The sequence below is a fragment of the Leptodactylus fuscus genome, chromosome 2, assembly GCF_031893055.1.
Source record: "Leptodactylus fuscus isolate aLepFus1 chromosome 2, aLepFus1.hap2, whole genome shotgun sequence".
Taxonomy (NCBI): Eukaryota; Metazoa; Chordata; class Amphibia; order Anura; family Leptodactylidae; genus Leptodactylus; species Leptodactylus fuscus.
Window position 1 is genome coordinate 222,876,086 of NC_134266.1, and position 72,089 is coordinate 222,948,174.

The 72,089-nt window shown below is 43.7% G+C and overlaps 1 protein-coding gene across 2 annotated transcripts; it reads right to left on the bottom strand.

The window, feature by feature from the left end:
* Positions 1–350: 350 nt before the first annotated feature.
* On the bottom strand, positions 351–37,214 carry OS9 (OS9 endoplasmic reticulum lectin). 2 transcript variants are annotated; one of them, XM_075265646.1, is made up of 15 exons: positions 37,021–37,214; positions 31,771–31,947; positions 30,937–31,000; positions 29,975–30,051; positions 28,554–28,652; positions 27,035–27,236; positions 25,371–25,520; positions 21,005–21,141; positions 18,468–18,513; positions 17,475–17,563; positions 9,968–10,186; positions 7,187–7,388; positions 4,468–4,629; positions 1,904–2,013; positions 351–707 (listed from the first exon to the last, which is right to left on the bottom strand). In XM_075265646.1, the coding sequence occupies exons 1-15, from the start codon at positions 37,171–37,173 to the stop codon at positions 567–569; spliced, it is 2,028 nt and encodes a 675-aa protein (XP_075121747.1). In that variant the 5' UTR covers positions 37,174–37,214; the 3' UTR covers positions 351–566. The 2 variants fall into 2 exon arrangements, with proteins under 2 accessions (XP_075121747.1, XP_075121748.1); XM_075265647.1 differs by lacking the exon at positions 4,468–4,629.
* Positions 37,215–72,089: the final 34,875 nt, after the last annotated feature.

Here is a 72,089-nt window from a genome sequence, read left to right on the forward strand (position 1 = left end):
ATGGGATATCCTACCAAGGACACGTATCACTTATCCACTGCAGTGGTCAGACATGTGCAATGAAGAGGGGTCAAGAATAACAGCCAATCATAGTTAACAAAAAAAGTGCCTGCTTGACCACAACTCCATCCATTCTCCTCAGTCACAGAAAGTGGGAACTCCAGACTCTTGTTCCAATGATTACTGAGGGCTTCACTTCTAGGACCCTCACCAATCACACAAGATAGGTGATATAATGGACTTTGTAGGAATATCCCTTTAAAGGACATGTTGCCCTCAGTGAGAGAGGAGCACACACAGTATTTATCTGTTTTATAGACTTGATCCTCAGCAAAGGAAAGAAATCAAAATATATAAAACACACATTTTTATTCTTCTAGTTGGACTTTGCACACATCCAGCAAGTCATCTAACACTGCTTTAAACTATTGCAAGTGAAGCTGAGGCCTCTGCACATCCCTCTAGGCTTGCAAACCACCATGAAGCAGCACTCATCCTAAAACATTTGTTACAAAGCTCGATTCCACGGGACAAGATCAGAAGTCTGCATTGTATGTCTGTTCTCATTAGAAATCCACTTCATCAGAGTCTGTGGAGGTGCCGCTACTCTTAGAATCATCCTTATTCGGGTTCCAGACAAAGCGGTAATTGTCTTCAAGCTGCTGCTGTCGCTTCTGTTCCTTGTGAGCATCTTCTGACCCCTGTATCTAGAACATAAACACCCAACAATGAGATAGATGCACTACAGAGATGACGCTTTCCAGCACATTCCCACTTTACACCATCTACAAGCTATACTTACATAGGATGAATAATTCTGGATCTTGTACGTTTAAGAAACAAAAAAAACTCAAGGAGTCTCCTTTATGGGAACCTGTCAGTTCCATCTGGGTTACTAAACTGATGATCCAGAGGAACATGTGAGTGGTATAAGGTCCCATACAGCTCTATTCTAATGCTGTGTATCACTGGTATTCTGTAGGTCAGATAGGAGTTCTAGAAAACGCTTTTCTAGAGCTGATGTCCTGAAAGTGTCTGATGAAGGTTGTATGGCGTCAACTGAGACATTACAAATGCTTTGGCTTGCATACTACGATCATCATCATAAATGCATTCGGCTTGCATGATTATACTCTGGAGTGCCTACTTTATCTACTCCTTACAAGAAAGTTAGTAAGTAAGGGGGCATTCACACTACATAACGCCAGCGTGTATCACAGCCGTACACGCCAGCGTTACAGCAGGGCTGCCGAACACTTCCCATTCATTTCTATGGGAGCCGGCATGCGAGCGCTCCCCATAGAAATGAATGGCCTGCTTCTTTCACTGCGAGCAGTCCCATTGAAGTGAATGGGAAGTGCCAGCGTATACGGCAAGCTCTGCTCATGCCGAGCCGTACACGTCGGCACTTCCAATTCACTTCAATGGGACTGCTCGCAGTGAAAGAAGCAGGCCATTCATTTCTATGGGGAGCGCTCGCATGCCGGCTCCCACAGAAATGAATGGGAAGTGTTCGGCAGCCCTGCTGTAACGCCGGCGTGTACGGCTGTGATACACGCTGGCGTTACGTAGTGTGAATGCACCCTTAGATAGTAAAGAATGGGAGCTATACCTTCAAGGGCTTGTCTCATCAGATGGTCAGCCAGCTATGGGGTTTTTTGCAAAGGGAAGCCACAAACAGCAGGATGAAGTCCTGAGGAGACAACTCCCCTTTATTAGGATTATATATCCTAACAGCACATATAAAACAGGGGTCTGGCTCCATGAGCCAACCTGAGGCCAGCAGAGAATTTACAGCCATATCAATCATCTATAAGGGTCCTATACGTGAAAACCTTTAACCCCTGCTAATCATGAGAGCATATCTTCTGTTGAGCAATAGACATTACTCTGACACACGTACCAATATGTTGAAAAAAATATCTTTCAGGTTCCTTGTGTCCTCTTCTGAAAGCCAGTGCCCATCATCGTCACCTCCAAAGCCTCCTGTAAGGATCTTAATCTCTATTTTACCTGTTTGGGAACAGAAAAAAAATTGGCAAATGAAGCTTTGCTATAGATAATGGAGAGTGGGACACAAAGCTGCAATGTACATTGTGCCTGCTTGTATTCTTAGTATGTGTCTCCTGGGACAGTCTAGTGTAATGGAATATTGTACAGCGAGCACTATGGCAGGTGTGCTGGAGTGTCCTGGGGGACACAAACATCGAGAGATACAGCACAGATCTACCATATATAACAGCACATTACCAGTTATTTTCTGTACTTGTACAGCACCTGTAGTATTTATATTATACTTGTCTATTAAGTCTATACGATTACAAAAGGAGATTATACATTGTACAATTTTTATCATTTTCAACATTTATAACATGCTGGTGGTGGTGGTGTGTGGGTTTAAAAAAAACAAAAACAAAGAATAAATAAAACACATTTACAACTCATCTGTAAGCATATGCTCATCACTGTATACCAAGATGCCTGATAAACCTCACCTACATAAAAATACTTAGTCCATTATAGCAACCAACAACACGACATATACACAAAATGTACCGTATCCAGTCCATATCAAAATAATCCTGAATGATGACTATATTAATATAGGAAGAATATGCAAATCTGCCTTCCATGATGTAATTAGGAAGACAGTTGCTGCCTCAGTATTGCAAACCAATAGAGGGCACTCACTGGAATGTGCAAGCCTGTCTTAAGACAGGATTCCAGTGAAATAACCCAATAATGGCTGCTCCCTTTAGCCTCATGCCCGACCTTCCAAGAGGCCTTTGTTTAGCAATGACGCTGGGATTATTACCAGGTATAGTCTCTCATTCGAGGACAGCTGTTTCGATCTGGTTGGATCTCTTCAGCCCGATGTAGAGAGGACTATAACCTGGTAGAGGTGAGAGGCTTAGACAGGGTTCGGGGGATATTGTCACTCCTTAGGGAGAGACCACCATATAGGTGTGTGGAGACTTGTTAAGCCTTTAGCACTCCACTTTGCAAGGAACTATGGGAAGAATATGCAACTGTCTTCCTAATTACATCATGGAAGGCAGATTTGCATATTCTTCCCATAGTTCCTTGCAAAGTGGAGTGCTAAAGGCTTAACAAGTCTCCACACACCTATATGGTGGTCTCTCCCTAAGGAGTGACAATATCCCCCGAACCCTATATTAATATATAATAACATTGGATAAAATGAACGGACAGCTGGGTGTGACCATTCCCCACCGTCAGAAGTGTCATCACCGATCAGACACCTCCATCTAGCAACACCCAGTTAGCAATTTATAAAAAAAAATTTCAGGAGGAGTAACAGAGGAACAACCCAATGCACATCCAGAATTGTTATTTCTTGGTGAAGTATGTATTAAAAAACCCCAAACCAAAAAACTAATATGTCACAAGAGGTGACAAAGCATTTTTCTGCAGAAAAGGACATATTCCACAGAAACTATCCATGCTCATAATGGAAGCGCCCTAGGGATTAGAAAAATGACTAGCAACTTACTAATACCTTATCTACTGACACAGCTGTAAATTACATTTAACATTGCATTGTAGAGGTCTGAACAGACACCAATGAATTTACAGAGATAAGTGGGACTACTACTGACATTTGGGGTGCAGGGGGTGGAACTGTTCTCCCTATTGTAAATGGTTTTTATTTTTTGTTTTCCCCTCTCTTTTCCAGCTATTATATGCTGGGGTCTGAATAGACCCCAGAGTATAATAATTTCCCTTCCAGTTCTATCCAAACAAAATTGGATGTAACTGAACCGAGGGTTCACTTCGTCCAAACACAGGACAAAACTAATCTTCTGGGATTTGCCCATCTTTACTTCATATATACTGTATAACTGCCTGAAAAGTGGAGAAGAACTCATATTTCTTCAATAAGATATAATATAACATTTATTATATTAATCTTCCTTAGTCATTTATAACAAGTGGTTAGAATAGAAGATACACTTTAAGAATTTAAGATTGGGCAGCTTGGACTGAATTCCCTTGATCTTGCCAGTGAAATCTCTGGGTAAAATGCTTTGTATGGATTTCTATTCTTAATATATATATATATATATTAGGGTAGGAAGTTTGCACGTCTCTCAAATAGTTCATCGTATGCCATAAAACCTTGGTATCTTCAGACAAGTTGTCTGCGTACTTTGTGAAAAGTGATGTGGGATAAACCACGATGCATTGCCGTCACAGTTTTTTTCTGCAGCTCCCCGCTACCTGGGGCCTTAGACTCAAGGGTAAGGCCCCATTTTGTGGGAAAGCTGCTTTTTCTGTTGCAGATTTTGCTGCCGTTTTCTGAGGCCAAGTCAAGAATAGTTTCAATAGGACACAGATACAAAATGCTGTCTACAAGCATAACAAAAGCCCAATGGACCTGGAAATTCCACTAAATGTAGAACAGTCAGGGAGCCAGATCACCCGTCGTGAGCACAAGGAGCCTACCTTCTGCCTTCAGGCCTTCCTTTTCAAGCAGGTCCTTAACAACATTCTCAATGTGTCTCAGCTGAGGGTTATCGCTGCTCATTTCCTTTCTCTTGGGATGCTCAGAGCTGCCCCGTCGTATCTTTGTGACCCTGACTTTTATACGGCCATCCGAATGGTCATCTAATGTGAAGAAGGTGATAGGAAAATTTAACCCATCAAACTATTATTAACAACAAGCTAAAACGAAGTGTAGCGGGTCATGGCCGTTCAAGTGAGTCAAGTTGGCGCTAAGCTGCGCAATTTAAGACAAAATCAGCCAGACAGAAGAGACACTGCCAGCAAGTAGAAGCAGCAGAAAGAAGCAGGTTAAGGAAAGGAAGACCTGAAAGCACAAGGGACCAATGGTCCAGGTCACTTCACTAATTCTACACACAGCAACACAAAGTGTCCAAACAATCCGGCATATACTTATCTTATAGAAATGCCCACCAACCTGAAACAGTGTCACAATAAACACAAAAACAACCAAAAACACAATAACCCCTTTAAACCAGACCAAGAACACAGGAAGATGACAAACCTGAAAAAGCGCAAATTATGTGAAACAGAATTTGTATAAACCTGTTACCTAGTGTACAAACTTCTACACGACTCCATTACTCCAAACAGAGATAAAAAATCATTACAAAGTTTATCAAATCCTATAAATGTTGCAAAAAAACTAAACAAAAGAAACACACAAAAGTTCTTGAAACGTTGATGCATACTAAGTGGTTGTCCAGGAAATGGTGCGGTGGTCGGGGAATTTGTAAAATCAAAAGTCAAAAACAAAGTCAAAATATACTCACTTGTATCTGGGCTACTTTATGCACCATGTTGGCCTGTGTCTCATGTTGAGGCCACGTTGCTGAGGCTCTTACAACTGTTGAGATCGATCAGGACCTTTAGCAGTCGCTAGAGTGGGACTGGTGACGTCACCTGCATATGTCATCAGTTCCTTACCAGCTATCACTGAGGCCAATGATTGGAGTCAGAAGTCATACGAGATTCCTGGCATCCAACAACGTGGGCGCAGCATGAGGCACGAGGCACACACAGCACCAGCAGTGGACAATGGCGAGTACCTTTTATTTTGTGTTGGTCCTGAGTTACAGCTTAAAGGGGTTGTCCCATCACAAAGATCCTATCTATACTGCTTGTTAATGTGGATGTAAGACTTTTCCTAAATACACTGCTTCAGCAAAACTGCTTTGTTTGTCCACTATCTTACTTTATTCAATTCTTTGTGGCCACAGCCCTGACTTAGCTGCTCATGAGTCCAGTGATGTATCTGCTGCTCTCAGGGGGGAGGGAGGAGGGGCTAAGTGCAGGGAGCGAGCCTGTGTTTCTAGCTATTCCTGTGTCTATACCATGTGACCTAGGTCCTGCTCTCAGATAGGGGAGAGGAGCTGCTTTCATTTCTGAACTCTTCTTCTGTTCTCCCAGTTATCAGGTTAGCTAATTCAATTGTGTTCCTTATGGCAGAGACAGGCAGTCTCTGTATGTAACACAGAATGGAGTTGCTCCTGCCTGTACTTCATAGTCCAATATTGTGCATTTAGTGTTGTTTGAGGACCTTTGATGACATCACAGGAAGAAAGAAGATTTTACAGCCGTGAAGACTGGTGAGTATGCAACGTGGGAATACCCCTTTAATGCAAACTCACTTGTCTCCACAGCTGCATTCATAATTCTGCAGTCATGCGGGGATCAATTTTCTCACAGCATTTGCAAACAGCTTTCTCTTGTGATCTACATTCTTGGCAGTCTACTTTATACAAAAGGTGGTGTATATTTGTCAAAATTGTGAAACCCCCCCCCCCCATCTTAAGTGACAAAACAAATGATCTTGATGAAACTACTATATGTGAATGTACCCCAAGTCATTACAACTCACAGTTTTCATCAGGCCATTTTACAAATTTCTAAGTTATCATCTGTTTTTACCATCATGGCCCATGAGGATGATGGGCTGCCAAGGCCAAAAGAGCAGGGGTACTCAACTACTTTAAAGTAGTCCAGGATCCGCCATCAAGTAAAGGTCTGAGTTGAACAACAGCTGAAAACGTCTAGTATTCACAGGACACATCCACTAACATGGCATTATACTATAAAAATTACCTTTCATATCTACCGAAATGTCTGTTTTACTATATGAATGATCTGAATCATCTTTCTTGTTCCTCTGTTATTCCCCCTAGAAAATACTGAATAATCTGACAACTGGATGGTAGCAGTTGTGGATGTATTCCCTACACATGGTGGCACTGCCCAATTGTCAATGGGCATGGACATACCCCAAACACTTAGCCTTCCTTCTGTCATTCCTTTATTATTTCTCCCAAGATAAAATGCCCCAGAATTGTTAACGCTTGGAAAATTCAAGTATCGACTACAACATACAGAACTAAAAAGTCCTCTTAAAATACCTGTGCCCATAAATATTAAATTACATATTTCCATCTTTTCTACGAACTCTCAGTTGTGTCTTCCCTCTGTTATTCCTCATGGAAAAGCATGAATACATTGACAGTTGTGCGTTACTATTCTGTTCAATGTGTCACATTCTCAGACATGAGAATATTTCTCAGTGCTGGTTTTTTTAGCCATGACTGAATATTAGTATGTTACAGTGGAAGACATTAATCTGGCAGCTATTACAACGTGACATAATAGTCTTATGCATCAGATCACCTACCAGTTGGCGGTTTGGCGGCAGGATCGCTGGTTTCCTGTGTCGTGATCTCATCAGTCTCAGCGGCCTGGGTCTCTTCTCCCGTCTCCACAGCAGTACTGTCTAGTTTATCGATTAACTTATTCAGTGTTGTGGCAAGGGATTTTGAGGCTTGTTTTCTATCAAATTCACCCTTCAGACCTTCAGTCTCCAGCTCTTCCTGAGCCTACAACAAAAGCTTTCCCAATAAGCATGACACGATGACAGGATAGTTATATTCCAGCTCCACACACTATACAGGTCTACCAGACAGAACACTAAAAAAAAAGTCACACACACACACACACACACACCTCCAGACATTTATAAAATGAGCGTATGTAAAATTACATATAAATGACTCCTCAGAGTCAAACATGCCCTACCTTAAAGGGGTTGTCTGCGACACATGGTCAGGACTGATACTTTACTGTCTACAGTCACATGAAAACAAGATCTACAAGTCTCATCCATTATGTTGTTACAGTTTGTCAGCAGGTTAGTCACTGGCAAGACTGTAGTGGTTGACCTGTTGTGAGCACGGCCTGTATGTTCCCAGCCTAGGGATGTATTTACACATAACAGATTTGGTGTTGTGACTTCAGAATAGCAGTAGAACGAATGTGAATATAAATTCAATAATATGTCCGTTCAAAAACTCAGACAGAAATATATAGATATACAGTATATTTTTCCTTCTAGCTTAACTGAGAAAGTGACTTTGCTCAAAATGATGTCTAAGGTTAAGTTCAAACTAGCATTGGTCTCTCCGTTGTTCGGGTCTGCTTGGGGACCCCAAATAAACGAGAGCCTGTCCGCTTAAAAAAAATAAAATAAAATCTAAAACACGGCTACAGACACCATAGGTTTTCAGCATAAAACTGTCGGAGAGAAAAGCGTTCCATGCAGGAATCTGCGCTGAAGTCTCTTACAAAGACTCCAATAGAGATGTGAACTTAGCCTAACAGGGCCACCTAGAGGATACAAGATAGTATTAGAATTAAAAAGTAGGCCTTCTTTTAATAGACAGACACCATAAACATGACCCTGATTTAGGGATAGCCAGGACAAAAGGGGAGTTTATATTATTTAAAAAAAAAAAATAAAAAAAAAGGGAAAAAATGGCAGCTTTGTCAAAAGGGATGTGTCTCTGCACAGTATGACTCTATGCACCTACACAATAATGTACGGCTCATACAGAGTGTATCAAAATATGGATCAATCAAGTTGATCATAGTTTGGGTCAAATACTACACAAACAATACTATAGACATTGCGCTTCCAATGATCATGTGATGGCGTTGACGTGTTTCGATAAAGCCTTTGCCTGGGGGGGTTGCATCATCCTCATGGGTCTATCCTTTTACGTGACAACCCACAAAATGACAAGTAAGAAATTCGGAATCTGCCCTCAAGAACAGAGAGCTCTCCCCACCCTTCTCAAAATGACTGACAGGCTGATGTGTCCCTGCACACACGAGAAGTAAGCCATCAGTCTCTGGTGCGAGGGCGGTGGAGACGGGAGAGGCGCTTCCACAGGCACAAATTTATTTCTTGATCTCTCAATAAAATGGCTGTACTGTGCTGTCCTCAGGCTCCATGCACACAACATAGTGTACTGCTCCAAGTGTGCAGTAGAACGCACTCAGAGGACTCTCGGAGTGATACCAGAGTGCTTTCTGTAATACAATCACCTCTATAGAGACTTCCAATCTGTTTCGTTCTGATGAGTAAGATAGAACCTGCTCTATATTCATCAGAAAGGAGCATCAGACACCCCCTCAGGAGATTATTGGTCTGCACACTCTCTTGTGTGAATTAGGCCTTAGAGCAGACCTGGGCAATGTGTGGCCCGCAGGCCACATCCAGCCCTCTGACTGCTTCTATGCGGCCCACATAGCTACTGTAAGATTCTTCAAGGACCTGTGATGATGTCACCAGGCTGCTGGCAATGGGGGCTGCTGAATGATAGAGAGAGGACCTGTGATGATGTCATCACAGCCTATCACCAGGATAGGCTATGATGACTCGTTAGTGGGCGGAGCCACACGGGACTGTGTGCGGTCTGTAAGCTGCCGGCAATGGAGGCTGCTGTACAGAGAAGAGACAGCATGTGTGAGCATGAAGAGAGAAGAGACAGCATGTGTGAGCAAGAGGGGGGAACTAGGGGCAGATGTAGGGGGGCAGTTAAACTGAATACATATGGGGGGGGGGGGGGACATTAAACTAGGGGGAAGATGGAGGGTGACATTAAACTGGGGCAGCTGGAGGAGGATATTAAACCATGGGGGGGGGGGGGTAGCTGGAGGGGGGACATGTCTGCCTCTAGTTGCCCCCAGTTTAATGTCCCCCTCCAGCTTCCCCAGTTTAATCTCCCCTCTAGTTTCTGCTGGTTTATACTGGGGCACCAGGAGAGGGACTTAATACTGTGGGACATTAGGAGGGAAACGTTATAATGTGGGGGTATATAATGTTAGGGTGATTGTAGGAGGATTTTACTTTGTGGGGCAGATGGAAAAATGATTGAGAATGGGCAGAGTCAGCAGAGAAGTGGGTGGAGCTAAATTTGCCACCGCGCACATGGCCCTCTAGAACCGTTAAAATTTCTCATGTGGCCCCATGGGAAAATTAATTGCCCACCCCTGCCTTAGAGGATAGTGAAAACTCTACTTTAAACTCTATGGGACAAGGAGACCCGCAAATGAACACCTTCAGCTTTTTATGTGTCTCTTCCCTCATCTGAGAGATCAAACCTATGGAGCTCACCTCATCAATAAGATTATCAATTTCCTTCCCCATTTCTGTTTTCACTTCTTCCTTTATCTGGGAAACATCAGACTTGGGAAGTAGAATGTTTTCCAATTCCTTTTCAAACTCCTTCATGAGGGCCTGCTCATCTTCATCTTCGGGATCTGGTACTTCAGACATAGAGTTGGAATCTTCTTCACTGTGTAAATCTTTACTCTCGGCATCACTTTTGTCATCCTGTAAGAACATCAAACCTTTTAGTTCAAGCTGTAAAGCTTTATGAAATGTCCATTGTTACCATAATTATATAATCTGAAACCAACAAATGTCCCTCAAGACTACAATATAGGGCTTATGGGCGATTCTTGATCTCAATCTCAGTTGTCATAAGATAAGATAAGATAATCCTTTAATAGTCCCACATTGGGGAAATTTCAGCGTGTTACAGCAGCATAGTAATACAGATACAGGATAATACAGAGTAATATATTACAGACGTAGACACAGATAAGCTGAGAAGAGAAGATATACTAGGAGTCCATGGCAGCTAAGGAAAAAAAAAAACAGAAGAGAAAGAGGAAGACCTCATGGTCATCGTCATAATCATTTAGTTCTCTGTGCGGAGTGATCTTCGCTTGGTCTGATGTAGATTATACAGCCTGGTCGCGGTTGGAAGGAAGGACCTGCGATAGCGCTCCTTCTCACACTTGAGGTGAAGCAGACGGTCGCTTACAGTGCGGCCAAGTCCCATCAGGGTCCCATACATGGGGTGGGATTTGTTCTCCCGCATGGAGGTCACCACAGACAGTATCCTTCTATCACCCACCACCTGTACTGGGTCCAGGGGGCTCCCCAGGACAGAGCTGGCCCTCCTGATCAGCCTGTCAAGTCTATTTCTGTCCCTGGTTGATATACTGCTTCCCCAGCAGGCCACACCGAAAAAGATGGCTGAGGCAACCACAGAGTTGAAGAAGGCCCTAAGAAGTGTCCCTCGGACTCCGAAGGCCCTCAGCCTCCTGAGCAGGTAGAGTCTGCTGTGGCCCTTTTTGTGCAGCGCCTCCAGGTGATCAGCCCAGTCTAGTTTATTGTTGAGGAGCACGCCCAGGTACTTATAGGTCCTGACTATCTCAATACATGTTCCTTGGATCTCCACCGGGGTCGGAGCACCTCTCCGTTTACTAAAGTCCACCACCATCTCCTTGGTCTTCCCAGCATTAATCCTGAGCTGGTTCTGCTGGCACCATTCAACAAAATCCCGGTTTAAGTCTCTGTATTCCCTATCGTCGCCATCAGTGATAAGGCCGACTATAGCAGAGTCATCGGAGTACTTCTGTAAGTAACAGCTGGATGAGTTGTGCCTGAAGTCAGCAGTGTACAGTGTGAAGAGGAATGGGGCAAGTACTGTACCTTGTGGTGCCCCTGTACTACAGATCACAGTGTCAGACACACAGTCCTGGGCTCTCACATACTGAGGGCGGTTTGTCAGGTAGTCTAGGATCCAGTTGGACAGGTGATGGTCCACACCACCAAGGTTCAGCTTCTCCCTCAGTAGCCCTGGCTGAATGGTGTTGAAAGCACTAGAGAAATCAAAGAACATTATTCTCACAGTGTTCCCGGGTTTCTCCAGGTGAGAGAGAGCTCTATGAAGAAGGTGGATGATGGCATCATCTACCCCAATGCCTGGCCGGTAGGCAAACTGGAGGGGGTCCAGAGCGGAGCTCACTAGGGGGCGTAGGTGTGTCAGGACCAGTCTCTCTAGGACCTTCATCAGGTGTGATGTCAGTGCTACTGGTCGGTAGTCATTGTAGCCCATCGGGTTGGGTTTCTTTGGGACTGGTACCACGCAAGATGTTTTCCACAGTTGAGGTACTACTCCCAGCTTCAGGCTCATATTGTACATGTGCGTTATAATACCACACAGCTGGTCACTGCACATTTTAAGAACTCTTGCGCTTATACCATCAGGTCCCCCCGCTTTGTTCGCTCTAATATTCTTCATTTCCTTACACACCTGAGACTCCTGCAGAATCAGATAGTCAGATTGCAGTTGACCGCAGTTCGGTGGGGGTTGGGTCTTGGTGTGTGAGGGGAGGGCGGTTGGCTGACATGCTGGTGGAGGGAGCATTTGCTTGGAGTGGAATCTATTGAAGAATAGATTAAGCTCGTTAAGCCACTTCCTGTCCCCTACTGTTCGGTGCCCTGTCTTTTCCTTGTGTCCTGAAATTGCCTTAAGGCTGTCCCACACCTCAGAGATTCTACCCTCCCCCATCTGTAGCTCCATCTTCCGCCTGTAGTTGGCTTTCCCTTCTCTGATCATGTCATGTTTTAGTTTAAAGCCACAGAGTTAGCTGATCTGTGGGTGTCCCACAACTGGAGATGCCTAACCAAGCACTCTTCTATCTCGGTCAGTCCCCATTAAAATGGATGGGGCGACCAGGCACTCCATTCTAAACGTGGGGTACAAAGCAGCATTTAAGATGTGTGGGTCCCAGCAGTGGGACACCACCAGCAAGTTAACCCCTATCCACAGGATACTTACAGTGGCTGGACCACCCAACTACTAACTACAGTAAAGAAATTGTCGTTTACCGTATATTGAAATACGTCAGATTCCTGAGCAGGGCTAACAACGATGTTAGGATTCTGATGAAATTCAGATTCACGATTCTTTGAAATTACAAATTAATTGAATTCTATAAATTGCGCAGCCCTACTTGAAAGTGTAAAATGAGGTAATGTTTAAGAGTAGAGCGGCCCAAGGCTGCACAGGGGTGGCCCACAAGCTCCTGGGAGACTTGAAGGAGTTATATCAAGTTTTAAACTTCTCATATAGCGCCAGAATATGTATCTGATCAGGGGAAGTCTGAATAATCATGAGAACGGGGGTCCTGTGTTCCCCATATGAATAGAGTGACAGCTGAGGCCTGGTTACTCCTTCATTCATTCTTTACGGAGCTTACAAAGAGAAGCCAAGTATAGTGTCAAGATATTGGTTTCAGTCCTACAGAGGTGAATGAAGTAGGCACCGCCAGTCAACTTTGTGGCAAGTCATGTGGTCTTTTTTGTTGGTTCCTGTGAAATCCAGGTCCTCCTCCAAGGACTACTGCAAGTATTCTACCTGGCAAAGTATCTCAAAGCCTGCACACGTGCCTGCAGAACCTATGATAGTGTGATCTTTACTAAAAGGAGGCCGCTGCACCCCAGCTTATTTTTTCACTTATAGAGTAGAAGTTCTCACTTGATACCAATCGCCGCAAAATAGCACCGCGTATACGGTACCGGCTCCCATTGAAAACAATGGGAGCGTATACGGCCCGCAAAAGCTCCCGCAGCGTCTACGTGGCACATTACGTGCCAAAAGACATCGTGTGAACCCGGCCTAATAAGATTTCAGGGAAACTGTGATTTCTAACATGTCTGTAGGCAGTAATACAGTCCTGGTTTTAAACGTCAACCCAATTCTTGGAGAGAGGAGAAGTGCAAAGCTAGGAAGGCTGTGTAGTCTGAGTCAGGACCAAGTTTGGGTGGAGAAGGAAAAAAAGGTACCAACTCCAGCTTCAAAATAATAATTATATTATATAATTAATCATTTTAAAGAGGACCTTTCACCATATCTGGGCACAGGCAGTGTTATATACTGCCAGAAAGTTGACAGTGCGCTGAATTCAGCGCACTGTCGGCTTTCCCGATCCGTGCCCGGTGTAAAGCGCTATCGGTCCCGGTACCGTAGCGCTTTACAGTCAGAAGGGCGTTTCTGACCATTAGCCAGAGACGTCCTTCTGCCTCGCGGCGCCAATCGCGCTGTGCTGTGAGAGCCGGGAGGAGTTTAAAACAAACTCATTTATTAATTGTCGGACAAAGGGGGTTGTATACCTCATGACTTGCCACTGCGGAGTCCAATATGTGGGGAAAACCATAAGGGAACTCCGCAGGAGGATCCTTGACCATGTCAATGATGTACTTAGAGGGGAGGATACACCAATCTCTAGGCACGTCTGGCAGGCGCATAATGGCGATCCGGACGTGCTGCGTTTCCAAGGCATTGAAAAGGTTTTGCCGTCAAAGAGAGGCGGGGATTTTGACCGAAAAGTGCTCCAAAGGGAGGCACGCTGGACCTTTTTATTAAAGACAGTTAAGCCAGATGGTCTTAATGACTACATAGGTTATGCATGTTTCCTTTAATGGGATGGATATGTTTATCACTGTAAATGGCATGGAGGCTAACCCAATATTTACCATCATAGACAGTCTCTTAAGCGGTAATACACAATTTATCTATTGGTCACCATTTATCTGTCTGAAAAGCTTAGATGGGTCCTGTAATATTGCCTTAGTGCGGATGGGGGGGTATCATGTAATATAGAATATATTATATACCATCTAGCCCCCTAGATAGTGGTACTTGGAATATGGAAGAGATTATATACTATCTAGCCCCTTATGTAGTCAGACTTGGAACATGGAAGTAACATCTCCATATATACTTATGAGCGAGTTAAATTCTCTTTTGCTGTACCCCTGCGGTCAGTGTTTATTTATGAAAACCTCTAAATGATAGGGGGTGCTTGGTTATCAAGGCGTAAGTGAATAGTTTTGCCCTCACTAGTGTATTCTGTCTGCATTGGAACATCAGTATAGCTACCGTTCAGTGGCTGCTTACTAGCCCTGTATATATGTCCTGGATATATATAGTTTACATGGTGGAGGTTTGGCTTATAAAATGAGCCGATCTCCTTGGCGGCATGCAAGGGTTAAACTTAGTGTGCATGCACGGCCTGATCTGAAGGAGAAATAGGTTCTGGAGGCAGGATGTTGATTGGCCAGAGCCCCAGTGAGAGGGCGGAGCCTCTCCTTTAAAAGATCTGATGTCTCCACTCTCACTCATGGCTGCAAAAAAATGCCAAGGGGGGAGCGGGGCAGTGACTAGGCTCTCCTTGTTTTGAAACAATCACTTATTTTAGGAAGTGGCAAGCTATCTTAGAGAAGCCTCTGATGAATTACTTGCAGTGAGCAGTAAGGAAACATGTCAGGCTGTTACCAGTGAAGCTAACATTGCTGAAAAGTTAAGCAGTTAGCATTGCCAAGAGCTGAGGGCCAGGAACTCAAGGCTGATAGTGCTGTGAATTTAGGCAGTTATCAGTGCCTGGAGCTATTAGTGTTAGTGTGAGAGTCCAGGCAGCTAAAGGCAAACTGAGTGTAGCAAGTGGAATATGAGGAAGCACTCTGCTATATTTACATTGCTGTTTTAAATAGTTAGAAACATTGTAAACAGCTAGTTTAGTTGCTATTTATACTGACACAGGAGTGAGATAACAATAGTATATAAGAGCATCCTGTGTATCTCCCAAAAGCAACTTACACATTGGATCTGATATGGGGTGTTGAAGGGATCTGAGGAAAGGAGGGGGAGGATCCTTGTTTATTTATATTTTTCCCCTTGACATCCTAGTAGCTGGAATACCTGTGTTGGCTACTATACCCCCAATCAGACCTATGCGACTATCTGTAGTCTAGCTATCCTACATTGTGATAGGTGATGGTGGTTCACTTGTGGGGGAGCAATTTTATAGTAAATGTTTTAGCGGGTATTAATAAAAGCTTTTGAGTTTTAATTTGCTACCCTATATTTTTTGGATACTCACTTTATCCCCCTTTTTTTTCTTTCACCATATCTGGGCACAGGCAGTGTTATATACTGCCAGAAAGCTGACAGTGCGCTGAATTCAGCGCACTGTCGGCTTTCCCGATCCGTGCCCGGTGTAAAGCGCTATCGGTCCCGGTACCGTAGCGCTTTACAGTCAGAAGGGCGTTTCTGACCATTAGCCAGAGACTTCCTTCTGCCTCGCGGCGCCAATCGCGCTGTGCTGTGAGAGCCGGGAGGAACGCCCCCTCCCTCTCCTGATAATACTCGTCTATGGACAAGCTGTGTGAGCAGAGGGAGGGGGCGTTCCTCCCGGCTCCACAGCACAGCGCGATTGGCGCCGCAAGGCAGAAGGACGTCTCTGGCTAATGGTCAGAAACGCCCTTCTGACCATAGAAGAGCTACGGTACCGGGCCGTAAGCTCTTCACACTGGGCACAGATCGGGAAAGCCGACAGTGCGCTGAACTCAGCGCACTGTCAGCTTTCTGGCAGTATATAGAACTGCCTGTGCCCGGATATGGTGAAAGGTCCTCTTTAATATTGTTTAATTATTAGGAACGCAATGACATTTCTTTTTAATAAAATTAGGAGCATTGCTGCTTCTGTCTGACCACGGCTCTCAACCACTTTATAAGTCAGGCTGTGGAAAAATAGTGGGGTTGGAAGTTTAGCCTACCAACTCCATAGTCCAGAACTGAAGCAAAGGTAAATCTTATAAATTGTATACGGACTCCGTCCATATAGAAGGGAAATTCAGTTGGTTGACACTTGCAAAATAGCAATAGAGACAATAAAGAGGTTTTTCCAACACATGTTTATTGAAGACCTAACATCAGAATAGGTCATCAATAAGGGCCTAAGATATAGCACAGGGTTTGACACCTAGGACCTTGCTTGATCAGCTGTCTGAAGAGGCTGAAGAATTCATACAAGCACTGTGACCTCCTCTCTGTTAACAGTGCACTCTGTCTGTTGCATAGCGGCTGTGCAAGGTATCTGCAGCTTCGTACCATTGACTTGTATGCAATGAAGTTGTAATTATATTGTTTCGTAGCGAGTGACGAGGTGGTCTGGGATGTAAACACTGAAGAACTTTCAAGAAGCTGATCAGTGGGGTCCTGGGAATAAGACACCCCCAATCTTTTACTGAGGACAGGTCATCTATAAAAAAAAATTAATTGCAAAATCCATTTCATGTACTGTAAATAAACCTATACACTACATGTGAAATGGGAGGTTCAGCTGGTCTATGGAATACGTCTTAAGGCTAAGGCCCCACAGGCCTAAAGCGCTGCGGGAAGAACCGTGAACGCATTGCGGATATTTCCTCAGCTCTTTGAAGAGAAAGTTCTCAGAGTTTTCCTCTTCGGACTTTCTCTTTAACATTATATCTACGGGAAAGCCGCCAGTGTTTCCATAGATATAATTGACATGCTGCAATTTGCAAAGCTGCAACGGCTTTGCAAATTGCAGCGTGTCCGCGCTGCGATTTCTTCCGCAAAGTGGGCATGGGATTCGCATGAATCCCATCCCCTTTGCTTGCACTGTAAAACGTCGCGATTTTTCCCACAGCGTCTCCGCTGTGGGCAAATCGTGGCGTTTACGTCCCGTGGGGCCCCGGCCTAAGAAGGGTTGTCCAACACCAAAAACAAATGCTAGGGATAGGGACACTTGTAAGGACAGTATGGCTTCTTTTATTTTAACCCATTCTCAGCGGTTTTTAAAACATTTGCCACATATACACGCATGCTTGGTCAACCATCTCACGTGTACGGCTTTATTCGAAGATATTGGCTTAGCACAACAAAAAGGCATATTCTACTACATGCAAAAGGAAAGTCCTACAAAGCCACCTAAAGCAGCACATGTATGGCATTCGGTACCTTTTTATGAGTTTTCTTTAAGTCTGCAATAAACTTTACCAGGTCTTCAGGATTCCTGATTATTTTATAGCGAAGAGTTCTGGATGAAGCTAAGACACAAAAAATAAAAAAAATCTGAAGTGAAATTCTGCAGCATTTCCATAACAAAATAAGTATGCGGCAGATTGCAGTACGCTCATTTTACCACCTTTATAAAATTGCAAATATTTGTGGATGGCTTATTTAAAAAGGACTTGTCCAGGCAAAAATGGAGAAATTTTTTTAAATTTTTTTTAACGGGTGTAATAAAAAAATAAAACAAAAATCACCGAAGTGATCTGGTGCCTCCCAGCGGGGTTTGGTTAACTCGACCTTCCAGCAGAAGTCCCCGAGACCAATCAGTGGCCTCAGCAAAGGACATGTGATGTCACTACCTGTGACGTCCCGGGGTCTCTTCCTGAGACTGCTGATTGGCCTCAGTGGTCACATAACCGTTGAGGCCAATCAGTGGCTTCCGAGAAAGCAATCTGATGAGTTTCACTTTGAGAAGACACCAGAGAAGCAGGACAGGACTATGCTGGGAACACCACGGCCCCTTGGCCTATTTAAAATACAAAAAAATTTGCTCATATAACCTCTAAGTTCCATCCACAAGAAGTGTACTGTAATATGATGCAGAATTGCATTGCAAAATCCACACTGCACATCTCCATGTCTGAGCTGAGTGTCATCATATACAATAGGGTGCTGCTTAGAAATAGGATGGGGCCAAATAATGTTTTGATATGGAGTTTATAAATATAAGTCATTAGGGCCACATGGTTACATACATAGCAGTATTACAGAGTAGTAAGAATCTGTGATTAAAAAATAAAAAAATAAAAATGTGGCATGTGTCATCGTGCTAGGGATGTACACCAATTATACATCAGCATCTTGTTAAGCACCTACTGGTCCATAACACTCATCTTAAGAGCTTGCACAAAAGAAAAACAAGCCTAAACAAGCACAAACCTTCTGTTCTTCCATCTGGAGCACTGAGACTGGGGATCGTTCCATCCTAGGAAGAAGTTAAAAAAAAAAATTATATATACATATATAACTAAATATTAAATAAGAAGCTAGAGTCCAAAACAAATTGTCCTTTCTATATAGCAAATTAATATCAAACTTGATAAACACACTACACTCACAAGTTGGGTACAAATTTACTTTTTGCTCCTTCTAGATGTGATCTGTATTTGTTGAGATTACCCAAAGCTGCAGCCTACTATAGACAGTCAACTGTGAGCGTCAATTTAGGAGTTCTGTGAGTAACCATTGTAAAACACACAAGTACATTTACATCCATTAAGCAGATTCATTTACACTAGGTTCACACGAGCGCTCGGGTTTCTGTCCTTTGGGTCCGACTGGAGACCTGAAAGACAGAAATCCTATCCGCATAAAAAGCGGTTACACGTGGATACAATGAGCTCAAGTGCCCTCTAATGGTCTTCATGCAGTCCTACAAGAATAAGCTTTGTGCCATCACTAGAATGCAAGAAAAGAAACAGCATGACAACACTAGTTTTTTGGGCTTATTCACCTGTGCAGAAACGTGGCAAATACCACCCCCCCTCCCACACACACACACACACACAAAAAAAAAAAAAAAAGTATACATATGATAGATAGATAGATAGATAGATAGATAGATAGATAGATAGATAGATAGATAGATAGATAGATAGATCTTATTGTCAGGGAAATCTAAAACGGAGTGACCTATCCCTGTGAGAAAATTTTAAGCCATCCATACTGATGCAAGAAAGTGGGGTACCTCTAGTTTTTGCTATGTGCCACAAACTGGCTATACAAGGTCTGCTGGAAACATAACTAAATTGACAACACCCCTTAACACTATTCAGCTGAGTAACAGAGAAATGGCGCAGAGCAGAATTCTTTTATAAAAAGAAAAAAAAAATTATTTAATGGAAAATAGTAATAATAAATTTTATTTTTATAGCGCCAACATATTCCGCAGCACTGTACAATTTGTAGGGTTCAAATACAGACAGATACATAACAAAGAAAGTCATTTCACACAATGGGACAGAGGGCCCTGCTCGCAAGAGCTTACAATCTATGAGGTAGAGGGGGTGACACAAGAGGTAGCAGGGGCGGCATTGCTTATACAGTGGTCAGACAATTTTGTAATAGAGATTACTGTCATTACACAAACAACACTTTATGAGCCATCACTAGTCGTGTCCTGTAACATGTGGATGGAGCTCGGACAAATAAAGTTAGCCTGAAAAGACATCATATCATGTGGGGAAATGTGGGAGCGGGGACAGAGGAAGGTTAAATTTTGGGGATTCTAATTATAGTACGGAAGGGTTTACGTTAGAAACTGTGATAGGCCTGTCTGAAAAGATGCGTCTTTAGTTTGCTTTTGAAGCTGTAGAAATTGGGAGTTAATCTGATTGTCCGGGGTAGAGCATTCCAGAGAAGTGGTGCAACTCGGGAGAAGTCTTGTATACGAGCGTGGGAGGTTCTGATAATAGAGGATGTAAGTGTTAGGTCATTGAGTGAGCGGAGAACACGGGTTGGGCAGTAGACAGAGATGAGGGAGGAAATGTATGGAGGTGCGGCATTATGGAGAGCCTTGTGGATGAGGGTGATAACTTTATATTTTATTCTATAATTCTATAATGAATAGGCAGCCAATGAAGCGACTGGCACAGACCTGAGGCATCGCTGTAGCGTCTAGCCTGATGGATGAGCCTGGCTGCTGCATTCAGAATAGATTATAGAGGGGAGAGTTTAGTGAGGGGAAGACCGATTAGTAAGGAGTTACAGTAGTCAAGGCGAGAATGAATCAGAGAGACAATAAGTGTCTTTAGTGTATCTCTGGTGAGGAAAGGGCGTATTCTGGAGATGTTTTTGAGGTGGAGGTGACATGAACATGCGAGTGATTCAATATGAGGGGTGAAGGAAAGGTCTGCGTCAAACATAACCCCGAGGCAGCGGGCATACTGCCTAGGAGTTATAGTAAGGCCTGAGACTGCAATGGATATATCAGGGACAGATCTATTACAAAATAGAAGTATTTACAAGAATAAGCAATTCAGAAAAGCTCCCACTGGTTAGAAATGATGCCATGGCCTCTCTATTGTCACCTGTACAATGTAGTCGCCAAAAGGTATGAAGTCAGGGGTGTAGAGAGAAACATACCTACAAGCTACAGTCTGCGGCCCTGGCTAGGGTATTTGGCTAAAGGCAGCAATCTGCATCTTTGCTCCAGATGGATCACAGTCTTGCAACGCCGCTGTTGGAGCCACATGTGGCTGCAGTGATTGGGCAACAATGATATATGTGATAGATTATAAATACATGATAGTTAATATGTTTTACCAGCAGTGACTTTCTTCTTGTACGAGCAGTATTCTAGACAAGCAGTAAAACATCCCATCTAATAAAGGGTCTTACCTTTTAAAATAACATCAGGCTCAATTGCTGAAAGTATAAAAAACAAGAGCACACCCTCCATGTTATTAGAGCCTTACCGTGGGGTCAGTATCTGGAGCCTGTGCCTCTGTGCCTTCTGGATGGACTATTTTATTCCAGAGATCAATCTCCTCCTGCTCTAGATTCAGAGCAGATTCATCTTCAGTGCTCTCAGATTCTAGCGCAGATTCAGATCCTGAAAATCCAGAGCAATTTTTACTTCTCGGAGCAGATAATACAGCACAGAATGCAGAATTACATCAAGAGGGTTCACCCACATGGGCACTATTTAGGTAGTGGGTGGCTCAGCAGATGCTAGCAAGATGGCAAAACTCAATATTGATAGTCTAGCCTAGGACTTCAAGATGCCACTATGCATTGTTAGGTTTGTGCACAGCACAGCTCACAGCATGCAAATATGAGCAGTTGATATGCGTGGGGGTCTCTATTATTGGACCCCTGAAGATATAACAGGCCATCGATATATCACTTTGAATGACATTCCAATTTTCTCTATAAATCACTTCAAACAACATGGGCTGAATTCACACTGTGGCACCTAGCTTTTTGAGACACCATTCACATCAGACAGAGAAACTCTTATACAAGATGCCATTCAGCATGTGCCATAGCATCTAGAGCGATCACTTTATAAAGACAAAGTTATAGATATCCTGGATAAATCAAGGACTAAGGCCTTATGCACACAGCCTTGTGTGTCCATGCAAGTGCACAGACGGACATTAATCACATGGCAGTGAATAATGGCCATGCGACGGCAGTTTCTGAAATGGCTGTCACTTGGGCTTTATAGAAACCATCATTCTCAATGGGTCTATTCCCATACCACAAAGACAAATATAGGGCATGACAGTTCTCATGACAGCCGTGAAAAACAGTCATGTGAAAAGTCATATTGATTCTACCATTGTTTACAATGTTTCACCTTTCAATGCACAGTGTACCTTATGGCGACAGCAGTTTCTGTTTTACTATCTCTGAGCAGATTTGTTTTAATGTCAGTCTATACTGAAGACCAATGATTTATTTTTTTTTTAAAGTATTATTACAGTATTTCAAGCCCAGTTATTACAGACAAAATATACCTAGAAATATTTTATATACTAGTCACAGTGCTGATTCCTACAGAAATACTAACCAGCCAGCTCAGAGAGATGACAATATACATAGGATATACCCAATAATTTCTCTTATAAGGTGATACATAGTGTAGCAGAAAACTGATAGACCATGAAATAAGCCCTCGTCATAGATTGTAAGCCCTCACGGGCAGGACCCTCTACCCCACTGTAACCCCCAAATGTAAAGCACCATGGTGCTATATAAACAATAATAATAATAATAATAATAATACTATAGCAATGATAAGTAGCCGCCTCTAATAAGTCCAACAAATAAACCAATAAAATGAACCGCCTCCAAGCATGGTAGTGGCAGGGCCCAAACTATCACAACGCGCTTATGATATTCAATAACAATTATGATTTTGCTATTGAATTTTTCCTCATTTTCTCTGTTTTATAGTTTAATTTTTTTCATTTTTTTATTTTTTTTTAGACTGAGAGGTGTAGTCATGGATAATACAACACCATATTTTGAAAAACATTTTTCTTAATTCATCATTGTAAGGATTACATGTAGACATTTTATAGACATGTTCATCAAAACTTGAGTGGTCTTGAGAGCCGATGATTGGTTTTGTTATTGGGCCCCTTTATTGCCTTTGTGGGTACAGGAGGAGTCACAGTGCTCAACTCCTCAATTTATATTGAGAACTTCCATAACCATTTTTTATTTATCCGTTTTTTCTTTTAGTTGTGTGTTTTTATTGCTGGGTTTTTTTTAAATAAAGAAGAAGGCATTCATGTATTTATTGCCACTATTTTGTGGTACACATGACTTTCTCATGATTCAGTTTACTAAATTTTTGGGAATGGAGAAAGAAAACCAGGAATTCAGGAGTTTATTTCCTTTAGAGGCATCAGGTAGACATTTTTTTTTTTTTTTTTGACTCTTTAAAGTCTCTCCCCTGCCTCCATGGGACAGGCATTCTTCCTTAATTGGGGTGAGAGTTTTATGGGCGCCAACAGGCCGGCAGCAAGGTAGAAGCATAAGGAGAGTGAAGGAGAAAAGCAACATGTGTTTCACTCCCCTGCAAAAGATGTGAATGCCACACACAAAAAAAAAAAAAAAAACACGGAAAATGCATGCTTTTTTGAAGACTATATGCAGGTTTCAAAAACTACAGGCATTTTTTCCCCCCAATAAACACGCATAAGTTTTGTGAACAAAAATGTACCATGTAAACACAGCCTTACAGCTCATTCACATCTGCGCCCGGTCTCTGTTCTGCAGGTTTCCGTTTCCTGCACAAAACAGGGGCAGGACACGGAAACCTGCCGGCATGTTTCAATCCCATTCATTTGAATGGGTTTGAAAAGTCTCCGGCTGTATGTGCCGGTGAGCGTTTTATGCGCTCCGCAGCAAAACCGTTTTTTTTAAACCGGACACAGTCAGTTTACATGCAGGACTCTGTGTCTGGTTTAAAAAAAATGGTTTCGCTGCGGAGCGCATAAAATGCTCACCGGCGCTCATGGCCGGACTCGGCATGACAGGTTTCCGTCTTCTGCATGCAGAAGATGGAAACCTGAGAACAGAGACCCGAACGCTGGTGTGAACCCAGCGATAATGTGTTAAGTCCACTAATGAGCAACCTGCACCTGTTCAGTATAATTAACGGGAAAGGTTTTCCTGGGGCAGAATCAATAGGGAAATGGAAGAGCAACAATCTGGAGCTCAACCTAATATACTGACCAGCGCCTGAAAACGGAGTTCAGGCGCTGGTGTGAACCCAGCGTCACTGGAAAGTGCCATGGGATCAGATTGTGTGATTGTACTTTACAGAGACACTCTTAGTCAAGAATATGCACACACACACACATACCGTATATACTCTAGTATAAGCCGACATTGTTTATGCTGAAAAAGCTCTCCTCGGCTTATACACGAGTCAGGGTCCACGGAGCACAGAAAACTGGAAGGACCTGGAAGGGGGAGGTCCTTTAGTGCTACTGCTCTGTGATTGGTTTGTCATTAGGTCACATGACTGTGATGTCATCAAAGCTCCTGTAGCCACTGGTATGTAACATCTGCAGATAAGGTTGAGTCTAAATCCTAGTAGCTCCGCCCACACCTGAGTCTGATCACATGGTCATGACGTCATCAGAGATCCTTTAGCACACTAGGATTTAGCATCTACCCTGCAGATGAGTGGCCAGGATTCATTGTGTCTTATGGAAGATGTCTGCTGTATAGAGGAGAGGAAGCTACAGTAAAGTGACACACACAGGGACCTTCCTTTAGTTACTCTGCCTATTAATGTCAGGCATTTGGGGTTATTCATTTAGTTTCAGTAACTCCATGTGTCTCACATTAATAGCAGTTATCCCCATCATATTAACCCTTGTGTGCCCCATATAAGGGTTACTAATATGTGAGAGACATGAAGATACTAATGAAGGACCTTAATTATGAATATACCTAATTATTACCTCCATATGTCCCACATATCAGTAACTCTTATGTGAGGCACACAGGGGGTTGTGAAGGACATGATGGGGTTAACTGCTATTACTATGAGGCACATGGAGTTACTAAGCTGCAATGCACATGACCAGGCTTTTTATCTGCAATGGAGGATTCCCCCCCCCCCCTCTGCTTATACTCGAGTCAATAAGTTTTCCCAGTTTTTTGTGGTAAAATTAGGGGTCTCGGCTTATATTCAGGAAGGCTTATACAGTAGCTAAGTACGTATGTACATCTCTACATATAAAGGCAAATATGCAGAGGCACATACACACATAAATATAATATATCGAGAGAGAGAGAGAGCGATAGAGAGTTGCATGCACATCAGAGGGTGTACTTAGCATGAATGGAAAAAAAGGCTGGGAGGTGAGGTGAACAGATGCTAAGAGGGGCTGCCTTTTGGTGGAGCTAAGTTGGGGGCTTGATTTTTGCAGGCTGAGATTTTATTTTCACTTAACATTTTGGGAAAAATAACTTTTTATCCTTTCATTTTGGGAGGCAGAATGAACAAAAATTCCCTTTAAAAACAAAACAGTGAACAAAAATTGTATTCACTGCCATGAAGCATTAAAAAAAAAAAAGTGTGTGAGTTTTGAATGCAGCAATACCAATTTTGGGTTTTTTTTATTTTTAAAAAATATTTATTAGTCCCCAAAGGGGTACTTTGTAAATGCCTGTTTGCCAGAATATAAGCTGCTGTCAGAAAGTCATGTGAAATATACATGATACAAGATGTCTAAGCCATTACATTACTAGAATGGTATTCTGTGCAGGGAGTGCAAATATTAATGTTTCTCCATTCAAAGAGCCACCTACCAGTCTCCACTTGTTGATTCTCATTTTTGGTTTCTGTTGTCTTCTGAGATTTTTCTTGATCAAGAGATCCTGTACTTTTGGGTGCCAAAGTTTTAAGATCGAGGGTCTTCAATTCTTCAGAAAGTTCCTCCACTATACGTTTTGTGTCATCTGTAAAGATGTAATTTTCTAACTGTAATATCAATGCTGACACTGGGTTAGTAAAGCATAGCTAATGGTTATGCTTTAACAATACACATTTCTGAATCAATACCGAAAAATAATATAGGGTCAAAAACTGAAGTTATACGTAGGAGATTTAAAAGGTAAACCATTCTCAGTTTACATTTGTGTAAGTATAACAGTTTAAACAAGTCAACATCCACCATCACAGCCAATTATTTTCTTTCAATAGATCTAAAATGAAAAAAATAACACAATTTTGCAGCATAATTGATTGAAATGTTTAAATTTTGTTTCTACACCCCTTACGTAGATCTATGCGTTTCCACACTGTGTTGTCCGATGCAGCACTCCTGTCTTACTGTCTTCCATTTGTCCCTTACTTCTTGCTCCCATAACGTATGCAGGAGACTATTTTATTTTACGCTAGGTTCACACCAGCGTTTGGGTTTCTGTTCCTGTAGGTTACAAATGGAAACCTAATCAGGACAACACAGTGGCTTAGTGGTTAGCACTGCAGCTTTGCAGCGCTGGAGTTCTAGGATCGAATCCTGCCAGGAACAACATCTGTAAGGAGTTTGTATGTTCTCCCCATGTTTGCGTGGATTTCCTTCCATACTACAAAGACATACTGATAGGAAAAATAATGGCCATTGTGAGCCCTATATTTAAAAAAAAAACAAAACAAAAAAAACACACACACACCTCCGTTAGGTCAGGACCAAATGGGCAGTGGTCGAAGCAGGTTACCCACTGAACACCTGCCAATACTTAACCTACTGTGATCCCAGAAGCAGCATTAAAACAAATCTCATCATTATACTGCAAGTCAAACCCACACAAAGATGTAGGTTTTAAGCTGCAGCATGTCATTTATTTCAACCATTGCAGTGCAAAAATGGAAAGCTGCCAGGGGTCCGCAGAAAAACCTGCAGGTGCACAAGAGAAAAAAAACAAAAACACCAAAACAATGAAACAGGATGCAGCTTGTTCACGGCCTTATACCCACACTTAGGTAGTCTGAGAAGTTCCTTGCTCTTGACTGGTCCATCCAAAAGTTGGTGGCCAATTTACAGAAGTGAGGAGTGAACTAGAAACTGGAACACTGGACCAATACCAGAAAGATACAGGGGGCACATTAATTAGGGCTCGTTCACACGGGGCAAAAGGGGGTGGATTGTGACACCAAATCCCCCTCACAATACAGGTCTATCTAGACCGCTATCGTCCTTTTTTCCCTGAGCGGTTTGTGCCCACTCATGGAAAAAAGAAGTGAGCTGCCCTTTCTTCAGGCGGATTCCACCTCGCGACTGCACCCTCTGGACTAGGCCCATTCATTTGGGACTACTACGGAGCTGGAAACTGTCAGCAGGAGCATTTTGGTCATATTCTGATGCGGCTTTCTGCGTCAAAATCAGGACCAAAATACACGTTCCATAGCCCCGTGTGAACTAGCCCTTAAGAATTTCTTTTTTTAAAAAAAAAAACATTATCATACTTACACACTTGTGCTTTAACATATTCTACATACTGCTCTGGGCTTAGAGCAGGATGGCACCTTATTGGCTGCGGAGTGCCAGTGGATGGAGGACGCAGGAAAGGATGATTGCAAATACGAGTGGTGTGAATGGTTAGCACATAAGTGCAAGACTGAGGTTCATCCACACGGGCGATATAGTCTCCCGACCCTTCCTCACACACAAACTGCAATGACAACAAAATAATGACACATCACCTAACTATTGTACCAAAGCCGGTAACATCAGATAGATAACTAGTAGAGATGAGTGAGAAACTATTTGAAACGGCCATTTCAAATAGCACACACCCATAGGAATGAGCGGAAGCGGCCGGCACGCAGACTTTGCAGGCGCTCGGCCGCTTAACCCCCTGCGTCCTGCTGCGTCCATTCATTCCTATGGGTGCACGCGAGTATTGAGTAGTACTCGCTCATTCCTAATAACTAGTCAATACGACACCATTCTACTTAACATCTGCATGGTTATATGTACTCCCTGTCAGCTTCCTCCAGCATGCCAATATATGTACTCATATACTTTTTCACCATCACCTTAACACCCTCCCCCCCATCCCAACAATCATGTTAAAATTGCAATATACTCCCAAAAAAGTATTTTTTTGTTTTTGTAGATTGAGTTTATGACTAAATGTTTCTGGCTCATAACTAGCGCCATCTGTTCATCCCAGGGCTATCTTTTTTACAATTAATTCAATGTGGCTTTACGAGGACTTATTTAATTTAGCAGGTACATACAATGTACTGAATACATTTTTTGAGGGAGGCAGTATAGCAAAAACACCGCAAATTTTGTCATGTATTTCTTTAACATCTAACTTTATAGTATTCACAGCGCTCTCTAAATAATACACAGCTCAAGTACCACCAACATGACCAGTGTGCTCAGTTATACAAAACTAATGAAATGTGTTTCCTTATCCATATATTAGAAGAGGGGAGGGAAAGGAGGCTGCTGGAAAAGAGACTGAAATAATTACTACTGCTGCACTCTGCTACAACTTTTAATACCGCTAGTTTTGTAGATTAGAGGCTATCAGTGCACAGAATGAGGCAATAAATTAATTTACCAACTTGCAGCAGCCTCCTCCTTCTCCTCCATAGAGCTCTATGTGTGATCGCAATATGTGAATAGAGCTCTATGTAAACAACAGTGAGTGAAGAAGAGGAAGACAGCAGCTTAATATGTGGTGTAGAAAGCAGATCTCCTTAAGATATTATAGCTTCTTATATTAACCTGTACTATTCTCTTATGAAGATGGTTTATACACTTTAAATTAGTATCTAATAATTGCTTTTATGAGGGGACTAAACTATTGGTGGAAAGGAAATACTTGTGAATAAACACTCCTTAATATTACATATCTATAGCATTGACACATATACAAATGCTAAGACTTTTCGGAATGTATTATGTCATACAGGAGCGTTAGTTGAACAGGGAGAAGATTACACAAACAACACAATATAAATGACGTTCTTACTCTGACTTCTGTCTCACGGAACTTGCCATTCAGGTCACATTTGGAGCCATTCACAAACATCTGGCTATGGTAACGTTTTAGTTTGTGGTGTTTTGATGCCTTAATAGAACAAAACATATAAAATCTCCGGTTAGAAATCGTCAGTATCTTCAACATGTGTTATACCCTTCAATTATATTTCTTATTGTTATGGCTGTAAATACCATAAATTTATCACCACACCCAAAACAGAGCAGCGCTCCTTATCTGATAATGCATGAGGAAACTGGATGAAAGAAGCACAAGCTTGTCAGTGGTGAAGAGTAATATGAAGGTCATAGGACCAAAATGTGCCTGCCGCGATCTCCAACAATCGCGACTTCCCGCTCCGGAGTAGGCCCAAATGAATGGGCCTAGCCCCGAGGGTGCTGCCGTGAGGCGGACACTGCGGCTGAATCAGCCGCGAAATCCACCTGAAGAAAGGGCAGCTTGCTTCTTTTTTTCGTGAGCGGGAACATACTGCTCACGGAAAAAAAAGGAAGCTAACGGTCTACATAGACCTCCATTGTGTGGGGGCGGATTCTGAGGTGGATTCAGCATCAAAAGCCACCCCCTTTTGCCCCATGTGAACGAGCCCTTAGAAATACTAATGTCCAAAAACTGCCCACTAGGGTCAACTAAAGTCTAGTGTGTATAGCCAGCTTTACCGATGCTGGCCTGCACATCCTTACAGGAAAGCCTCATTATCTGTGTGAAAAGCTTCAGGTAACAGCTAAAGCAACCTTTATATGATCTCAGATAGTATTTTGCAAGTCTTTTCTTCTTCTTTTTGTGTCTTAGTAAAAATGGGCTCTGTGTAAAAATAAATGAAAAATTACATGACGGCACTCCGTTGGTGGGTGGTGAGGAGTGCACGCACCAATTGTTCTTCCCATACAACCATATGACATCACCTGATTAGCCTACCTGTCCTTGGACCAATGCCTCGTGAAGGGACGGGTTCCCGAAATGTTAACGTTGCACCTTACAAGGAATTGTGAATAAACACTTTCAGCAGAAAAAAAAAAAATCGGTGTGCTGTCACGTAATTTTTTACATGGTTTCTATTTGGGAGTTGGTCAGTTCGTCAGTGACCATGCACCAGAACTAATTTTAAGTCAAGTGCCACCCTGTACCCCATTTTCACAAGGTAAAAAAGGGCTGTCCTCCCTTTAGTGAGATGACGCACAGTGCACCAGCTGATTCCAGCAGATGGCTATCCTCTACAGAGGAAAGTTTGGTGGGAATTGCACATGCATGCACTGAAGGAAAAAAACAACTTGAAGAGGTAGTGGCAGAAATGATAATGGAGATGTTGAGAAGGTACAAAATGGAGAAAAATACCATGTGAAGATGCCTTAATAGGAGTACATAAAGGGTAAGGCATACAAAACGCAACCCACCTTTGCAGTTTCATTATTCCAGTCAAATTCGGACTGATAGTAGCCCAAATACAGTATATCTCCCTTTACTTCAGATTCTGAAGGGACAAAATAATCAATGTCAAAATTCTCAATGAACGTTTTAATGTACTCAAAGAATTTCTCTGGGAACTCACTGACAATAAGTGCCCATGTCACCAGTGATAATCATACAAATGAGAACATTTTTAATGTTAAAAAAAATAAAGTAAATATTACATATTATTATATATACACATATTCAGACACACACATTTTATAATTTTAGACATCACAGCAACCACGTGGATTTCTCCCACTGCCCACAAACTGTATAAAGAATGCCATACAATGGATAACATATGGCATATGAGAGGACCATTTCCAGGCTAAGGCATACCCACAGTTTTAGAATGCAGCCATGGCCATCGGATGTGATAACAAATGATTTGTGTGAGATAGATAGATAGATAGATAGATAGATAGATAGATAGATAGATAGATAGACTTGTGCATGCACTTGAGAAAGGTTACTGTGCAGACCGTTACATTGTGTATTGCTTTTCAAAAACACCCCCCCAAAAACAAAAAAAAAACAAAAAAAAAACAAAAAAAAACAAACACCATTTTCCATTTACACAAGTTGCTGCCCAAATGCACCAAATATCTAATTTGTATATGGACTAAAATTAGATTTTCTTAGTAACAATTTTGCATCTTGTCAAAGGAAAATAATGTTTTTTATGTCACCAACTGCCTCTACAACAGCATATAAGTGGTTTAGAAGAGATTTTGGTCATGGTAGACACACTTTTAAGGTCTACTGTGACATAAGGCTTTTTTTTTTTTTTTTAAGAGGTTACTACATAATATCTGATACATGCCAAGAAAGTATTACAAATCATCCAGGGGACCACTGCCACTTAGGTTACACATTATATGCTGTGTAACACTAGACAATATACCTTCAATGTGGTACTGCTGTATGTGCTTTCCATAGCAGAACTCATAAGTCCACCAGTCTTTGGTCTGAAAAACAAAGGATTAGACTTGATAGTAGATCATTAAGCATTATAGTTCGTATAGACATACAATAAAGAGGATTACCGTATATACCCGAATATAAGCCGAGGCCCCTAGTTTTACCACAAAAAACTAGGAAAACTTATTGACTCGAGTATAAGCCGAGGGGGGAAATGCAGCAGCTACTGGAAAATTTCAAAAATTAAAATGGTTTTTGGGTGCAGTAGTTGCTGGGTGCTGGGAAAGGGGAGGAGGTGTTTTGGTTGTCTGTCTGCCCCTTCCCTGAGCTTGAGGACTGGGGTTTTTTTCCCCCCCACGTGGAATTCAGTCTGGCTGCATACAGGGTATCTGCAGTGCTCCTATTAACCCCTTCCTGACGGAACAGGAGCACTGCAGATCCTATATTCAGTAGACTGGGCACTGTCAGACACAGGGATACCTAATGTGTATGTGTTTCACAGTCATTTTCTACTTTTATATGTATTCTAGGGAAAGAAGGGATTTAGAACTTTTATTTATTTTATTTTTTTATTATATTTTTTAAAGCTTCTTTTTTTTTTTTTCACCATTTCATGGGAGATTCTATACATTACTATTGCGGCTGGTCATAGATCCCCAAAGAAAAAAAAATTATTTTTTTTTGCTTGACTCGAGTATAAGCCGAGGGGGGCTTTTTCAGCACAAAAACTGTGCTTGAAAATTCGGCTTGTACTCAAGTATATACGGTAAAAAAAAGGAGTCATACGTGGCCCTATAGTGCTATGACTATCCTTTACCTTTGTTAGACAAGGCGCTGCCTCCATAGGTTTCAGCAGTTCTGATATTCCAAGCCCTGAGTAGGTCTGAGGATCATCTTCCTTCTCCTGATGAAATTTCACAGCTATAGCGGGAAGCTTACACTCATAATTCTGCTTGTATTTTGAGGCGATTGTGACAATATTGTCAGCTTTGCTCTGAAAGATATAAAATAAAATTAAAATGTAAAAAGCTCCATAAGGCTCTGTTCACATGAGTCTTGTGGCTTCTGTCATTAAATGGAACCTGTCAAGACATTGCAGGATGTCAGAAAGCCAAATTCAAAAGGAGCTGGGAAAGAGAAGTGTCCACTAGGCGGCTCCCTGATAGATTCTCCCTCTGTATACAATTGAGTCAATCTAAGCGAGTCAGGAAGGGAGAGGCTGGCGAAAATGCACGGGAGTGATGACAGATCATGAAATGAATCCTAATAAATATAATTGACATAAAGCGGGTCAGTCAGGTTTCCATTTTGGTTTAGAGTTCAACAGCCCAAGCAAGGCGCTCTTCACATGTCACAGCGGTTTTTAGAACACACCGATTACAATGGGGCTATTCCCAAGTCAGTTTTTTGATGAACCATTTTTAAAGGTCTATCAGGTCCTATTTTTACCAAATTTAATGAATCACTGAATAAACTCAAGTCTGAGTGATATGTGAAGACAGGTGCCCCATAAAAGCGAAACAGCCATGAAAAGTATGGGCCATTGCATCCGCAATTTACTACTACTTTTTTTTTTTGCAATGTTCAAGTGACTATAGCTTAAAAAGGACCCTTCATGTCCTGAAGCACATGCAGACCTTGCACTGAATTCACTGCACTGTTGGCTTTCCAGCGGTATATAATACCGCATATCAATGAAACGTCCTCTAGAAACTGAAACCTGCAGAGGAAAAGTCCTCCACGCCGGACTCCTTCTTTTGCCAATTTTCAGCAGAGACTCCAGCGCAGATGTGAATATTTTATTATACGCATTGCCAGCTTTATTTCTGGAGAAGTCTAGCCCGTGAAGAAAAATGAGACCGTTTGTAAAAGATAAAAGCAAACAAGAAAAACCCCAACAATGCAAACTCCAGTCACGTATGACAGATATGGCACCTGTCCAACGAACTTGGCACTCCACTGGTGTATACACATGAACTCAAGTGCCCATGACATATCCTAAGTGCACCCATCCTCTATAAACACTGCACTGACTACAACATAACTGGATGAATTCCAAGATCTAGAAAGTCACATGACCAAGAGATCGGAGCCCAGATTTTGGCTGTCTGATGCGCCACAGATCTGCCCTATGAGGCAAATCTTTGTTGGCGAGTCATCACTGTTTCCCTACAGGATCTGTCACTACTGATACAGATTGCAGGTCTTCTCAATACATTTCACTTAGATTTCTGTATACAATACTGAATGTGTGAACTATGGCCTACAAATAGATATATCCATCTATCTATCTCAATACACACGTAGACAAAATTGTTGGTTCCCCTCGTTTAATGAAAGAAAAACCCACAATGGTCACAGAAATAACTTGAATCGGACAAAGATAATAAATTTAAAAAAATCTATGAAAATGTACAAATGAAAGTCAGACATTGTTTTTCGCTGCAACAGAATTAAAAAAAATAAAAAATAAAAAACTCATGAAACAGGCCTGGACAGAAATGATGGATCCTATAACTTTATATTTTGTTGCACAACCTTTTGAGGCAATCACTACAATCACACGATTCCTATAACTGTCAATGAGACTTCTGCACCTTTCAGCAGGTATTTTGGTCCCTCCTCATGAGCAAACTGCTCCAGTTATCTCGGGTATGAAGGGGCCTTTTCCAGATGACATGTTTCAGCTCCTTCCAAAGATGCTCAATAGGATTTAGGTCAGGGCTCATAGAAGGCCCCTTCAGAATAGTCCAATATTTCCTCTTAGCCATTCTTAGCTGTTTTTAGCTGTGTGTTTTGGGTCATTATGAACTGCAACTGAGACCAAGCTTTCTGACACTGAGCAGCACATTTCTCTCTAGAATCGCTTGATAGTCTTGAGATTTCATTGTACCCTGCACAGATTCAAGACACCCTGTGCCAGATGCAGCAAAGCAGCCCCAGAACATAACAGAGTCTCCTCCATGTTTCAATGTAGGGACAGTGTTCTTTTCAAAATATGCTTCATTTTTCTGTCTGTGAACATATTGCTGATGTGCCTTGCCAAAAAGTTCTATTTTTGTTTCATCTGTCCATAGGACATTCTCCCAGAAGCTTTGTGGCTTGTCAACATGTAGTTTGGTTATTATTACTTTTGCATAAAAGGTATCAACTACTCTCGATTTTTATATTACTCGTCATATTCTAGTTATTTCTGTGACCATTGTGGGTTTTTTTTTCATTAAATGAGGGGAACCAACAATTTTGTCCACGTGTGTATATACATATACAGTATATGACTGGCTTTAGAGTGGTGAAACAGGAAAGAGAATCACAATTAAAACTAAGCAAAGCTTCATTGTCTATATATTAATACAGTCAGGTCCTGTTTATTAAATACTGTACATCCATTTTAGCACACACGACTAGTATAAAGAAGGGAAGTGAAACCATATGCTACAATCTGTTTTCTCCCTGAAGCATAGCACTGTGCACTTCCTTTTGTCATTTTAGATACTTAAACATGTAAAACACAGAAGAGACATATTTTATACCACTGTGTCCTACTGGGACGTATATAAAATATATATAATCATCAATTGTGGAAAACATAAAAATAAGTGCAATGACTTCAGGATACAATATCATCTGGTAGTGCAGACAACATGAAAGGTACAAAATATCATCATGGTCATATCAATGGTAAAACCCTTGTAATTATGAAGTGCAGGCACTGACTGGGTGACTAGCTGTGCCCCTCTACACTATAGGGCCGTACCATATGTTCTGTACGTCTCTTTACCTGTGCCAGTGTCAACTGCTCCTTTAGATATCTTGTCAGAATGGCTCCATACTATGTTTTGTGCACATATTTAAATACCAATTTACACTGGGCTTCTGACTTTAGCTTCCATCAGCCCTTTATACACTAATACAGCAGTATCCACTGACAAGATCCATCAGTGTCATGGCTTCCAAAACGGACCCAGATCCCTACCATATGTCAATGGCACTAATGTATCTGAAAACATGTAGTCCCCCACTCAGCATATGATACATTGGAGGGAAATTCATCAAACCCTCTAAGACAGAAAACTGGTGTACAGGGATGGTACTGTGGGACACATTTGCCAGGACCCCCTGTTTCACGCCAAATGTGCACCACAAACCCCAGACCATACATCATTGTGCAGATGTGGGCAGGACATAAGCTGGAGATAGATTCCTTATAACTCACACAAGTTATAATGGAAATCTACTCCAGCTCCTAAGAAATGTAGTTTTCTCAAATGGCACAAGGACGTCCGACTGATTTATGAAGACGTTGCAGCCACTTCTTAAACTTCTCTGTCTCAGCACCAGACGGTCTTGTATTAAGACTGGTGTACAAAACACCGTTCTTAAGAAATTTTTCCCATTGCTTATAAAATAACATAGCTGCCTTATGCTATTACAGTCTGTCAATATCACAAGACGTGTGTAGAAACCCCAATCAGTGGCCACCAGAGCCCGGCTCCGGAAATCAGTGGCCACCAGAGCCCGGCTCCGGCAATCAGTGGCCACCAGAGCCCGGCTCCGGCAATCAGTGGCCACCAGAGCCCGGCTCCGGCAATCAGTGGCCACCAGAGCCCGGCTCCGGCAATCAGTGGCCACCAGAGCCCGGCTCCGACAGCCTTTCACAGGATATCTGGGGTCAGGAAAATACCTTGACAAGAGACCCAAACAGCTCATTAGATGGGGCACAACTATAAACATCCCTTACTAACAGGGGGCACACACACGCAGATCCCTTACTAACAGGGGCACACACACACAGATCCCTTACTAACAGGGGGCACACACACGCAGATCCCTTACTAACAGGGGCACACACACACACAGTTCCCTTAATAACAGGGGGACACACACACACAGTTCCCTTAATAACAGGGGCACACACACACACAGTTCCCTTAATAACAGGGGCACACACACACACAGATCTCTTACTAACAGGGGGCACACACAGACAGATCCCTTACTAACAGGGGGCGCACACACAGACAGATCCCTTACTAACAGGGGGCGCACACACACACAGATCCCTTACTAACAGGGGGCGCGCGCACACACACAGATCCCTTACTAACAGGGGGCACACACACACACAGATCCCTTACTAACAGGGGGCACACACAGACACAGATCCCTTACTAACAGGGGCACACACACACACACAGATCCCTTACTAACAGGGGCACACACACACACACAGATCCCTTACTAACAGGGGCACACACACACACACAGATCCCTTACTAACAGGGGCACACACACAGACAGATCCCTTACTAACAGGGGGCACACACAGACAGATCCCTTACTAACAGGGGGCACACACAGACAGATCCCTTACTAACAGGGGGCACACACAGACAGATCCCTTACTAACAGGGGGCACACACAGACAGATCCCTTACTAACAGGGGGCACACACAGACAGATCCCTTACTAACAGGGGGCACACACAGACAGATCCCTTACTAACAGGGGGCACACACAGACAGATCCCTTACTAACAGGGGGCACACACACACACAGATCCCTTACTAACAGGGGCACACACACACACACACACACACACACAGATCCCTTACTAACAGGGGCACACACACAGATCCCTTACTAACAGGGGGCACACACAGACAGATCCCTTACTAACAGGGGGCACACACAGACAGATCCCTTACTAACAGGGGGCACACACAGACAGATCCCTTACTAACAGGGGGCACACACAGACAGATCCCTTACTAACAGGGGGCACACACACACAGATCCCTTACTAACAGGGGGCACACACACACAGATCCCTTACTAACAGGGGGCACACACACACAGATCCCTTACTAACAGGGGGCACACACACACACACACACACACACACACACACACACACACACAGAGATCCCTTACTAACAGGGGCGCACACACACACACACAGATCCCTTACTAACAGGGGGCACACACGTGTAGTAGACAGTGCATCATCTCCAGAGACACCACAGGATAGTGACAGCTGCTCCGGCGCTCCCCTGCCCCGCATTACCTGGCCTTTAATCACCGGCTCCGACAGGATTTCTATCCCGTACTTCATCTCCGTCAGTTCCTCCAAGTTGAGGAAGCCTATAGACGCCCACGTCACTCCGGACAGCAGCCATAAGACTCCAATAATAGGACCAAAAACCCCAGACACCGCCATCTTCTCTCCCCTAGCTCAGCAGCATGCGCCTTCCTCTAAACTCCCAGACACGCCCACTTGCCAATTGCCTCATCCTGACTGGCCCGAATCTTGACAGGCGCAGCTCCCATTGGCCCAGACCGCTGTCTGTCACTGTTAACCTCTCGCTGAATATTTCCTTATCTATGCTCCGCCCACAGAGTGTGCACGCGCAAAAATCTGTGTGTGCATTGGTAGAGCGTGCTGTCAATCACTCCACTCTGTCACTCCTGATAGGCGGACGGAGAGCCGGCGTGGGCTTGTTTTGACTCTCCAAGACTGAGGCGCTGATAGGCTAAAGTGAATGATTACGTGAGCCAATAAGAAGCAACTTGAATGTTTCGCTTTAACCATTGCCCTTGTTTGGGCGGAGCTAGTCTGGGTTGTACACAGTGTGCAGCAATAGAGCAAGAGGAGGCTGCAGCGAGCGGAGACTGGTGGAAGGTAATGAGAACTGATGCACGAGTAATGGGGGAACAAGCGGGTGAAGGCTGTATGTGAGCAAGAGGGGAGAAATGGGGATGAAGGTTGTATGTGAGCAAGATGGGGATATGGGGGTGCAGGCTTCTGTGTGGGGGATATGGGGGTGCAGGCTGCTGTGTGGGGGATATGGGGGTGCAGGCTGCTGTGTGAGCAAGAGAGGGATATGGGGGTGCAGGCTGCTGTGTGAGCAAGAGGGGAGAAATGGGGGTGAAGGCTGCTGTGTGAGCAAGATGGGGACATGGGGGTGAAGGCTGCTGTGTGAGCAAGATGGGGACATGGGGGTGAAGGCTGTGTGTGAGCAAGATGGGGATATGAGGGTGCAGGCTGCAGTGTGGGGGATATGGGGGTGCAGGCTGCTGTGTGAGTGAGATGGGCATATGGGTGTTCAGACTGCTGTGTGAGCAAGAGGGGAGAGATGGGGGTCAAGGCTGTATGTGAGCAAGATGGGGGTGCAGGCTGCTGTGTGAGCAAGAGGGAGACATGGGGGTGAAGGTTGTATGTGAACAAGAGGGGGAAAATGGAGGTGAAGGTTGTATGTGAGCAAGAGGGGGAAAATGGGGGTGAAGGTTGCATGTGAGCAAGAGGGGAGAAATGGGGGTGTGCCTCTGTTGTTACATGGAATTCTGAAAAAAAGTGTTTAATTTAATTTTTTTTTTTTTTGTGGTTGTTTCTAGGTTCAATGGATAGAAGAAATGGTGCCAGTTCTGTAGTCTGGTGATACTTCATGTATCTTGTACATGGGGCTGCGCAGTTATGACCTAAATCAAAATCACAATGAATTGGGCATTCTACCTCGATTACAATTAATGATGATTATTTAGGCCATGCCCCCTTTTAAAAAGCTACGTCCCCATTGGTGGATTATAATAAGGGTGAAATGGGTTGTAGCCCAGGGCTCAACGGCAAGTAATTGCCCATTTGCCCCATTATAATCTGACCTTGTAGTCCACTATATCAGCATCCACTGATACAGTTGTTGGGCAGGGGAGTATGTGCTGGGTGCGCCTAACAATATTCGTCTCATGAGGTTTACTTGACCGTTTGTTCTCCCTGAACATGTCCAAACCGCAACTGCTATTTTATTTTGGCCTTTCTACAGTCACCAAACTATCAGAGATCCAAGGAAGTTAAGTAAACCTAGAAAACAGTGTTACCTCTCCAGTGTACCCATGCTAGTCTTTGTCCTCTTCAGTCCACCTGAATGACGCCAGGGACTGCTGAGGCCTTTGATTGCACCCCAGCGGTCCCTGATGTTATTCAGAAGGTCTCCCCTCTATTTTACTCCCCTTATGTAATGTGTATGTGTAATAAATATGCTTTACTTTTACTTAGTTGTGGGACTTTGTTTATAGATTCTCATCTACAAACTTGTAGATATCTGCTCAAACATGATGGGAGGACATGTAAACTCACAAAACACCCGTATATGGGCCTTGCAAAATCCCCATGGCTTGTACAAGGCTCCCTTACATGATCGGAGTGTGGTGCGTGATTTCTTTTTCTCGGATCATTGGTCCAATTTTCTTTGAAGAGACTGTGAACACAGACCAATAATTGTCCATATTTGACAAATTTGTAAATCAACTGGACGACTACAAACTTCAAGAAGATTACTTCCAACAGGACGGGGCAATGTGCCATACCTCTCATTCCAATATGGAAGAGATCCATATTGGTGACAGGGTGGAGTTTTTTGGAGACAGGGTGATTTTGAAAGGGTTGTGGCCACCTCGATTGCCTGATTTAACTTCCCCAGATTTTTTTCTATGGGGATATTTAACCGGTTAAGGACCAGGCCCAAAAGTATGTTAAAGACCAGGCCTTTTTTTTCAAAACTGACATGTGTAACTTTAAATGGCAATAACTTTGAGACGGTTTAACTTACACAAATGATTTTGAGATTGTTTTTTTCGTAACACATTATACTTCATGTTAGTGGTAAATATTAATCAATATTTTTGTATTTATTTATAAAAAAACTAGGAAATTTGATGGAAATTTTGAAAAAATTGCAATTTTCAAAATGTGAAATTCTCTGCTTTTCAGGCAGATAGTCATACCACCCAAATACATGAATAAATATTATCTCCCATATCTCTGCTTTATATCGGCATCATCTTTTGATTGTCTTTTAATTTATTTTGGACGTTACAAGGCTTACAAGTGTAACAGCGATTTTCTAGATTTGCAAGAAAATTCTCCAAACCAATTTTTTAGGGACCGCTTCAGTTCTGTAAGGAATTATAAAGGCCTATATAATAGAAACCCCCATAAATCACCCCATTTTCAAAACTACACCCCTCAAATTATTCAAAACAGCATTTGGGATGTTTGTTAACCCTTTAAGTTTTTCATAAGAATAAACATAATATGGAAGTGAAATTTAGACATTTTATTTTTTTTCATTAATACATTCATTTAGACCTAAAATTAACACATTCACAAAGGGTTAAAGGAGAAAATGCATCTCACATTTTGTTATGCAATTTCTCCCGTACACAGAAATACCCCACATGTGGGCGTAAACTGATTTTTGGGTACACAGCAGTGCATGGAAGGGAAGGAGCGACACTGGGTGTGTGAACAGCAGATTTTTCTGGAATAATTTTCAGGCACCATGCCTCATTTGCAGAGACCCTAGAGTACCAAAACAATGGAAACCCTCCAAAAGTGACCCCATTTTAGAATCTACACCCCTCACAGAATTCATCAAGGGGTATAGTCAGCATTTTGACCCTACAGTTATTCCACAGATTTTACTAACATTGGGATGTGTAAATGAAAAATTACTAAAATGTCACTTTATCCCCAAAGTTTTAATTTTCACAAGGGGATAAAGGAGTAAAAGCCCCCCACAGTTTGTTAAAAAATTTCTCCTGAACACGGCAATACCCCATGTGTGGCCATATTCTGCTGTATGGGTACATGGCGGGGCTTGGAATGGAAGGAGCGCTATTTGGCTTTTGGATGGCAGATTTTGCTGGAATAATTTTAGGTGCCATGTCGCATTAGCAGAGCCCCTAGAGTACCAATACAGTGGAAACCCCCTAAAAGTGACCCCATTTTGGAAACTACACCCCCCAAAGAACATATGAAAGGGTATAGTGAGCATTTTGACCCTACAGCTGTTTCACAGATTTTATTAACATTGGGGCATGAAAATGAAAAATTACTTTTTTTCCAATAAACTGTCAATTTAGCCCCAAATTTTTCATTTTCACAAGAGGATAAAGGGGAAAAAGCTCCATAAAGTTCGTTAAACAATTTCTCCTGAACACAGAAATGCCCCATATGTGGCCATAATCTGCTGTATGGGAACATGGTGGGGCTCAGAATGGAAAGCGCTATTTTAATTTTGAAGGACAGATTTTGCTGGAATATTTTTCAAGTCCCATGTCGCATTTGCAGAGCCCCTAAAGTATCAATATAGTGGAAACCCCCTAAAAGTGACCCCATTTTGGAAACTACACCACTCATAGAATTTATCTAGGGGTAGAGTGAGCATTTTGGCCTCACAGCTGTTTCACAGATTTTATTAACATTGGGGCGTAAAAATGAAAAATTACTTTTTTTTCACAATGTATCGTCCATTTAGCGCCATATTTTTAATTTTGCAAGTAGTTAAAAAATTAAAAGCCCCCCACAGTTTGTTACAAAATTTCTCCTGAACACGGCAATACCCCATATGTGGCCATAATCTGCTGTATGGGTACATGGTGAGGCTCAGAATGGAAAGAGAGGTATTTGGATTTTGGAGGGCAGATGTGGCTGGAATAGTTTTGAGGTGCCATGTTGCATTTGCTGAGCCCCTAAAGTACCAATACAATGGAAACCCCTCAAAAGTGACCCCATTTTATAAACTACACCTGTCATGGAATGAATCAAGGGGTATTATCATTTTGTGCCTAAAATGCTTCCAAAAAATGAATGTCCAAAATGAAAATTGAAATTTTGAAAGAAATATGCCATTTCGGTGCCCAATACGTTGCACCCACTTTGTGTTGTCAGAGACCTGCACTCCTAAAACTATTAAGGGGCCATCCCGAGGGGCAAAAAAATATATATGTGTCTGCTTGGGCACACAGCAGGGCTCAGAAGGGAAGGAGCACTGCGCTTTTTAGCTTTTGGGGTACAGATTTAGAGGGACTTTCTGGGGGCCATGTTCCTTTTGGAGAGACCTGGAGGTAACTGTAAACCCCATTTTGTAGGGGCAAGTTTAGGGTCTCTGCAAAAGTGTCATGGCATCCAAAAACCAAACCATCTGTGCTCCATAAACCCAATAACCCTTCTGTGTCCGTCTGTGCCCTAATATCAGTTTATAACCACTTATGACATTACGTACGTTATCCCGGGTACACCAGTGTCATACATGTGCCCTAATATCAGTTTATACCCACATATGACATTACGTCCGTTATCCCGGGTACACCAGTGTCATACATGTGTCATAAACTGTAGTTTGGGCGCACAGCAGGGCGCAGAAGGGAAGGAGCGCTATTTTGGTTTCTGGAGCACAGTTTGGTTTTTGGACGTCACTTTTGCAAAGCCCCTGAATTGTCAATAAAGTGGAATCCGCAGACATGTCACCCTATTTTGGACACTAGCCCACTGATGGGATTTATCAAGTGGTGTAGCGAGAATTTTTAACCCTTGAGTGTTGCATTTATTTAGTTTCCAGAAATGAAATCGCAACTGATAATGAGAAGTTAAAAATGAAAAATTTCCAGAGATTCGCCATTTCAGTGCCCGATATGTTGTGCCCAACTTATGTCATCAGAGACACTCCAAAAACTGGTAAGCGGGTATCCCGGGCACAACAGCTTTCAGAGCGTTCATCTCTGATACAAGTCAGGCACAATATATTACGCACAGAAATGATGTATTCCTGGAAAAATGGTCATTTTCACCTCTCACAATCAGCTTCGTATTCATTTATGGATAATAAGTTATAGCAAAACTTGGGGGCTAAAAATGCTCTCTGTACCCCTGGAGAAATCCTTCAGGGGTGTAGTTTCCAAAATAACGTCTCATATCAGGGGATTCCACTTTACTGGTGTTTCAGCTCTGCAAAAGTGTCATGGCATCCAAAAACCAAACCGTCTGCGCTCCAAAAACCCAATAACCCTTCTTCCCTTCTGTGTCTGGCTGTGCCCTAATATCAGTTTATTCCCACATATGACATTACGTCCGTTATCCCGGGTACACCAGTGTCATACATGTGTCATAAACTGCAGTTTGGGCGCACAGCAGGGCGCAGAAGGGAAGGAGCGCGATGAGGCTTTTGGAGTACAGATTCAGATGTTTGGTATCTGGACGCCATGTCATGTTTGTAGAGCCTGTAAGGTACCAGAAAAGTGGATTCCCCAAAGGAGTGACCCCATTTTGAAAACTGCACCCCTCAAAGAATTTCTCAGGGGGTGTAGTGAGTATTAGTATCCGGACGTGACTGCACAGTGGATGGCGAAGAGGGAGTATATAAGCTGTGCGGAGGACATTGCAGACACCAAATTCCCTACTATGTCCCAGTAGCTCCTATGATTGGGGGGGTCACTTTGGGGGTCACTTCTGGTGTCTGTTCCCTCATAAGCTGTAAATCTGGGGTGTCCCCTGATATCCGCTCACACAGCTTATACATTCCCTTCCTGACGCCGCCAGTTGTATTCTAATAATTTGGCGATTTTGGGTTTTTTTGTCTTCACATTGGTAGATGCTATATTTTCTTTATTCTTTTGGTGACGCGGCCATATAAGGGCTTGTTGTTTGCGGGATGTGATGTATTTTGTAATGACACCATTTTTGGGTGCCTACAACATACTGAATACATTTTATTAACTCTTTCTTGCTGGATTTAAAAAAAAAATAAAAAATCAATCCTGGCATTGAGTTGTACCCTTTAAATTTTGCGCCATGCAGCGTACAGTATAAGTAACATGTAGCCTTTATTCTGCGGGTCGGTACGGTTACGGCGATACCTCATTTATAGTATTTTTTTATGCGATACTAATTCTGCAGAACAAAAACACATTTGGGGACATAAATCAGTGATTTTTGCATCGCCATCTTCTGAGAGGCGTAACATTTTTATTTTTCGGTTGACAGTGTTGGTTGAGGGCTTATTTTTTGCGGGACAACCTGCGCTTTTTATTGGTACTGTTGTGGGGTGCATATGATTTTTTGATCACTTTTTATAGCATATTTTGTAAGGTGATATGGTGAAAAATCATTACTTCTGGCGGGTTTTTTCCGTTTTTTTTTTCAGCTGTACACCATATACATTAAATATTATTTCAGTTTTATTGTACAGGTTGTTACGGACGCGGCGATACCAAATTTGCATTGTTTTTATTAATTTTTAGTACTTTTTTTATATAATTCATTTTGTATAGAGAAAAAGGGATTTTTGGGCTTTATAACTTTATTACTTTTTTCATACACTTTATTTTTTTTTAACTTTTATTTTTTAACTTTTTCATGTGTCCATTTAGGACACTTGAATCAGTTGATGCTTTGATGAAAGCACCAACTGATTCTGTATACTAGCTTGCAAGACACGAGCAGGACATGAGCCTGCTCGTGTCCTGTAAGCTGCAGAGGAAGTGAGCTGCATCGCTCACTTCCTCCATCGGTCGGCAGGATCAACCAGGTATGTGGGGCTCCGGTAGTCTGGGGTCACTGGCCAGACCCCAGACTACCTTCTACTGACATCGGCACCCCCCGATCTCGCCGCGGGGGGTGCCGATCAGCTTCAATCTTCGGCGGATCCCTTTCGATCGCGCCGTGATGTTTCACGGCAGGATCGAAAGGGTTAAAACGTTCAGTCGGAACTGAGTCCGACTGAACGTTGTTGAGGGGGTGGTTAGGTGTTAGTAACACCTAACCCCTGCCCTCCCCCCGCCCCACCCCCTGCCTAGTGAGTCTCTGAAGACCGGCCGTAAATTTACTATCGGCTGGTCTTAGAGACCAGGACTGCTGGCCGTAAATTTACGGCCAGCGGTCCTTAACCGGTTAAAGGGCAAGGTTTATGCAAGCAAACACAGGACCATCAAACATTGAGGGTGAAATTGCTGCCATCGACATTGATATGTTGCAGAGGATATTCTCAAATATGGAGCGTCGCGTTTCTTTTTGCGTGGACACTGGGGGAGGACATTTTCAGGACTTTTTGTAATGTGGACTTAGGAGCTCGCCTTTGCGTTCGCGAGTAATTTGCATTTTTAAAATTGTACTCCCAAGTGGGGCACACTATTTTTTTTTCTACCCCATTTCCCAGTAATTTCTTTACCCATGGATCACAAGCTGTCAATACTGCAAGAAGCCTAGAAGCTTACAGTTCAGACATTTTTTTTTTTTTTTAATGTAGATTGTGAGCCCCACATAGGGAAAAAAAAAAAGTACATTGTGAGCCCTATCAGTATGTCTTTGCAATATGGGATGGAAATCCATGCAAACACGGGGAGAACATACAAACTCCTTGCAGATGTTTTTTTGCCCTTGGCGGGTTTGAACAGCAGGACTCCAGCGCTGCAAGGCTAACCACTGAGCCACCATGGGGGGGGGGGGGGGTTTCAGACATTTTTTGGGCAGTGTTTGCTAAGTTATAACATATTGACAGATATACAATTTACCATGGAGTGTACATACTATCATCATCCGTATTTGTCTCTGTTCCCATAATGGCTCACAATTAAAATTTATGAATACAGTTTGCCCATGGGGGGCTAACATGCAGAGTCCACACTGGGTCTAGGGTCAGGAAATCACCATTCCTCTAGGCCTTCAAGTCGTGGCAGAGTCCAAACTGCATTAGCACCTTAGAGTAGCCCATTCTAATGCAAACAATGTCCTCCAACCCTTTCCCAAACAATGAGGGGCCGCTTAAAGAAAGGGGCAGTCGAGCTGAAGCTGCAGACGGTTGTCTTCATGTATTTTTATGTCATTTTCGCATAATTTAGTTTAATTACCCAGTTTTTTTCTCTAACATACTTACTGACATAAATACAGATAGCCCATGTGGTTACTAGTCCAGAGAGTCCACACCGGGTCTAAGGTCAGAGAAATCATTGTCCCTGTAGGCCTTCAAGTCATCGCAGAGTCCAAACTGCATGAGTACCTCAGGGGAACCCATTCTAATAAAGACAATGTCCTCCACCCATTTCCAAAATATTGAGGGACCGCTCAAAGAAAGGGGCAGTCGAGCTGAAGCTGCAAACAGTTGTCTTCATCCTGTATTTTTAATTGATTCTTATCACAACTCCATTTGCATGTTATTAAAAGCATATGACCTGCCTATGACTATCCTAGGACAGTATAAACATCATCTAGTAACAATGTGAATAGGTCGCTAAAATGTAGATGGACGCCTACATGACTGCCCACTTCTACTAATGGCTTAGGTAAATTTATAACCACCATGTCTCTTAAAGGGAAAATCTCACTTGTATTTTACGTTGTAAGCCCCGAGTGCTCGTTAATAGGTTCCTAGTCATACTATTATCAAACCAATTGAGAAATGATTAGCGAAAAAATAAATTTGATTAAATATGCTAAATGCCTCAGCTAATCCTCAGGGTGTTATAATAAACTGAGGGTAAGAAAGGCTGTTAAAAGTTCCTCTCCGGTTTTAGCCCCACTGCAACAAGTGCCAGTCTTCTGATTCTCTTCTAGGCCCCATCCACCATCTTGTCAATCAGCTTCTATGTCACCACTAACCTGAGGTTGTCCACACTGGTTATGTGGGTGCTGGTGCTCATCACTGATAGCTGCCATTTTTCAGATTCCAAAATTTTTGGGAAATTCATAGTAAATTTGATGTCTTACGAATAGCTGCTCTCATCTCTAGTCAGAGCTTTAATCCCACTCCTTGTTACGCAATTGGCATGGTAGAGTTCTCATTTCAGAGGCACAACGTCCGAAATCTTGCACACTCATACTCTCTCCTGCTTCCTGGCCAATACACGGTAAAACCAGGTGTCTTGGCATGAAATTTCGTATGCCTCTGAAGTGAGACCTTCTGTGCCAGGTCAATCACACAACAGGACTGTTTGGTGCTGTTGACCCCCCCCCCCCCCCCAATAACTTGGTTATTTAGTTTAATAAGCAAAAATGGATAAAATTGTGTTTAAATTAATTATCAATTGATTTTACCAATGAATAGGAAGCTGTTAAAGAGAATGTATTACCAAATGTGTTTTATTATTTTGAAAAATAAATACTTGGTTTATTAATTTTATGAATTTTGGGCATTTTTTTAATTTCAGGAAATATTTAAAATTATAATAGAATTTTTTAATATTCTATATTGTTTGCCAGTAAAGGAACTATTGTGTCAATGCCCCACACAGTACCCAGATTATTTCTCGTTGGTAGAGGACATTAGATGATGTCATAATCGGGGAGGAGCAAGAGTTCCTGCCAAGCAGTTTGCGTTGTGTGTTATAATATCAGAGTTGCACACACAGCTCAGCTACATGCACATCACAAACACACCAACCAGCTGAATCGGCGACCTCCCAATTCAGAGCTGGGAGATGAGCTGCAGTTCCCCAGACCCATCACTACAGAGCCATACACTATAAGGGAGAGTTCACACGGAGTACCGTGCCGCGTGATGTGGCACGTATACGCAGTGTGAAATTTTGCGGGCTGTATACGCCCCCATTGATTTCAGTGGAAGCGTGGATCATAAACGCCGCATTATTTTGCGGCCGCAAAATAGCGCCGTATATACGATCCCGGCTCCCATTGAAATCGTATACGGCCCACAAAATCTTACACGGCGTATACGTGCTTCATCACGCAGCACGTTACTCCGTGTGAACTTACCCTAATAGTGGTGTCGGGGAACTGCAGCTCTTCCACCATTTATTTGATTAGGAGCTAGATCGTTTCCAGCACTTGGAGGTATTCAGATCAGCTGCTCGGTGCGGGTTCCAGGTTTTGGATGCCAACTGATAAGATACTGATGCACTATCCTGTGAATAGCTCATCAGTATTCGATACAATGGGGTCTGAGGCAACCGCTATAACACAATACACAGATGATACTCCCTTTAGTGAGAAATTTTAATAGTTCCTGAAACCTGTTGAAAAATAAAAATAAGATGTCAAAAAATATAAATCAGTAAATTACATTAATGAAAAATGTCTTTTTTGCTGACACATTCCCATTTAAGAGCAGTCTAACTACGTGGGGTGGCTTTACAGTGTAAAGTAGAGGTGACAGGTTCCCTTTAAGTCATTGACAAGTCTTTAAAGCAGTAACACCAACCAATAATATAGAGATAAAAACATTGAAATGTTTTTGTCTTGTCCCTTGTTTGAGGGTTATGTAAAGTGCAATGTGGATCAGGACTCCGACTTTTGTGAAGTAGAGGTCTACTGTGTGAAACAGGATCAGGTTCAGCTTTGCAGTCTCTCTGGGATGGGAGATGAACAGGTCTCAATCGTTTACTCAGCTTTCTTCCAGTCCAGGTATGGTTTCTCTCATGCTTCAATTATATAAATTGATCAAAAAGAAAAAAATATCACCACATAAAAGTCTCAGGCCTTAGAGACACTGTATTATGGATATCACATTGAGTCTTTCTATTTCTTTTGCAGGTGCGATTTTGGCAGGGCCATAGCTATAGGGGGTGCAGAGTTAGCAATTGCTATCGGGCTTCAGGGGCCCCAAAAGCCTCTCTACAACATAAGAAAACACCAGTATTAATGGTAACTGAGGGCCAAACTACACATTTTGCAATGGGGCCCAGGAATATCAATCTGTCAATAGGCAGGCAGTTATCAGACTATGTTCACATTTGCAACAGAGACTCTGTCTCAATGTACACCAAAAATCAGCGGATGAAAAATACAGTATTTTCGGTCGTATAAGACGACTTTTTAACCCCTAAAACTTTTCTGAAAAGTTGGGGGTCGTCTTATATGCCGGGTATACAGTGGGGCAAGAGGTGGAGGAGCGGGATCGCAACCTTCCTGCCGCTGCTGGCTTCCTGCAGCGGCAGGAATGGAGTGATGCTGCGGCTCCGGCCTCCACGGCATCCGCCGGGAACTTTGCCTCCTTCCTGTAATTCTCCATGTCTAATTTTCACACCTAAAATTCTTTCCTTTAAAGATACCTTTCTCGTGAGTATTTCTCGTCCTATGGTTTGCAGTCTCATCATCCCTTTTTTGGTTCTCGTTTCATTAGTTTTTAATTTGTTTTTGTTTTGTCTTTTTTTAATTTTTCCCAGCAGTTTGTCTGAGCCCCTCCTTTATGTTTCAAGTCTTTTGAATATCTTTAGGACTGGTTTCATTAGTCGACGCATATCGTATTTGGACCTTGGCATACTTTACCTGCTTATCATCAATTCATTCTATTTTCTTTTTTCACTTTTCACTGCGCACTGGCACTTGTGTTTCACTTTATTTTCTTTTGCATAATGAATATTATGTATTATATGCGTATGTTTACACTGTTATTCATTCAATTGTGTATGTCATTTTTTGAAATTTTTTTTTAAAGGTGTCTGTGTCTGTGATGACGCCACCTGTGCTCAGACGTGGAGGTCCAAGCTAGCGCAAGATAGGGCTGCTCAGTTTGTTTTCAAAGAGACCCTGTCCTGGACTAGTTTAGGTAAAAAAATAAATAAATAAAAGTCCAGTGGTTGTCACCCTCTCCTAAAGTGCCGCCTGAGGCGGCCACCTCACCTCGCCTCATTAGAGGTGCAGCCCTGGTGGGACAGCAAAAAGATTGGTTTCCAACAGGTATATATGAATTCTTAAGGTAATTTCTCAGTAATTGTGAGGTCTATAGGAGTAAGCACCTGCCATGTGGTCAGAGATCTTCACAAAAAACGACTCAAGGAGTGGGAAAAAGTAATCTACTAGGAACTTCCTGTTTTTGACAGCATTCTAGTCTCCTGATCCAACACGTCACCCTTGTTCTGAACAGCTGATACACAGAGAATGGAGCAGGAAGCAGACAGCACTGTTCTCTGCGTAGTGGAGAGACCAGGTACTGCAGATGTTCTCATTCACTTGAATTGGAGCTAAGTTGCAGTGACTCACTTCAGCCACTGCACAGAGAACAATGCTGTCTGCTTGCAGCTCCATTCTCTGTGTATCGGCTGTTCGGAACAGTTCTATGGGAATGTCTAATGTCCCTCAGTCTTTTACATGGATGATGCAATAAAGGACAAGATTTTTATCAAATATGGTGAGTGCCGTTGTTTTCATTTTTTATATGTACAATTTTATTTCTGTGGGCACAGGGATATAATAAACTGGTCAGTGATTCTACGGTTATCTACACCAGGTCCATAGCTTATAATTTAACTATATTCGGAGTGTCTGTATGAAGGGCTTTTGCCGTAGATGACAAACAACCATAAGGCCTCTTGAGCCTAGATTATACCACGAGTGTCCCTTGGGCATACACCCTAGCTGGTATGCATTAGCGTGTCTTTTCTTATTTTAGTCATGTATATAAGTGTAGTTCTTCTACACTTTCCTGTATAGATAGAGCAGTTTAGGTGCATAATTTATACGTTTTATATTCCCTTTCTGCAATGGTGGAATTTACGGAAAGATAAATGAGGTATGAAAAGAGTTGTTCCTCCTCAAAAAGCGAAGTTGGAGGACAGTTGGATTGGCCCTGTACACATTAGACTGTTATGAATGCATCATGTCTATTTCAGCAAGTTGCTCATAAATTCACACAATTATTTTTGCCATACAGAACTGATGGTCATAATACTAATAATATATAATGGGCTCCTGTACTGATATTAATAACTTATTATAGTATGCGTTGTTATACAGAGAATCCTATTTACATCTTACATCATATCTATAGACATTGATTTGTAATTCTCTCCAGTTCTCACTTTGTGCATGTCATAACCACAGCTCTCCATGAGAGGGAGCCAGAGAACCCATGTGCCATTCAGTAATGCAGTGATTTTCAACCTTTTTTGAGCCGCGGCACACTTTTTACACTTAAAAAATCCCGGGGCACACCACCAACCAAAATGGCACAAAATGACACTAAAACAGTACATATTATACATATAGTTAATAATATAGATTCTAAATGTATTTATACTCACTCAGTGTGAAACCTGGGCCTGTTTCGATGAACACAAAATGTCATTATCATTCATTACACAGGTCAACAGCATTTTTGGGGCCAAAGATATTTCAACGAATTTAGGGTAACTTTGGGGTGCTGATTCTGAATATGTCATCAGTTTTGCCAGATTGGCTCAAGTTTTTGAGATTCCATGTTAGGATACTCCCATTTTCGTTTCTTATGCTTATTGAATCCTTGCACTGCACAGAAATAACAGTCATCATGATGATTTTTTTGCTCTCTCCACACCATTGGAACACCAAATTTGAAGCTTTTTCTTTGTCCTTTGCTCCATTTTCGTAATAATTCGATACATGCTTTGCACACTATGTGTGGTGCCCAAGACTTGTCTTGGTCCCCAAGCATAACCTCAAAATAGGCCAAATACACTTTTTTTATGAAGTCATTCATGTTTCTTCTATGTTTTTGCAGTGTATATTCACCACAAATGTAACAGATTGAGTCTGGATCGTTAAGACAACTTCTTCTTGATGAGTTCATGCTTTTCATTGGAAAACAGACAACAACATAAAGTTAGTGCAAAAATCAAGCTATGAACAAACTTTTAGAACACTAATTAACAAAAAACTATATTGAGAACTGCTCAGTTCAAGTACTAATCCAAAGAAATTAATGAGATGATGCGTCGCATTTACCAACAAGTGCTATAAATAAGATACCAAAAATCTCAAAAACTTGAGCCAATCTGGCAAAACTGATAGCATATTCAGAATCAGCACCCCAAAAATACCCCAAATTCATTAAAATATTTTGGACACCAGTAAATTTTTTTTTTTTGTTGACCTGTGTTATCTGTCCCCAGATTCATGTCCCCTCCATCTCTGCCCCCAGATTCATGTCCCCTCCATCTCTGTCCCCAGATTCATGTCCCCTCCATCTCTGTCCCCAGATTCATGTCCCCTCCATCTCTGTCCCCAGATTCATGTCCCCTCCATCTCTGCCCCCAGATTCATGTCCCCTCCATCTCTGTCCCCAGATTCATGTCCCCTCCATCTCTGCCCCCAGATTCATGTCCCCTCCATCTCTGTCCCCAGATTCATGTCCCCTCCATCTCTGTCCCCAGATTCATGTCCCCTCCATCTCTGCCCCCAGATTCATGTCCTCTCCATGTCTGCCCCCAGATTCATGTCCCCTCCGTCTCTGTCCCCAGATTCATGTCCCCTCCGTCTCTGCCCCCAGATTCATGTCCTCTCCATGTCTGTCCCCAGATTCATGTCTTCTCCATGTCTGTCCCCAGATTCATGTCCTCTCCATGTCTGTCCCCAGATTCATGTCCTCTCCATGTCTGCCCCCAGATTCATGTCCCCTCCATCTCTGTCCCCAGATTCATGTCCTCTCCATGTCTGCGCCCAGATTCATGTCCCCTCTGTCTCTGTCCCCAGATTCATGTCCCTTCCGTCTCTGCCCCCAGATTCATGTCCTCTCCATGTCTGTCCCCAGATTCATGTCTTCTCCATGTCTGTCCCCAGATTCATGTCTTCTCCATGTCTGTCCCCAGATTCATGTCCTCTCCATGTCTGCCCCCAGATTCATGTCCCCTCCATCTCTGTCCGAAGATTAATGTCCCCTCCATCTCTGCCCCCAGATTCATGTCCCCTCCATCTCTGCCCCCAGATTCATGTCCCCTCCATCTCTGTCCCCAGATTCATGTCCCCTCCATCTCTGCCCCCAGATTCATGTCCCCTCCATCTCTGCCCCCAGATTCATGTCCCCTCCATCTCTGCCCCCAGATTCATGTCCTCTCCATGTCTGCCCCCAGATTCATGTCCCCTCTGTCTCTGTCCCCAGATTCATGTCCCCTCCGTCTCTGCCCCCAGATTCATGTCCTCTCCATGTCTGCCCCCAGATTCATGTCCTCTCCATGTCTGTCCCCAGAATCATGTCCCCTCCATGTCTGCCCCCAGATTCATGTCCCCTCCATGTATGCCCCCAGATTCATGTCCCCTCCATCTCTGCCCCCAGATTCATGTCCTCTCCATGTCTGCCCCCAGATTCATGTCCCCTCCATCTCTGTCCCCAGATTCATGTCCCCTCCATGTCTGCCCCCAGATTCATGTCCCCTCCATGTCTGCCCCCAGATTCATGTCCCCTCCATGTCTGTCCCCAGATTCATGTCCCCTCCATGTCTGTCCCCAGATTCATGTCCTCTCCATGTCTGTCCCCAGATTCATGTCCTCTCCATGTCTGTCCCCAGATTCATGTCCTCTCCATGTCTGTCCCCAGATTCATGTCCTCTCCATGTCTGTCCCCAGATTCATGTCCTCTCCATGTCTGTCCCCAGATTCATGTCCCCTCCATCTGTGCAGACAGTGTACACATTAGACTTACCTTTCTCCTCGTTCCCTCGCTGCTCTCTCTCTCTCTCCGCGGTCTTGCTAACAGTTAGAGACGCGATGTGATGATGTAGCCAGACCACGGAGAGAGAGAGAGAGAGAGCGGCGAGAAGAACGAAGGGAACGAGGAGAAAGGTAAGTGTAATTGGGGAACTTTCCCCGCGGCACACCCGACCATGTGTCGTGGCACACTAGTGTGCCGCGGCACACTGGTTGAAAATCACTGCAGTAATGTATATCCAGTATTCTGCTAAGTAGGTGACTCCCTATAATGTGACTCCTCTTTGTATTAATGTTTTTTCCTATTGTTTTTTTTTAATTAGTTTGATTCATTTCACATGGTTCTTCAGTATCAAAACTGTATCAGAAAAAAAAACTTAATTGGTAACCAGTAACAGTTAAAGGGTCAGACCATCCAAAAACTTTTGTCATCTGTTCAGTAAATGGATAATAAATATTAGTTTGTTGCTGAGATCCTCACATTAGATAGAATAGAGTCCCCAGTTACTTGCCCCCCACACACACAGCTGCACAACCTTGGCAAGGAGAATTTGCAGCCGCATGTTATCACTCACTAGTGGCGTAACTACCGTGGTAGCAGCTGCCACAGGGCCCGGGACATTAGGGGGCCCGGTGACAGCCACTACTGCTGCGTTTTTTTGTTTTTTTTTAATAGGCCGTTACCGGCTGGAATTACTCCAGCCGGTAACGGGCCCCATATACTTACCGATCCTGGCAGGGGCCGGGATCGGTAAGTGACATTGCGGGCCCCACAAGCACTGTTATACTCGGGGGGTCTTTTCGGACCCCCGATTATAACGATCGGAGGCCCAGAGAGGTAAGAAACATAAAAAACACTATTACTTACCTCTCCAGGCTCCGCGCAGGCTTCGGCCTACTTGCGTGACGTCATATGAGGGGGGGAGGGAAAAGGGTAAGTAAGAGAGTTTTTTATGTTTGTATCCCCCCCCCTTGGGTCTCCGATTATTATACTCTGGGGTCTGAAAAGACCCCAGAATATAATAATTGTTCATGGGTGTCCACTATAGGGACATAATACTGTGTGCAGGGGCCACTATAGGGACATAATTCTGTGTGCAGGGGCCACTATAGGGACATAATACTGTGTGCAGGGGCCACTATGGGACATAATACTGTGTGCAGGGGCCACTATGGGGCATAATACTGTGTGCAGGGGCCACTATGGGACATAATACTGTGTGCAGGGGCCACTATGGGGACATAATACTGTATGCAGGGGCCACTATGGGGACATAATACTGTGTGCAGGGGCCACTATGGGGACACAATACTGTGTGCAGGGGCCAATATATTGTGTGCAGAAATGCGCGGGGGGTGGCGGCGGTGGTAGGGGTCAGTTGGTCGAGGTCTTCAGCGTCGGTCGGGGGGGGGTCCATGTCAAAAGTTCGCCACTGGGCCCCGCCATTCCTAGTTACGCCACTGTCACTCACAGGGTCGGACTGGGGTGTCTAGGGCCCACCAGTGGAATTATTTCTAGGGGCCCACCATCAGGATCCCTGCAAACCAGCGATACCAAGACAGGGCGGCTGAAGGTAATAACATATCAGGAGCCATGCTGCTCACCCGCCATACGATGTGCAACAGACACAGGCGGGGACAAACGGGGTGCTGGGGACAAAAGCTCAATGTGGAAAAAATATATTGGGATTTACTGCAATTTTTTTCCCACAATGTTTTTTTAGCTGCATCTCGCTGTTGCGCCTAATCCTTAAAGAGGACCTATCACCATCTGGGGCACATGAGGTTTAATACACTGCTAGAAAGCCAACAGTGCGCTGAATTCAGCGCACTATTGGCTTTCACGTTCTGTGCTGGTACCGTAGATCTTCATCGTCAGAAGGGCGTTATGACAGTCAGTCAGGAACGTCCTTCCTCACGGTAGTGTCTATAGCGCTGTACTATGAGAGGGGTCGCTGCTTACCAGGCAGCGATGACGCTGAGCGCACAGTACAGTGCTATAGGCGCTGCTGTGAGGAAGGGCGTTCCGGACTGACTGTCAGAAACGCCCTTCTGACACTGAATAGCTACGATACCGGCACCGATAGCTCTTCACTGGGGGGCACAGAACGGGAAAGCCGAAAGTGCGCTGAATTCATCGCACTGTCAGCTCTCTAGCAGTGTATTAAACTGCATGTGTCCCAGGAGGTGAAAGGTCCTCTTTAACATCTCAATATACTGTACATCACACTATAAGGATAAGGCCTAATGCAGCGTCCCGCAGCAAAAAAGCGCTGCAGGAAAACCCCCGGCGCCGACACATCAGTTTTTGCAGCGCTTTTTGCAGAAACTCCACAGAGGTTTCCTCTGAGGACTTTCTGCTTCCTTTATATCTATAGGGACACTGTAAGTGTTTCTGTAGGTATAAATGACATGCTGCGATTTCCAAAAACTGCACACAACAGTTACCTACACACTCACACATATACATATTAAAGGGGATGTCCAGGCTTAATTATTTTTATGGCGTATCCTCATGGTAGGCCATAAATACCTGATCATTAGGGGGCTGATACGCGGCCCCATCAGCTGTACGGAACCACTTCTGGCGCCCGTTTTGTACACAATACAGGACTGGAAGCAGAAAGCTTCATCCACTGTATAGTTGCCTGGCAGATTCACGGCAGCTCAGCTCCCACTGACTTCAATAAGTGCCGAGATGCAGAGAAGGTGCCGGCTGATATACAGTGGACAGAGCTTTCTGCTTCTGGCCCTGTATTGTGTACAGGACTGGTGCCAGAAGTGGCTCCATACAGCTGATCGGTATGAGGGCTGGGTGTCGGCTCCTACAGATCAGGCATTTATAGCCTATGCTGACAATAAACCATAGAAAATTATGCCTGGACAACCCCTTTAATTTTCCCCCCGAATGCCCCACACTTTAAAGAGGTTGTCCAGAATAATTTTTTTTTTGATTATAATTATTCCGGGGAGGTGAAAAACAAAGCACACAAAAAAAACCCACACTCATGTGTTCCCAGTGCTCCGGTCCTGTAGTTCTGCTGGTAGTTACATGCCAGACTGGACCGCACTGGGAGACACTGGGAACAGGAGAGTATGCTTGTGTGCTTAAAAAAAATAGAAAGTGTTTTTAAGGGCTCCTTCACATCTGCGCCCCGGCTCTCCACTTTCAGGTTTCCGTTTCCTGCCCGAAACTGGGGAGGAGACAGAAACCTGCAGGCATTTTTCAAACCCGTTCAAATGAAGTGTGCGTCCGTGAGCGCCTGTGAGCGTTTTGTGCTCCCTGCGGCAAAACGTTTTTGCTTTTTTTAACCAAACACAGAGTCGGACATGCAAGACTTTGTGTCCGGTTTAAAACAGTTTTGCCGCAGAGAGCATAAAACGCTCACTGGCGCTCACAGCCAGACTTGGTCCGACAGGTTTCCGTCTTCTGCATGCAGAAGACGGAAACCTCAGAACGGAGACCAGACGCTGGTGTGAATCCAGTGTTAGCTGTGTTTTGCTCAGTAGGGCCTAATCCTTGAAGGGCTTGCCCAGGAATTACAGGTTTCTACAAGGAGGCCTGTGAAGGAAAAAAAACAAAACCCACACTCACCTGTGCCTGATTCTCCTACCCCTGTCCGCTCCAGCGGTGCCCCAGAGTTTTTTCAGTCCTCGCCACACGTAATCGATGAAGTCAATCATCTGCCTCAGCAGCCTAAGGAAAGAAACCGCGATATCACTCACATATGTCACCTGTGACGTCACGTGTCCTTTCCTTAGGCCGCTGATTGGCCTCAGCAGTCACGTGTGGCGATGACATCTGCCAGAACAAAGCTCCGGGAGCCACTGGACCAGACGGACGTGGGAGACACCGGGGACAGGCGAGTATGGGTTTTGCTTTTTTTTCTTATTTGTGACCTTTCCCTTGCAGAGAACTGTAATTCCTGGATAACCCCTGTAACATCTCAGTATACTGAACATCACACTATAAAATACAATTCTAGTATGCATAATGGTAGACATGTAGAGAAGAAAACAGAAAGACACTCATATGCTGCAGGATATACTTAGGCCTGGTTCACATCTGCATTCGGTATTCCTTTTTGGGAAGTCCGCTTGGGGTTCCCCCAAACAGAAACCTATACGCATTAAAAAGCGGTGAGCAATGAAACCACACGGACCCCATAGACTATAATGGGGTCCATGTGTTTTCCGTGCAGTGTCCGCATGAATCGTGTGGTGAGAAAAGTGCTGCAAGTACTCCTTTTCTCTCCACGTGATTCATGTCGACACCGCACAGAAAACACAAAGACCCCATTATAGTCTATGGGGTCCGTGTGGTTTCATTGCTCACCGCTTTTTAATGCGTATAGGTTTCTGTTCGGGGGAACCCCAAGTGGACTTCCCAAAAAGGAATACTGAACGCAGGTGTGAACCAGGCCTAATACATATAACATATATTTACACACATACATTCATATACAATATACATACATACAGACACACACACACCTATCTACAAGCATACAGGGCTCACACAGTATATCAGACACTTTACACAAATATACACACATTAAATATACATACATATATACACACACACACCTATCTACAAACATACAGGACTCACACAGTATATCAGACACTTTACACAAATATACAAACATTAAATATACATATTTTTACAACAAAAAATGTACTTACATTTGGCCTGGTGCACTGGATATGGAGGAGGCTCCTGTGCAGCTTTGTCCTGTCTGGCCTGTGGTGAAAGGTCTGCTTCATTGCAGTAGCTCAGACTTCCCCCTGCACTCTCCGATCTGTGTGGGGGAGGGGCAGCACACATACTGCTACTTGCCGGCAGTGCACAGCGCAGGGAGGAGAAGCCCTGCGCCTGCTAATTCTCACACACTCGCAGGGAATGGTACAGACAGTACGACGCTTAAACCTCCTCTTGGGCAGGGGCCCGAATTGCAATGTCAGGGCCCCGATCGGTCCCCTAACCATCCCGATCGGCCCTTGATCATGCAGATCGGGCCCCTGCCTATACTTTTTCTTATATAAATATAAAAAAAATTTAGTCGGGGCCTGGGGCCCACCGGGGGATCCCCCGGTGCTCCGGCAGGCCAGTCCGACCCTGGTCACTCACTTATATGTCATACAGTAGTTCGGTTCTGAAGATCACATTGTGTTCTTTATGTATCAATTTAGAATATTTTGGAATTAATTGATTTTAGGTTTTCTGGGGCAAAATGAATGGGGATAAACTGCAATACCACACATAGCCAATAGACAAGTGTGGCGCTGTTGTTCACATTTTCAAATTTTATAAACCCCCTATAACTATACAGAAGACTGACACTTTTTCTTTGACGCTGTTTTGATACTTAAGGCTCCTAAAATTTCTGTTTTATTATTTTAGCATCACTGCAAAAAATGTAGAAAAGCAGTTTGTGGAAAATGCAGCTCCAAGAGGTCCATGAGTCTCCTCGTGGGCTTTCAGTTTGAAGTACATGTGTGTGATAGCTGCTACGAGTCCATCACGGATGAACAGTGAGTAAGAGAAATCTGGATGCATGAGCACAAATTTCTAAAAATAAATAAATCTGTCAGTCAAGTCTAAAGGGGGTAGCCATTCCCAAAGAAGTCCATGGGGTGAAGCTTTTGGAAGACAAAAATGTCCATTCATTATTGCACATGTACATGTCCGATATTGGCAAGAAGAGGAAGCACCTAAATGATGTAGTCTAGGAGCAATGGGCGGGGGGGTGGGGGGTGGACATGTTTAATAAAGATACAAGAGTGGCCATTTTGTCATCTTCGATTTAGTCAATTCTGACTGCATTTGACAAAATCACAGATTATAGTGGTAGTAATTGTTGCCCCCTATAGGACATGTAAGAAAACCATCAGCAGAGACTGCTTAGGTCTAGTATTAAACACCGCTCTATCATACTTACCTCTTTTCTTCCTTCCAGACTTCTTCCTGCAGGACGGCTTCTCCTCCTTCTGTGATGTCTTTCCGCACGTGCTATAGACCCAGTGCTGCTCTGTGCAGTTGATAATCCACCTCTACTGTGCAGGTGAGGGAGCAGCATTAGAGACCTGCACAGTAAAGGATCATTGGCTGGGTCTATAGCACGCACCTGCTGTCAGAAAAGAAGGGTGGGCCGTCCTGCAGGAGGAAGACTGGAAGGAAGAGAGGTAAGTATATAATAATGGGAACGGGGGTTGAACTGAGTAGGTAGAGAAGGGCTAGTAGTAGTGGGTGGGATGGCAAGAGAGACAGGGAGGGGGTGTATGGGAGCAGGGTCGGACTGGCCCATCGGGGAATCGGTGAAATCCCCGGTGGGCCCCAAGTATTAGCCCACATGTTACCAATGCAAATGCATTGGTCAGGGGCCCAATCTGGATGTTCAGGAGCACAATCGTGCCCCTAACCATGACGATCCGGCCTCTGAGCAATGCATTTGCATTGGCAACATGAGCACTAGTAAATGTAGCGCCCCACAGAGTGTGTCACTACAAATGTCATCTTATGTGATCTATACTGTGTACTGTGAAGGTATAGTGAGATCCAGTCAACCTGTTAGCATACACAAAGTTCCACAGACACTGTCCCTTTAGGAAAAGGGGTGGAGCTACAGACTGAAAGAGGGTCTCTCTTTTTTTCAGTTCCAGTTCAGAGTGTGTAGGAGAGAGGAGCAGGTGTGTTGAGGTGCAGTGTGTGCTGCAGCCTCATGATGTGATAGCACAGGAGGCCGGAGACCTGCAGAGGTGAGATGAGACCTCACAGGCACGGGGCTGCAGTTATAGGACCATCAATTCCTAACTAGTGTGAGAAACACTAAGAACATTGAGAGACTCACTGGACTGAGGCCTAGTGATTGCAAGATTCCTGGAGGCTCAGTAACATACAGAGTTGGGGTGAGTGTCTGCATCCAGCATCCCAAAGAACTTGCGTTACCTGCTGTCCAGAAGGGGGATCTACCCAGTTGTAATTAACCTCTGAGCTCCTGGAACCCAGGACCAGAGGAAATCTATTAGAGAGTTTGAGCAGCAGTGGAAGGCTGAATCATACTGGTGGTAAAAGGGAAGACTGGCATCTCACTATACTGGAGCAAGGTGACTCCTCCTGTAACATCTGTTATCTCCTGCTGACTACAGAAGTAAACTGTAAGTGTTTGGTTAACCCCTGTTTGGACTGTATTCTTTCATCGATCCTCTGTTACTCCTCCTGGAAATCATCCCTTCCTCACCTATATCATCTGGCCCTGGGACCTGCCCTGGTTGGGGAGGGTATAACATCTGGCACTGCATCACCACCTATTCCCAGAGGCCCTATCTACAGTGCCCGGCTTCACCTCAAGCCGAAACCCCAACTGGCGTCACGACAAACTTTTATTTTTCTTTATTTTTCTTTAATCCATTTTTGCTTAAAACTCCCCTTTTTCAAGGCGCTGCCGCCCCCGGTGTCGGGCCTGCTCGCACCGTGAATCTACATAGGCCGAGCTGGGGCGACTCACCTTTTTGGAGTCACGAACAGGATAGCGAAAGTGCGCAAAACTTTTATTTTTGTTCAAAAAGACTGTTGCATTTTTCAAAATTTTCCCTGCTTTCCAAAATAGCAATGAACAGCAGTTGTATGATTCAAGTTACACTGAGCTGCAGGGTTGGTGTCTCTTTCTTGCAAGCCACACTGAGTGCAGAACATGTGACATGCCTGTGCAAGAAGCAGTGAAAGATACAGATTGCATCATCCCCAATTGCAGTCTACCCCTGCCAACTGTAGAAGTCTCTGTAGCAGCCAGACCAGCATCAATCCATCCATCCATCCGGATCAACGCTTCACAGTATCAAGTCCGGTGAGTGTGGCCTTGCTGGGGTTAACAAGGGGGGGGTGATGTATCAAGTAAGTGGATCCTCATCTTCATCCCCAGGCCCCTCTGATTCCCCCATAGACTCTAACCGTAGTCATAACCAAGTAACTATGGCACCTATATTACCGCTAACAATGCCGTACATTCCGGGTGCGTCCTGGCTGCCCCAGTATACAGGCGAGTCCCATAGCCTCAGAGACTTTAAAGAAAAGCTGAGTAGCCTGTTTGACCTATACCCTATGACAGAGGAGCAAAAGGTTGGAATATTAATAAGTCAACTTGGTGGTGCAGCACAAAGGGAAGTTAAATCCTGGCCATTGAATGATAAAAGATCTGTAAAGGACATTTTTACCAAACTCAGGATCACCTTTGACACCCGCACCACATCAGAGATAAAGATGCGGTTTTTCAGCTGTAAGCAAAAACCGCAGGACACTGTGAGAGATTTTGCCCTTAATCTGCAAGAAGCCTTGTGGGTTATTAAACAAGTAGATCCAGATAGTATTCAGGATGAGGACAGGATGCTAAAAGAACAGTTTGTAGAAGGCCTATTGTCAGAATCCGGTAAGGCCCAACTGCGCATGATGGCCCTGCAGAATCCTGATATGAGCTTTATTGAATTCAAGGACAGATCCATCCGTATCCTGAGGGAACCTGTCTATCCATGCGGACAGACGGAGGAGCAACAAGTTGCTCTCCACAGGCAAACACCTGTGAGCCCTGCAAATGCTGCACCTTTTCCATCTACTGTACAGTGTGCACAGATCCAATCTGATGATGCTGCAGAGCTGCGGTTACAAATGACTGAGCTAACTAAACATGTAGCTGCATTAACCAAAACTGTTCAAGATCTCCAAGTTTCTTCTCCAGCAAAGATCCAGCTTGCTTCCAGCCCAGAGGATCTACCTTGGAGACGTTCAAGAAGAACATTGTTTCCTCAACAGCGACTGACGCGCAACGGCAGGAGGACCACTGACAAGTTTGACCCCTCTGGCCGACCCATCTGCAGACGGTGTGATAAGGTTGGTCATGTTGAGAGAGAGTGTCCTTTAAATGGGCAACTCCTGGAGTAGAGGACCAACCTTCAGGAGTAAGACGATCTGGTCCAACTAGCTGGAAAAGCAGGTATGTAGGTGGACGTCCTATAATTCCAGTTACAATTGATGGTGTCCCTTTCACAGCGCTACTGGACACTGGTTCACAGGTAACCACCATTCCTCAGACTTTGTTTCACAGGTACTGGACTGATGCTGATATTACCCAGCATCCAAATGGGGACTTAATATTAATTGCTAGTAATGGTCAGCCCCTGGCCCAGGTGGGATATAAAGAGGTCACCATAAGAGTAGGTGGCATGGATCTTAAATCCCAAGGTCTAATAATTGTTGATGTGGATGAAGGGGAATTTGCTAATGTGTTAACATTGGGGACTAATGTGTTGGAGAATTGTCTAGATGAGGTAATTGCCATCTTACAGGACGCATTGAGATCTACCCCCTACCAAGAAAGATATGCTCTGAATAAGGAGATTAAAGCCCTTGTCCAGCGTCAACAAGTGGAGTTAGCAGGTGGAGAGATTGGCAGTGTGAGGGTAAGTGACCCCAATTCCATCATGCTTCCCCCCAGGAGTGAAATCATTGTCTGGTGCAGAGCAGCAATAGGCATCAAAGGGCAAGACTACCAGGCCCTGATGGAACCTGTCTATTCTGACTGTAGACCCACTGTTATGATAGCTAGAGGGATAGTTAATGTGAAGAAGGGCAGAGTACCAGTGCGCATATTGAACTGTGGGGAGGAGGAGGCTTGCTTACCCAGGTATGCCACAGTAGCTAAACTGTTCACTGTCAGTAACAATGACATCCAGCCAACAGAGCCCTTGACTTCCTCTGATCAGACAGATGTTAATGATTCCCCAAAACAGTTAGAGGACTGGTGTCAAGCAATACACATTGGCACTGACAGCACTCCTCAATACCAAAGGAATGGGGTTGTGCGGTTAGCACAAGAGTATGCAAGGGTATTCAGTAAGACTCCCTTGGACTTTGGGCAGGTGAAGGTAATACAACATACCATCCCCACAGGAGACCATCCACCAATTAAAGAAAGGTATAGGCCCATTCCACCCGCACATTATCAGTGTACTAAGGACATGATTAAGGACATGAAGAGTGCTGGGGTAATCAGGGAAAGCCATAGCCCCTGGGCAGCACCCTTAGTGTTAGTTCGCAAGAAAGATGGGACAATGCGCATGTGTGTGGATTATAGAAAAATTAATAATATCACGCACAAGGATGCTTACCCTTTGCCGCGCATAGAGGAGTCACTAGCAGCACTCAGGACGGCTAAGTACTTTTCTACCCTGGACCTAACCAGCGGGTATTGGTAGGTTCCTGTAGCAGAGGCTGATAAGGAGAAGACTGCCTTTACGACTCCCATGGGTCTTTACGAATTTAATGTCATGCCCTTCGGCCTATGCAATGCGCCAGGAACCTTTCAAAGGCTGATGGAGTGCTGCCTAGGACACAAGAATTTTGAGACAGTCTTATTGTACCTAGACGATGTGATTGTTTATTCCGGAACATATGAGGATCACTTGCAACACCTGGCTGAAGTCTTTGAGGCCTTGTCCAACTTTGGCCTGAAGGTCAAGCCTTCCAAATGCCACCTCCTGAAACCAAAGGTACAGTACCTAGGACATGTGGTCAGTGCAGAGGGAGTTGCCCCAGACCCAGACAAGGTGACTGTGATCAAGGACTGGAAAGCCCCAACTACCATCAGAGAGATCCGCCAATTTCTAGGGTTAGTTGGCTACTACAGACGATTTATCAAGGACTTCACTACCCTAGCAGCCCCCTTGCAGGATCTCCTTGTCGGCCAATCCAACAAGTCTAAAGGCAAGAGCCCCCTAGTGGAGTGGAACCCCCAATTGGAAGACTCTTTCCAGAAGCTAAAGCAAGCCCTCACTGGAGAAGAGATCCTAGCCTATCCTGACTACAGTCAGCCCTTCATACTGTACACAGATGCAAGCAACAATGGACTTGGAGCTGTCCTCTCTCAAGAACAGCAAGGCAAAGAGAAAGTCATTGCTTATGCAAGTAGGAAGCTTCGTCCTTCTGAGAGGAATCCAGTCAACTATAGCTCCTTCAAGTTGGAACTTCTAGCAATAGTATGGGCAGTGACAGAGAGGTTCAAGCATTACCTGGCTTCTTCAAGATTCACAATCTACACCGATAACAATCCCTTGACACACCTGGACACTGCTAAGCTTGGAGCTCTGGAGCAGAGATGGCTTGCCCGCCTATCCAATTTTGAATTTGTCATCAAGTACCGAGCTGGCAAGAAGAACCTGAATGCAGATGCCTTGTCCCGCATGCCCAACCCTCCTGATCCAGAGGAATCTGATGACTTAGAGGAGGTAGAAATGCCAGCCTTCTACAACAATCGAATGGTCCATAACTCTGGCTGTATGACTGGAAGAAGTCTAGCAACTCAAGAGATCTCCCTGAATCCATTACCTCATCATGGCTGGGCCGAAACACAAGAGAGTGATCCAGCTGTGCACCTTGTCAAAGAACTTCTTGGAGTAGAAAACACCTCTTTACCTGTGGATGCACCACCAGAAGCTCAACAGCTCTGGAAAGAGAGGAAGAAGCTCTTTGTTTTTGAAGGGAAGTTGGTTCGAAGAGCTATCAATCCAAGAACCCATGAACTACTTTGGCAGATCGTAGTACCCCAAAAGGACATACCTATGGTGCTAGGAGCTTATCACAACCAAGCAGGACACTTCGGGTGGAAAAAACTAGAAGTGGTGATCCGAGACCGTTTCTTCTGGACGGGTATGAGAAAATCCATTGAGCAGTGGTGCAGAGAATGTGGTACGTGCAATCTCAGGAGAAAAGACACTACTACTCAAAAGGCCCCCCTGCAACCTATCCAGACAAAGCAACCCTTGGAGATAGTGGCCTTAGACCACGTGCAGCTGACTCCCAGTAGATCGGGATACACCTATGCCCTTACCATTGTGGATCATTACTCCCGCTTCCTGGTCGTTGTTCCAGTTAAAGACCAGACTGCAAAAACAGCTGCAAAAGCATTCCAAGAGCATTTCTGTCGGCCCCATGGTTATCCTGACCAAGTCTTGACTGACAGAGGTCCAGCATTTGAAGCGGAGGTATTCAAAGAGTTCTGCTTCCTCTATGGATGTAAGAAGATCAGAACAACCCCATACCACCCTCAAGGGAACGGACTTTGTGAGAAAATGAATCACCTGGTCATCAGTTTGTTGCAGACCTTGCCTTTGGAAGAGAGAAACCAATGGCCTGAAAAATTGCCTGACTTAATTGAAATGTACAACCATGTCCCGACTAGCTCCACAGGGTAATCTCCAGCATACCTATTGCGTGCCAGACCAGGTAAACTTCCTATTGACTTGGAGATGGGAGTCCTAAATCCTGAGGAAGTGCCCAACTCACCTCATCTTGATTGGATTGCTGAAAGACAGTTGCAGTATACAAAGGTTCAGCAGTGTGTAGAGCAAAGCCTTGACCAAGCTAGGCAAAGACAGGAGAAAAGCTAGAACCGACATGCCCCAGCTTCCCCTTTACCAGTTGGTGAGCAAGTATTGAAAAGAAAGAGAAGGCACCACAAACTAGATGATCAATGGGAATCTGAACCCTATACTGTCCAACCATCTAATAGCGATAACAGCAAAGTATGTAAGATTTCCAAAGATGGCGGAAAGACTTGTATAACTGTATCCAGAGACAATCTGAAACTATGTCCGTCTCAATTACGTGAGAAAGAAGGAAGCAAAGTGGAAGAAAATCCTCAACAATCAGGAAAATCTGAGACAGAAGTTCAGACCATACTTGGGCCGTTTCCTAGTTCTTGGCCGCAAATTGAAGGTGCTTTAGTAGTACCAGTAATGCTGTTCCCACAAACATCCTCTCAGGAGATAACGGATTCTCAAGAACAGCCAATCCCAGTTCCTGATGATGTACCAGCGCAAATTCCAGTAAGCCCGATTCCTAGTGAAAGTATGTCTACCGTTTCCCTGGTGACTCCAGTAAGTAGGAGAAGACTGCCAGGAATCCCATTTTTGCGTAGATCTCAGCGCAATACACAGGGACAACTCCCCATACGTTACAGGGACAATAAGTAGAGGCATACTAACCCAATATGTTTACAGATAGTTGTGTTGTATTTGTATATGTTCAATTCAGTTTATGCAACGTTAAAGGTTTAAATTTAAGTGCTGGCTCCCTAACAGATTGCACTAGTAGGTGAGTCAGAAATATGAACTGTGCATTAATACTTACTCTCCTGAGCATGGCATTACCAAGAGAGAATGGACTAAAGGAACTGTGCCAGTGTTTAACATGTTTAGTTTTTCAGGGTTCCTGCCACAATAACTTTCTTGTGGTACTGAAACTTTTAAAACTTCCATTTGCCTACCAACCTCTTCAAGTGCATGGAATGCAATTTATGCAGGTGCACCAACGCTCCCGGGGGTTGGGGGATGTTTCAAATATGGCGGCCTGTCGGATAGGAGCCATCAAAACAGCCTGTGCAGTGAAGAATTTTGAATGTTCCAAAATACTCCGCAGCTGCACTCGGAGTTAAGGAGGTGGACTAAGCGGTTTGGGGCTGTAATCCGCAAGGAAAGCAACCGTGAATGTTGCTGGGTTGTAAGGAATACACAATCAGAGACTAACAGGTTACAGAAATTGTGTTTCCTTGAACGTTTTTGTGAAAGTTTAAATTGATCTTGAGTAAGTTGCACTTTTCTCCTTAGGGAATTTACTTACATATGAAGTTTACACTTGTATGTAATGTCCTTCAAACAGTATGATGTTCATGTTACTGTCTACTAACCCTCTTCTTAGTCCACCGGAAGGGTAGCCCGGGACGTGCTACTTTTAACAAGGGGGGAATGTAGCGCCCCACAGAGTGTGTCACTACAAATGTCATCTTATGTGATCTATACTGTGTACTGTGAAGGTATAGTGAGATCCAGTCAACTTGTTAGCACACACAAAGTTCCACAGACACTGTCCCTTTAGGAAAAGGGGTGGAGCTACAGACTGAAAGAGGGTCTCTTTTTTTCAGTTCCAGTTCAGAGTGTGTAGGAGAGAGGAGCAGGTGTGTTGAGGTGCAGTGTGTGCTGCAGCCTCATGGTGTGATAGCACAGGAGGCCGGAGACCTGCAGAGGTGAGATGAGACCTCACAGGCACCGAGCTGCAGTTATAGGACCATCAATTCCTAACTAGTGTGAGAAACACTAAGAACATTGAGAGACTCACTGGACTGAGGCCTAGTGATTGCAAGATTCCTGGAGGCTCAGTAACATACAGAGTTGGGGTGAGTGTCTGCATCCAGCATCCCAAAGAACTCGCGTTACCTGCTGTCCAGAAGGGGGATCTACCCAGTTGTAATTAACCTCTGAGCTCCTGGAACCCAGGACCAGAGGAAATCTATTAGAGAGTTTGAGCAGCAGTGGAAGGCTGAATCATACTGGTGGTAAAAGGGAAGACTGGCATCTCACTATACTGGAGCAAGGTGACTCCTCCTGTAACATCTGTTATCTCCTGCTGACTACAGAAGTAAACTGTAAGTGTTTGGTTAACCCCTGTCTGGACTGTATTCTTTCATCGATCCTCCGTTACTCCTCCTGGAAATCATCCCTTCCTCACCTATATCATCTGGCCCTGGGACCTGCCCTGGTTGGGGAGGGTATAACATCTGGCACTGCATCACCACCTATTCCCAGAGGCCCTATCTACAGTGCCCGGCTTCACCTCAAGCCGAAACCCCAACTGGCGTCACGACAAACTTTTATTTTTCTTTAATCCATTTTTGCTTAAAACTCCCCTTTTTCAAGGCGCTGCCGCCCCCGGTGTCGGGCCTGCTCGCACCGTGAATCTACATAGGCCGAGCTGGGGCGACTCATAGAGGTCAGGGGCCGGATCATGGACATGAAGCTGCATGAAAATAGGCGGCTGCCATCTTAGCGCAGCGGCGGAGAACATCCCTGCCTTTTTGGGCCCACCCCCTGTAGCCTAGCCAAACTAGTGATGGACAGTTGTGATAGAGTTGCAGCTTGTTGCTGCCTGCGTCCCTGACTTTCTGCGGCTGTGGTGGGTGGCAGGATTGAACAGAGACAAGCAGTGGGAAGGTAAGTACAACACACACACATATGTACAACACACACACGTTTTTCCCCTATTTTACCCCACCCACAGCTAATTTCCCACTGTATTGTTATGCTGGTGCCTGCTCTAGGGCTCCAGCTTAACAATACCTAAGTCGCAGAAACCGCTGAGAACTTTTCTATCTGCCACTTTCAGTTTGAAAATGGTGGACACCCAGCGGACCTCATTATAGCCAGGCAGCCGCCATAGCTGCAGACACCATACGCTAATGCCCATGTTTGGTGCCTGCACTGAACACAGGCATTAACCCCTCTGGCTCCTCAGTCAAAGCTGACAAAGGCACCATTTTACAGGCGGCACCTGGGCGCCGCCATTTTACCGGCGATCACAGGCACCCGGAGCAAGCTACTCTATGTAGCCTGCAATAGAAATGACGTTTGTTTGCAATGCATTGCATTAGTGATCAGACTCCCTGGGGTTCAAGACTCCTAAGGGTGTCTAATAAATGCAAAATAAAAAAGTTAAAAAATATATATATATATATATAAAAAATTCAAGTCACCCCTCTTTCCCTAGAACACATATAAAAGTACTTAAATACTGTGAAACACCTACACATTAGGCATCCTTGTGTCCGAATACGCCCGCTCTACAAATCTATAAAAATATTTTTCCCATATGGTAAATGCCATAATGGGAAAAAAAAGTCAAAAGTGACAAACTGCTGGTTTTTCACTGTTTTGCCTCTTATAAAAATTGGAATAAAAAGTGATTAAAGCAACAGTAATTCCCCAAAATGGTATAACTGAAAAGTACGCCTGGCTCGTAAAAAAAAGACGCCCTATACCTCCTCGTACACGGAAGGGTAAAAAAGTTACAGGTGTCAGAATGTGGCGACCTTTAGAAAAAAATTTTTTGGCACCGTTTTGGATTTTTATGAAGGGGTTAAAATGTAAATCCTATTAATATTATAAATGTGAAAGTTTGTGAGTTTGGATGTTTGTGGGTTTGTGTGTTTGGATGTTTGGATGTTTGTTCCTCAATCACGCAAAACCCGCTCGACCGATTTGGCTGAAAGTTTCCACAAACATAGTTAATATACCCGATTGCGCAATAGGCTACTTTTTGTCACAATAGCGCACATACGTTTGTGCCAGGACCCCCACAAAACCCAAACTCACACCACCATCTCTGCAATCTCACACACTTTGGACCATAGCAAGCCACAAAATTCCTATTACCCTCTGCAGCCTCACCCCTAACCCCACACAATCACATATACATATACTTTACCACTTTGCCCCTCCCCTTAACGATACTCCAGGAGGCGCTCTATAACGCTCCGGAGCAGCCATGTTTGCCGACCCCCACCGCTCTGACAATCCGCGACACCGCCCACCCATGTCAATACATCTAGGAAGTCTAATAAATGCAAAAAAAAAGTTTAAAAAAAAGTAAAAAACATATACAAACAAATAAAAAGGATTAAAAATTCAAATCACCCTCCTTTCCCTAGAACACATATAAAAGTAGTTAAAAACTGTAAAACACATACATGTTAGGTAACCCCGCATCCGAAATCGCCCGCTCTACAAAGCTATACAAATATTTTCCCCGTTCGGTAAACGCCGTAGCGGGAAAAATGGTCAAAAGTGCCAAACCGCCGTTTTTGCACTCTTTTGATTCTGATAAAAATTTGAATAAAAAGTGATCAAAGCAATAACATTTCCCGAAAATGGTAGAACTACAAAGTACACCCGACCCCGAAAAAAAAGACGCCCTATACATCCCCGTACACGCATGTATAAAAAAGTTACGGCTGTCGGAATATGGCGACTTTTCAAAAAAAAAAAATGTTTTAACACAGTTTTGGACTTTTTTAAGGGGTCAAAATGTAACTAAAACCATATAAATTTGGTATCCCCGGAATCGTAACGAAACACAGAATACAGAGGACATGTCAGTTTGGTTGCACAGTGAACGCCGTAAAACCAAAGCCCCTAAGAAAGTCGCAGAAATGCATTTTTTCTTCAAATCCACCCCATTCAGAATTTTTTCCCTGCTTCCCAGTACATTATATAGAACAAATAATAGCGGCATCATGAAGAAAAATTTGTCCCAAGAAAAATTAAGACCTCATATGACTCTGGGAGCGGAGAAATAAAAAAGTTATGGGGTTTAGAAGGAGGGGAGTCAAAAATGAAAAACCAAAATCAAAAAATGCCATCGACGGGAAAGGGTTAACTTCAAATCTTTTTCCAGCTCCCCAGTATATTGTACAAAGTAATTAATAGCACTATCATGAAGAAGAATTTGTCCCGCAAACATTAAGACTTTATATGGCTCTAAGAGCAGAAAACTAAAAGGTATGGGCTTTGGAAGTGGGAGTGGGGGAGGGACTCAAAAACAGAAAATGAAAATTGAAAAGTGCTTACGGCGGGAAGGGGTTATCCACAATCTAATATTGATATACCACCAATATTACATTTCCAGGGGTCTAACATGCAGGACCCCCCGAAGATCAGCTGCCAGAGGACTGGCATGGCTCCCTTTAATTTAAAGAGCCATCATCAGGGCACTTCTTTGCCCCATGTGGTGTAAACGCTGTGCTGGCATTTTACAGTCACAGCAAAGTGGATGGGATTCTGGCAATTCCCATCCCCACTTTGTGTTAAAATTGTTTTGTACACTGTATTGTGCACGAAAATGCCCTTTAAACACACTCGCAAACACACTCACAAACACACTCACTCACAAACACACACACACTCTCCACCCTTCATCTCACATCCCCCCTCCCCTTCAGTACCTCAAACCACATCTCTCCATCTCTTCCAGCACTGCACGGGCTATAAAGACACGCCTACCTAGTCACGTGACGTCTGACATCACAAGGTCCTTCAGTAGTACAAGTTTTTCCCCACTCTTATCGCAGCTACAACATTTTATCTGTTATAAGAGGGGGGAAAGTTTGTTAATAAATAAAACACCTTAGGGACAAAGCGGAACATGCAGGGAGCTGCGCGGGACAGGAGTATAAAAGCGGGACTTTCCCGCTAAATGGAGGACACTTGGGAGCTATGCTAGAAACAATTCCACTGGTGTGCCCTAGGCACCCCCGTCTAACCCTGTATGGGAGGGAGTGAGAGAGAAGGGAGGGATGGAGAGAGGAATGGGGGAATGAGGTGAGAGGTAGCTAGCATGGAAGTTACATAGCAGGAAGCTGAACCTAGTAAACAAATGCAGAAGATACCAGGCGCTCCCAGAGACACCCAGACATCACTCAAAACACAGCTAAAGGTATATGGGTGCATTTATTAACCTACTAATAGCTCTAGCGGACATTTTAAAAAACAAACAAACCATTTTTTGACCCTTTAAGTTCTAACTTATAATTTTGACGTTTGACTTCACAGAGCCATATGAGGGCTTAATGTTTGCAGGGCAACTGTACTTCATAATGGTAATAGCACTAATAGACCTTTTTTCAGAAAACACATTTTTTGCCCAGAAAACCCATTTAAGCACGGCGCCATACACAGTGTACTGTCCCTGTCTGGTTACTGCAGCTTTCTCCCATTTACTTAATGTCCCACTAAGGGTATGTTCACACAGAGTTTTGTGCAGGCAGGTTTTGACGTGGAATCTGCCTCAAAATCCGCCGCTCACTTTGTTTTCCCGCTAGCGATTTTTTTTTCCCGCTAGCGGGAAAAAGACGAGACATGCCCTATCTTCCTGTGAATGACCTTGAAGTGAATGGGAGCGCCAACCATCACCGATCCTAGCCACATTGAGCCTGGATTATGGATGATGATCTGAGTTTACATCGTGGGACAACCCCTTTAAGCAATCCTACTCTAGAGATTTTATTTTTCCCATAAACTATGATGAAAAGTGCAAAAAAATTAAGACAAGCATTGCAAAATCTGTATTAAAT

What these genes read in the sequence shown, in the direction of transcription:
- OS9 (XM_075265646.1), bottom strand. Translation starts at nt 37,173, where the DNA reads ATGGCGGTGTCTGGGGTTTTTGGTCCTATTATTGGAGTCTTATGGCTG. An exon ending in AGCCGGTGATTAAAGGCCAG is followed by an intron (nt 31,948 to 37,020) that starts GTAATGCGGGGC and finishes TATATCTTTCAG; the next exon opens with AGCAAAGCTGACAATATTGT. An exon ending in ATATTTTTTTCAACATATTG is followed by an intron (nt 708 to 1,903) that starts GTACGTGTGTCA and finishes TTTATGTTCTAG; the next exon opens with ATACAGGGGTCAGAAGATGC.